General features: G+C 36.2%; 5 protein-coding genes across 5 annotated transcripts; 4 read left to right on the top strand and 1 right to left on the bottom strand.

Annotated features, from left to right (window-relative positions):
* Positions 1-20,772: 20,772 nt before the first annotated feature.
* Positions 20,773-22,194, top strand: LOC110694956. Its single transcript, XM_021872145.1, has 4 exons — positions 20,773-21,438; positions 21,561-21,766; positions 21,893-21,915; positions 22,013-22,194. The coding sequence occupies exons 1-4, from the start codon at positions 20,773-20,775 to the stop codon at positions 22,192-22,194; spliced, it is 1,077 nt and encodes a 358-aa protein (XP_021727837.1).
* A 583-nt stretch (positions 22,195-22,777) lies between these two features.
* LOC110694370 (ABC transporter C family member 10-like) lies at positions 22,778-39,705 on the top strand. Its single transcript, XM_021871544.1, has 15 exons — positions 22,778-25,915; positions 26,065-26,124; positions 26,864-28,344; positions 33,077-33,691; positions 33,925-34,245; positions 34,327-34,413; positions 34,521-35,108; positions 35,205-35,369; positions 35,636-35,930; positions 36,050-36,264; positions 36,344-36,649; positions 36,787-36,850; positions 37,228-37,467; positions 37,641-37,789; positions 37,855-39,705. The coding sequence occupies exons 3-14, from the start codon at positions 26,899-26,901 to the stop codon at positions 37,754-37,756; spliced, it is 4,458 nt and encodes a 1,485-aa protein (XP_021727236.1). The 5' UTR covers positions 22,778-25,915; positions 26,065-26,124; positions 26,864-26,898; the 3' UTR covers positions 37,757-37,789; positions 37,855-39,705.
* A 532-nt stretch (positions 39,706-40,237) lies between these two features.
* Positions 40,238-45,185, bottom strand: LOC110694361. The gene is made up of 4 exons (XM_021871536.1): positions 44,914-45,185; positions 41,166-41,348; positions 40,973-41,032; positions 40,238-40,760 (listed from the first exon to the last, which is right to left on the bottom strand). The coding sequence occupies exons 1-4, from the start codon at positions 45,118-45,120 to the stop codon at positions 40,470-40,472; spliced, it is 741 nt and encodes a 246-aa protein (XP_021727228.1). The 5' UTR covers positions 45,121-45,185; the 3' UTR covers positions 40,238-40,469.
* Positions 45,186-45,984: 799 nt separating this feature from the next.
* Positions 45,985-55,104, top strand: LOC110694347 (protein FAR1-RELATED SEQUENCE 5-like). Its single transcript, XM_021871523.1, has 2 exons — positions 45,985-46,459; positions 50,423-55,104. The coding sequence occupies exons 1-2, from the start codon at positions 46,346-46,348 to the stop codon at positions 51,395-51,397; spliced, it is 1,089 nt and encodes a 362-aa protein (XP_021727215.1). The 5' UTR covers positions 45,985-46,345; the 3' UTR covers positions 51,398-55,104.
* On the top strand, positions 48,274-50,412 carry LOC110694356 (protein FAR1-RELATED SEQUENCE 5-like). The gene is made up of 2 exons (XM_021871530.1): positions 48,274-48,814; positions 49,299-50,412. Exon 2 carries the CDS (start codon positions 49,731-49,733, stop codon positions 50,316-50,318), a length of 588 nt encoding a protein of 195 aa, XP_021727222.1. The 5' UTR covers positions 48,274-48,814; positions 49,299-49,730; the 3' UTR covers positions 50,319-50,412.
* Positions 55,105-72,089: the final 16,985 nt, after the last annotated feature.

Here is a 72,089-nt window from a genome sequence, read left to right as displayed (position 1 = left end):
AAGCAAGACAAAATGAATCGTATGGATTGAATTGCTTTTCTTGAAAGTAATGTATGCATGATGCATGTCCTTAGGCCAGGAGGCTAAGGACAATTACATCATGTGACACGATAGATGAATTAACTTAGGTTTTGGAGCTAAGCATCATATATGGTGTAAAGAAGCGATCTTGAACGTCACTTAGGTCTGGAAGCTAAGCACGTATATAGATGAAGTGATTATTGCATAATGAACGTTGCTTAGGTCCATGAGCTAAGCACGATATGCTTTGTATGATTAAAAATCATTGATATATAAATGTTTCTCAACACATTATGCGATGCATGAAACATTGAATATTGCTCAGGTCAGGAAGCTAAGCAAGTATAAAATGTTTCTTCTAATGAATGTTGTCTTTAAATATGATGAAACATGCACAGTAGGGAAACAAGATTTCATGATAAAGGGTTCCTAAAGAGAAGGATGATATGGATATGGATGTGTGAGTGAAGTGTGCAAATGTGATACTAAGGCTGGCTGCAAGGGTTATGGTGATGGAAAGAGATGTGAGAAGAGTCAAAGATGATGACTCTTTAGGCTAGGTAGGCTAAATGATGTGGGTTCAAGCCCCCAAGTCTAGCTCTAAATGGGTAGGGGTAAGCATTGGATATTCTTTGACTCGATCATGCATGGATATGAATATGAATGTGGCCGCACCTCGATGTGAGGTTGCCTACGTATCCGTTAGGAATCAGGCCGAACGTAGCTCTAACCGAACCTTGCACAAGTGTATGTACACCTCAAAGAGGTCTTTCAAGGGTTGTAATATGGTTAAGTTGATGGTTTAAAGAAGAAAACGGTACAAGGCTCAAGACCCGAGAGAATCCCCAAGATGTGTAATTGTGAATTTGAAAATTTTGAATTTTGCAAGTTTATTTCCAAATTTTTTTTTTGATTTTTTTTTTGAATCAATGTGGGCAATCTCAGATCATGCGGTCCATCACTCACTTAGCATTCATGTTTCTCAGGCACGGTACCAAGCACTCGATGAAAGACGCAATTTGAGACGTGTTCATATCAAAGACATTGGAACACTTGCCCTTAGACATTGTTTTATTGTTGCTTTGCTACTTTTTTTTTACTTTCTTTTTGAATGTTATACAATCACACACCTTCCCATCCTAGGTTTAAGTGAATGTGGGTTGAATAAAAACGGTCAACCGTTAGACGAGGCTCAAAGTGGTTGATGAAGAAATGGATATGTGATTGAACAGTTAACAGGGAATGACAGGGTTACTAGTAGAAAAATTGAAAAAGGCACCGCTCAATGGCCACCGGTTTTTTAAAACCGATGGCTTAATAAATGGGCGGGATGAGGCAAACCCACATTGCCACCGATTCAAACCAAACCCGTGGAAATAATGATAAAGGCCACCGGTTTTGAACCGGTGGCAATAACCAATTATATTAAAAAAAAAAAAAAAAAAAAAGTCGCGTCTTCCTCCCTCTTTTCTTCCTTCTCTTTCCTCTTTCTTTTTCCTGTTTCATTCACAAATGCACTCAGCTCTCTAAGTTCACTCTCCAACGAACCCTACCACAACAAAGCCACAGCCACCGCCACCGCACCACCCTCCACCACCTTTGCGCACCCCCTCCACCACCTGTTCGCACTAATTTCGCGGCCCTCCTCTTATCAGAAGCTAGCAGCAAGAAGCAGCGACCTCAGCTCCATCGAGACAGCAGCCTTGCTCTCCCTCGCCGCCGCGCCAGTGTGCCACGCCGCCGCTCCACACTGCGGTCCCTCCACTACCGACCATCTTTTCTCCCTTTCCACCTCCACCTAGGGTTAGTTTTAATTTATTTTGCATTTTGAACTATGTTTAGGAAAATTAAATTTTAAGTTTTGAATATACTTTACCCTAATGTTTCTGAATTTTAGGTTGTTTTATTAAGAAAATTTAAATAAATTAGAGATTAGCTAATAACCTTGTTACTTATTTGAATTTTCATAAGTTTTAATGGGTAATTTTTATTAAATTAGAGATTATTAGTAACCTTGTTACTTAATTAGGTGAATTTTGGTAGTATGTTTTAATGTGTAATTATTAATTGGTATGTTTTAATGTGTAATTTTAGGTTGTTTTATAGTTCTTGACAAAATTACTAACTTTTATTTTGTTGTTTTATTTTTTATTTTTGTAGATTCATGTATAGTGAAGCACAAGTTTATTAGCTATTCAAGTGGGAAGTTCGAGACATTACATCCATTATACTTGTTATATTGGTATGAACTATAAACTTTATGGAGCTATATATATTTCTTTCTATTTATCTATTTGATAAAAGTTTGTTCATGATATTACAAGTTGTGTCTTGTTTAATAATAAATAATTACAATAATATGTTGAATGTTTGCATCATCATATGCCTAGATACCCATTCAAGGCTTTCTCATTAGGAGAAAGTCTTGAATAGTCCCCGGTTGGGACTGTTCTTGAATGTTTACTCTCACTTAGGTGGTGAATGTATGTCTTTTTTTTCGATTTTAAGGAACATCTTGGCTGTCCATTTCTTCTCCATGTTCTCTGGGTACATATGTGGGTAAGTAATTATCTACATCTTGTACTTGGAGAACTAGGGGGAAGTGCTGCCGGATTTTCCTTAAAATTGGAAAGTTGACATACATTCACTAGTGAGAGTAAACATTCAAGGATGGGTTAGGTTGGAGTGATAAGGACACTTTGGAAACATGCATTTGTTCACTATATGAATGGTATATTCACGATGTGAACTTGAAGTTGATTTACATAAGATATGTAGCAATTGTACATTATTGATAATATGTTGCTATATATGTTTAGAGACACTTTACTAAATGGGAAAGGATCGTGGTTGGATGTATGGTAGACGTGATACAATGGATTTTTGGAATGGGGTTCAAGAGTTTTGCGAGACGGCTTTATCTTATCAGCGCAAAATTGGTGAGGAAGGCATATAATGTCCTTGTGTTAATTGTAATAATGTGAAGTTGGTCAATAGTGTTGAAATCATTAGAGATCATGTACTTTGTCGTGGGTTTAAACTTAAATACCATGTGTGGATTTGGCATGGTGAAAGTGGAGAGTATAGTGAGGATCTTGATGGGAATGATGTGCATGATAAAAGCAATGAGATTCATGTGGACGAGGAATGGGAGAATGATGAATATGTTATTGATAGTGGTGAGGATGGAGCTGAGGATCATCCAGTGGATGAGGTCGAGGATAATGACGTGGATGAGATGTTGCATAATGTCAAAGGTGATGTGTTTGAATTACTATCGGAGGCTTCCAAAAAGCCTTTGTACCCTGGGTGCAAAAAATACTCCAAACTTTCTGCCGTGCTAACACTTTTTAACATTAAGTCGAAGCATGGGTGGACGGACATTAGTTTTACTTCTTTGTTGACCGCATTAAGTGAGATGTTGCCTGATGGGAATGAAATTCCTACGTCTTACTATTATGCAAAGAAGCTTATGTGTCCATTTGGTTTAGAGTATAAGAAGATACATGCCTGTCCTAATGATTGTATTTTGTATCGTAATGAGAATGAACAATTGGAGGAGTGTCCACGATGCAAGCAATCGCGCTACAAGCGCATGAGTTGCAATCCTGGTACGAAGGGACCTCCTGCTAAGGTGTTGTGGTATCTTCCTATTATTCCAAGGTTTAAGCGTCTATTCTCAACACCAAAAGACGCTAAAAACATGAGGTGGCATGCCGAGGGAAGGAAGAAAAACAGAATGCTGAAGCATCCGGCTGACTCCCCGCAATGGAAGAATATTGATTTGAAGTTTATGGAGTTTGGTAATGAAGTCAGAAATTTAAGACTTGGGTTGTGCACAGACGGGATGAATCCATTTGGCACTCTTAGTACCCAACACAGCACTTGGCCGGTTCTTTTAGTGATCTACAATTTGCCTCCTTGGTTATGTATGAAACGGAAGTATATAATGCTTTCATTGCTAATAATGGGGCCTAGGCAACCTGGAAATGACATAGATGTTTACCTTGCGCCACTAATTGACGATTTGAGAAAGATGTGGGACGAAGGGGTTTCTTGTTTTGATGCTCATAAGAACGAGGTGTTCACATTGCGTGCAGCCCTTATGTGGACCATGAATGACTTCCCTGCATATGGCAACCTGTGTGGGTACAAGGTTAAAGGGAAAAAAGCATGCCCCATATGTATTGATGAAACATCAAGCATATACCTTAAGAATTCTCACAAAGATGTGTATATAAGGACTCGAAGGTTCCTTAGGCGTGATCACCCGTACCGTAGGCAAAAAAAGGCTTTCGATGGGACAGTGGAAGAGGAGACTGTGCCTAGGCCATTGACTGGTGTTGAGGTTTATGCTCGAGTTAAGGGTATACGAACAGTGTTTGGAAAATCTGAAAAAGATCCGGTCTCAACAACTCTTTTAAAAAAAGAATCAATTTTGTGGAAGCTTCCGTACTGGAAAGAACATGATGTTAGGCACTGTCTAGATGTGATGCATATAGAGAAGAATGTGTGTGATGCTCTTGTGGGAACACTTTTTAATATTTCAGGCAAAACAAAGGATGGAAAGGGTGTACGGTTAGATTTGGAAGAGATCGGGATTCGTCCGGAATTGTGGCCTCAAGACAAGGTTACAAAGGGGAAGGACAGAAAGGGAAAGGAACCGGAACAAGAAACTGTAAATGTTTCGAAAAAAGGAAAGGGGAAGAGCAAGGGAAAGGGAAAGGTCGTGGATGCTTCAAAGAGTAGAGATGAGGGTAAAGGCAAGGTTGAGAAGAAGTATTTACCACCGGCTTGCTACACATTGTCAAGGGTAGAAAAGCGGATGTTTTGTGCATGTCTTTACGGCATTAAGGTTCCATCTAGGTACGCATCTAACATGAAAAGATTTTTATCCTTAAGTGGAGAACTGAAGCTGAGGTACTATACCATTTAATTTGAAATTGTAAGCAATTAAAAGTATTATTAAATTTAATCAGAAGTTAGGTAATTTTATGAATAGTTGGAGGGAAAATGTATGATATCGTTATCTTAGTTGCTAAATTTTCACAAATTCTTCTTAATGAAGGAAGTATATCTCAAAATTGACATATTATGATAGAATTTAATTTTTTTAGTGTTAACGGTACTAGTGAATGATAGAATTTAATATTTTATATATTAACATGTATTATGACCTATATGTCAACATTTTTATCTCTTATGGACCTAATATCGTGTTATGTTTGTAATGACAGGTGTTTATAACTCATGGAGGACGATTATGACTCACTAGTAGAGGATTTGGAGGATGATGATGATGGCTATGAGGATGAGGATAAGGACAAGGACGAGCCATATGATGTCAACAAGGAGACTGATTTGGGTGAGCCAGAAGATCAGGAACAAGATGCTTTTGAGCACAGGCTTGATGAATTTGAAATTTTAGTTGAACGTGCGCCTGCTATTGATTCTACAATTGTTGAGATTGTTGGTGAGAACATGACAGGGTAAAGTCGTATCCCCTAATCAAAAGTAAATACCTAAATCCTCTAACTAAAGTAGATAGGGAAGTAGGGTCGATCTCCACAGGGAAACAAGTCTTTTTACTCCTAATTAAATATTATAATCTAAATTATTTAAGTAACCAATATTTATGAATAAGTAAGAAACTAAACTACTAAGGTTGAGAATAGGAAGAAAACAATATATAAAAGGGATCTAGGGTATAGGTTCACCAATAAATAATACTCCAGGGTAAAACATAGTAATCAATCACTGACATTGCATAAATAACGTGATTAACAGGCTCTCGCGATTTATTAATCAACATAGATCTAACAGGCTCTCGCAATTTATTATATCTAAGTTTTTATTGAAAATAGCCTTTAATATCAAATTAACATCTGCTCGATTCATCAATTTAAAATTGCTATACTTTTACAAGCCGCAATTGCAAAACATTAAAACAATCCAATAAGAAATTATCATGCAATACCAACAATCAATAATAGTCAATCATCAATGCATCAATTAACCAGATTGTAAAGGGCTCTCGCTACTTATTACAGTCACACAATTAATTTATCGGTATTAAATCTCATCTCTTGAATCTTGGCTTTACCATTTATAAATTAACTTGCCTATTGAAACTAGACCTAAACATTAATTCTCATCTCTCGATTCTTGAATCAATATTGTCAAACTCATGCATAAAACATAGGCCTAATCTAGTCACAGAGCATTAAATCAATCAATAGGAAATTAATCTAGCATTGATAATCAACAACAATAATTTACCCCTTCATATTATTTATTAGATCCCCATAAACCCTAGAAATTGAACTACTCACACATATTAAAAACTAAACTAATCAAAGTAATAAAGTAAATCATGATCAAAGGAATAAAATAAATAACTTAAGATTAAGGGAAGAGAAATCGTTACCGAAATAAAGCTGGAATTAATGAAAGAATTAGGAACAAAGGTTTAGAAAGAGTTTAAGAGAGAGAAAACTAAGTAGAGAGAGAAAGTCTCAGAGAAAGAGATTAAGAGAAGAAGAAGTAGTCCCTATTATTCCGTACAAAAACGTATTTAAAACCAAACTAAAACCACTCCTAATTAGAAACTAATTGCTCGACAAAAGTGCTTCCCCAAAAACACGCGCCCGATCGGGCTAGAGGCCACCCGATCGGGCGCGCCTTTTTCTCACACAGGTCTTCACACAGCACTGCCCGATCGTGCTAAGCCTCGCACGATCGGGCGCGCCTTGGGCCACGCACCAGCACGCTGCGATCTTGCCCGATCGAGCTAAGCTTGCCCGATCGAGCTAAGCTTGCCCGATCGAGCTAAGCTTGCCCGATCGGGTCCTTGTGGCTCCTCAAGGCTTTGGACTTCCGCTTGGGCTCGACTCCTCGGCCCAATCCGGATCTCCTCTTCGGGTCTTGAATACTCGGTCCAAACCTCGGTATTCCAAATACCGAGCCCTTAATCACCGGCTCGATGGCTCTAGCCGGCCTTGGGCTTCAACGACGGTCGTGTTCCTCCAATGCTCGTAGTTGCTTCATAAAAAATCCCGGGAAAATGCTCCAAAGGTGCAATTCCCTGCAAAACTCAACCAAAACTACGAAAACACTAGAAAACACATATTAGTAATAAAAGTGGCCCTAAAGAGCCAAAAACACTACTAATTATGACCAAGGGACGGGGGTAAAACACTATATAAAATAGACACATCAAACTCCCCCAAGCCAAACCTTTGCTTGTCCCTAAGCAAAGAGCTCATCAATGAACATATAAAACATACTTCACCCCAATAAACAAATCAAAAGCCAACGATTCAAGGTAAAATTAAATGAACATGCTTCAACATCAATCAATCTTATTCATCTAATCACCCTTCCTTCCCAACAATTGTCAAGTAGAGCAAACCACAAGAGCATATAGAATTCAAGACTAGTGCTCACACACTCGACTCTCATTTATGTGGCGAGTAAAGAATGTACTCGATCGCTCTCCATCCAACCCCTTTATGTGAACAATGCCCTCCAAACTCACACTCTCGTGTGTATAAAACAATTAACGCTCATCCTACTAGTCGACTCGAAATATGCCAAGTCATAACTTGCATTGAAAAACAACACTTTCATATTTACATAACTTCTATGCACAAGGTCGGAAGGTCTTTTCAGCTTGTAATGTAAGGCTAGGGTAAAGGTAGGATAAATTTGGGAACAAGTGAGAGTAAAGCTATGCTTAAATGAGCCATATCCTAATAAAACCCATGATCGAAATAAATAGTGATCATACATCTCCAACAACATAACCAACTCTAACATAAACCAAATAAACTCCAATCATAATAAACAATCCCAACACTTACAATTTCACTCATAAAATATAATAATGGAGTAATAGAGTGAATAAACAAACTTATTTTCCAAACTTGAATTTTTTTCCACTGAGGCTCAATTTTTTTCTTTTGATCCACCTCCATCTAGAACATTTGAACATTTTTTTCTCTTAAAGTTCACTTATTTTTTCACATTTTTTTTTCTTTGAACTTCTATTTTTCCATAACATCATGCTTTATTTTTTCCAGAAAATATAACTTTCAAACTCATCAAAAATAAATATGATCAAAAACAAAACAACTTCTCAAATCCCACCCAAATTGTGCAAATAATAAGCACACTACAAACTCCCTCACCTCACTCACTAATAGCTCCCCCAAACCAAGCTTGGGACTAGTAACCAATGGGGCAAAATAGATTGTAATGTGGCTAATAAACAACAAAAGGCCAAGGCAACAACATGGGTAGCAAGAAGGGAACAAATGTATCTACAATATCTGGAGGCTACCTAAAAGAACAAATGCCTTCGTCCTCCTCAATGTGCATAATAATGAATCATATAAATATTACTTATAGTTGCAAACCAATACTCAAATTCATTGACATACCAGGAATTATGGAACTATCACACATTCCTTACCAAATCAACTAGTCACGCACTATATTCACAAGTAGTTGGACAAAATTGACGCATGTTTAGGAATCCAAACAATTAGACTACAAATCATGACCAATAAATCCACAAAATTCATCATCAAATACCAAGAATCAAAACAAATTTTCTCAAGTATGGGGCACAGGGAAGTATAATTTACAATTCATTTGAACGTATTTTTGAATTTTTTTATTTTTTCAATTTTTTTTGTATTTTTCATATAAGTAAAACAATGAAACTAAATTAGAAAGCAAATAAAAACTACACTAGAAAGCAAATAAATAGAGAGAAAGGAAAGAGAGTTACCAAGCGAAAGATTAACCCCCCAAGCCAAATCAAGCAATGCCCTCATTGACTTAGGAGTGTAACCTACTCCTCATCCTCATCCATCCTCGAAAAGCCGCCACCACCATGGCTAGAACCGGCCCCTCCATGGCTCGAACCACCACCTCCAAAACCCAAACCACTTGCAAAATAGTTAGGGTCTACATTCCCCCCAAGCCCACCAAAAGGAGCATCGGTCCCATATCCATGGACCGATGAATAGTCCACATAGGTAGTGTAGGCACTTGGGTCCGTGTATCCCCCTTGGGGGTATTGGAACCAATCGGGGACAAGTGATTCGGGGGGAATAGCCCCCCGACGGGCATAATCATCATACATGGGGTATAAACCCCGCCCTAGGTTCCTCTCCACAACCCCAACCCTAGCATCTAGGGCTCCTACCCTAGTGTCTAAATTCCTAACCATACCCTCCATCCTCCCTTGCCCACTCTCTATCCGATCCAATTGGCTTCTAAAAGCCGAAAAGTCATATGGGGCGTTAAAGGGTCGATGTTGTAATTGGTTGAGGAAGTGGGAATGTGATGTGTGTAGTGTTGGGGTGATGGTTGGTGGAAATGTTGTGGTGGTGAGGGAGGTGCTTGTTGGTGTGCTTGGGCCTCCCCTTGGTCTCCTAATTCAAAGGTATAAGAGGGAAGACCCTTCTCAAATTTACTCAAGGCGGGGTTAGGTAAGGTGAAAGCGTTGTCTTTCCTACCCGACTCCCTATGAATCACCCACCAAGTCTCACCCCCTATCACATTTATCCAATTAAGGCCTCCTAAGTAGGGTGCGTCCATTAAGGTTGGTCCGGCTACCATACCATCATCTCTAGGGGTCCAACTAAGGTATTTGACTGCAATGTGGGTTACTAACCCACCAAAGTAAATTGGGACCCTAGACCTACCCGATTCGGCCGCATTGGCCACCCTCTGAAAGTGTTGGGCCATCCTATGAACTATGTTAAGCTTGTCACTCTTAGGAATAATGTATGATCCTAGTATTTCTAGTTCATCTCTCCTCACATTAGTCGGTTCATGCCTCCCAAAGATGGTGAGGCCAACAAACCGTTGCCAAAGTTTTGGCACGGGATGTTGAATCTAAGTGCCCTTGGCATGTTGGAGGTTTAAGTTAGGATTCCCGGTTAGAGCACGGTAGACAAAAGTAATGTTGTCTTGGGGTGGTTCAATTGGTCTATCGGCTTTCAATTCAAACAATTTTCCAAAATCTTTCAAGGACAATCTAATATCATTATTAAACAATCGAAATTGAACATGAGAGATTAGAGAATTTGATTTTATGACATTAAAACTAGAAATGAATTCTAAAGTCAAATAATCATATGTATCATAGTGTAATTGGAACAAACCACTCTTGCCAATTCCTTTGAATAGTTTTTCAACATGTTTATCAATTCCTAGTCTAGAAAGCGTAGGATGATGAATAAAACGGGTAGGAATTACCTGCCGTGTGATGAGGTTGAGCATCCTTTGCTTTTGCTCTTGGGTGGTGATGACCACCCTCTCCCACCCCGGAATTTGCAGCTCCGGGTCAATGCTTGGTGCTTGGTGCTTGTTGCCTCGATCCTTCACCCCTAACAGTCCTAGACCTCTTGAAAGCCATTTTAATGTGAAAATAGTAGGAATTGAAGCTTTCTCTCTCTTAGGGTTTGAGAAGAAATTGAGAGAAAGTGTTGAAAATTTAGTGTAGATTGTAGAGGAAGATGAGAGGAGTTGGAAAATGTAAGAATTTTTAAGTTTGGATGGAAGAATAGGAAGAGATCTTGGATTGAAGTGTGAGTTTAAGGTTTGAAAATTGTGGTTTTAGAGAGAGAAAGTGAGATGAAGAAGATGAAAAAGGATAAAGTGAGGAGAGAAAGAAGAGAAGAGAAAATAAAAGTGGGTAGTCCCGATGGCGCGCCCGATCGGGCTAGCCTCGCCCGATCGGGCGAAAGGGTGAATTCCAGAATATAAGGTGCGCGCCCGATCAGGCGAGCTCCGCCCGATCGGGCACGAACGCGAACAAAATTTTCGCCCTTTACTCGCCCGATCAGGCGAGCTTCGCCCGATATTTCTTTCCTTCTCACTCGATTCCCGCCCGATCGGGCGAAAAGAGAACTTGTTTCCAAGTCCCCTCTCGCGCCCGATCGGGAAAATTTTTGTCCGATTTCTGCCTCACTTGCACGCCCGATCGGGTGAGCCTCGCCTGATCGGGCCCGTACCAAGCCCTGGAGTTTCTCCGATTTCTTTTCTTCTTCAAATTTTTCTAAGTCTTTTTACCTGTCAAGTTCATACCTATATAACAACACTTAAAAATGGTAAAATATCACTCTCCTCGCCTCTCTAAAATAAAAATAAAATAAGAGAAAAGGAAAACTAATCTAGAAAGCATGAAATACGGGTTGCCTCCCGCAAAGCGCTGGTTTATATAGGTCCCGCACGACCTTCTTACCAAGTACAATTCGTAGGACCCTTTACCTAACGCTTGATCAGGTGGTTTCTCACCCGGTCTAGCGATGTTTAGGCTGCAATGCGGCGTCCTGATATAACCTGTGGGGCGCCAAGTCGCCTTATCTGGCAGATCCTCCTTAACTTGGACTGGGGGGTCTTCAATGCTACGCACTAAAAACCCTTCTTCGATCGAATGTTGCTTCAAATTGTTACTGCGTTCAACTCTTGCAACTCGATCTGGCGGAACACTTACCGTAGGCTCGATTCGCCAACTTGCTCGATCGGTTCCACTTGTTCATCCTCAAAACCAAGACCAACATTGTAGAGTGCTCTTTCTATTGCATCGACTTCCTTCTGCCATTTGTCTATCTCATCTGAAAAGGATGCAACACAAGATACGCCTCCAAGGGATCTTTTTCAAGAGCTTGGGGCTTGTTAGAATAATTCACAACCACATTAACACTGAAGCATTTCTCCTCAGTCATGGAGCTTTTGGGGGCATAATGCATTATCAATCAAGAGATTACCAATATGACAAGGGATAGAAAAACTACCCGGATCTTTTAATTTAGGTGGAGACTTATTTTGAAGTACGGCACTACATTCTGCAGTGAAAGCTATTGTCTCTACCTCACTAATAGACCTTTTTCTCGTCAAAATTTCTTTCATAAATTTTGCATATGAGGGGATTTGTGTGATCAATTCAGTAAAGGGAACTGTTACCTTCAAATCTTTAACCACCTCCAAGAACTTACCAAACTGCTTATCCAAGTTTGTCTTCAATTGACGATTGGGGAAAGGAAGTTTGATAATTGGATTTTGAGCATTCTTATTCTTATCTGGAGTGGCCACCTTCTCTGGAGTTTTACCTTGCAATTTAGAATTAGATGTGTTAGTATTTTCCTCTGGCCCTGCAGGGCTATCAACTACATTGTTTGGTTTAATGGAATCAAGATTAACATTATTTAATAAAATAGGTTCATCAACTCCGGGCATAGAGGGCCCTTCATAGTTTGAACCACTCCTTAGAGTAATTTCAAATGCTTGATCCGTAGGCTAGTCGGCTGTGCCGGCAGGGCTCCCTGTTGGCGTGCTTGTAGAGTAGCGGAGAGTTGCTCAATTTGATTATCTACAATTTTATTATGCGCTAGAATTTGATCAATTGTCGCATCTCTGCTCTCCATGTGCTTTTACATATTGACCAACATTGCTCTAATTTCCCCCAAAGAAGGGTCGGAAGACGAGGGGGGTTGTTGTGGTTGATTCTTCTGGCTAGCATTGGGATGATAGTATTTATGATGTTGTTGCTGTGGCACCTGTGGTTCTTGTGGTGGTGGATTTTGAACATTAGTGCTCCGGTAGGAAAGGTATGGATGATTCCGATACCCAGGATTGTAGGTGTTGGAGTATGGGTTATTCTGCCTATAAGCTTGAAAGGCGTTAACTTGCTCCACGGAACTCCTGCAATCCTGCTCCCAATGACCTACAATACCACAATTTTCACAGAAAGCATCATTAGAATTATTATTAATCGCAGAAACATTGGCTACGTTAGCAGTGCTCAGATTATCTAATTTTTGGCAAATAGAGGTCAGTTGAGCTTGCAAAAAGGATACAGAGTCGACACTATGTTTCCCCTTGTTAGAAAATCCTCTTGGGTTCCCATATTGGGAATTGTGTATCGCCATATCTTCAATAACCTGACCTGCATCATCAACATTAAGATTCATAAATCTCCCACTAGCTGCAGAGTCTAAAATTATTCTAGAAGAATTTCCAATGCCGTTATAAAAGGCTTGGATTAACTGCCATTGTGCTAAATTATGGTGAGGGCATTCTCTTTGTAGGTCCTTGAACCTCTCCCAAGCCTCATATAAAGACTCATCGGCTTCTTGGGCAAAGTTCTGAATTGCACTCCGTAGTACTGTTGTTCTCTCTGCAGGATAATACTTGTTATAAAAATTCAAAACAAGAGTTTCCCAGTCAGTTATACCAAGTGTAGTTCTATTTAAGCCATTAAACTACAATTTAGCTTTTCCAGTTAAAGAGAAGGGAAAGAGAATCTCCCTGATTTGGTCTTGAGTGACCCCGGCTTGCCTGATGGTGTTGCAATATTGACAATAGTCAGCAATGTGAAGATTCGGGTCTTCACCCTTTGCTCCACTGAATTGCTTCCTCTCTATCATCGTTATGAATTGGGGCTTGATCTCAAATTGAACCCCATCAAGAGCCGGAGTAGGGGTGAGATATGGAAAATATGTAAGCTTTGGTTGTAAATAATCACTAAGCTTCTTTGGAGCCGCCATCTCTAATTCTGTGTCTGATGATGTCTCTGAATTGCTGGAATCAGTTGGAGGATTGCGGTGATTATTGTTATTATCACCTGAATCCGCCAGGATTTGCTTGTAGAAGTTTTTCGGTCTATGGAAGGAACGTTCGATCTCAGGATCAAAAGGGATGTAACCTGATCTGAAACACCTGGGCATAAACAAAAACTAGAAGCAAATATGAGATTTGTCTCAGAGAACTAACGCTCTCTGAGACAAAAGAGAAATAATCTAGACTACAAAAACAATCAGAAATAAAAATAAAATTGTTTCCCCGGCAACGGCGCCAAATTTTGACAGGGTAAAGTCGTATCCCTTAATCAAAAGTAAATACCTAAATCCTCTAACTAAAGTAGATAGGGAAGTAGGGTTGATCTCCACAGGGAAACAAGTCTTTTTACTCCTAATTAAATATTATAATCTAAATTATTTAAGTAATCAATATTTATGAATAAGTAAGAAACTAAACTAATAAGGTTGAGAATAGGAAGAAAACAATATATAAAAGGGATCTAGGGTATAGGTTCACCAATAAATAATACTCCAGGGTAAAACATAGTAATCAATCACTGACATTGCATAAATAACGTGATTAACAGGCTCTCGCGATTTATTAATCAACATAGATCTAACAGGCTCTCGCAATTTATTATATCTAAGTTTTTATTGAAAATAGCCTTTAATATCAAATTAACATCTGCTCGATTCATCAATTTAAAATTGCTATACTTTTACAAGCCGCAATTGCAAAACATTAAAACAATCCAATAAGAAATTATCATGCAATACCAACAATCAATAATAGTCAATCATCAATGCATCAATTAACCAGATTGTGAAGGGCTCTCGCTACTTATTACAGTCACACAATTAATTTATCGGTATTAAATCTCATCTCTTGAATCTTGGCTTTACCATTTATAAATTAACTTGCCTATTGAAACTAGACCTAAACATTAATTCTCATCTCTCGATTCTTGAATCAATATTGTCAAACTCATGCATAAAACATAGGCCTAATCTAGTCACAGAGCATTAAATCAATCAATAGGAAATTAATCTAGCATTGATGATCAACAACAATAATTTACCCCTTCATATTATTTATTAGATCCCCATAAACCCTATAAATTGAACTACTCACACATATTAAAAACTAAACTGATCAAAGTAATAAAGTAAATCATGATCAAAGGAATAAAATAAATAACTAAGATTAAGGGAAGAGAAATCGTTACCGAAATAAAGCTGGAATTAATGAAAGAATTAGGAACAAAGGTTTAGAAAGAGTTTAAGAGAGAGAAAACTAAGTAGAGAGAGAAAGTCTCAGAGAAAGAGATTAAGAGAAGAAGAAGTAGTCCCTATTATTCCGTACAAAAACGTATTTAAAACCAAACTAAAACCACTCCTAATTAGAAACTAATTTCTCGACAAAAGTGCTTCCCCATAAACACGCGCCCGATCGGGCTAGAGGCCGCCCGATCGGGCGCGCCTTTTTCTCGCACAGGTCTTCACACAGCACTACCCAATCCGGATCTCCTCTTCGGGTCTTGAATACTCGGTCAAAACCTCGGTATTCCAAATACCGAGCCCTTAATCACCGGCTCGATGGCTCTAGCCGGCCTTGGGCTTCAACGACGGTCGTGTTCCTCCAATGCTCCAAAGGTGCAATTCCCTGCAAAACTCAACCAAAACTACGAAAACACTAGAAAACACATATTAGTAATAAAAGTGGCCCTAAAGAGCCAAAAACACTACTAATTATGACCAAGAGACGGGGGTAAAACACTATATAAAATAGACACATCAGAACACTACTCCTCAAACTCAAAGCCAAGGAAAGGAGAAATTGAACATAGGTGGTGGAGTGGGGGTAAAGGCACTAGCTAAGAGAAAGGGTAGGGGTCCGACAACAAGTTTTAAGAAGCCAACCGGTCCCATGGTGTTGGAGTATGACAAAAGAGGACGACCTACTGGCCAATGGATTCGAAAATATGCAAACCAAGTTGGCATATGTTCGTGCAAAATCCCCATTACACTTTCTTGGAAGCAAGTACCTCCAGGCTTGATTCAAACATTTTGGGATGATACCAGGGCAAGTGTTTTGTTCAAATGCACATTTACATGTATTACAAATAATTTCACCTAATGTTTGTTTGTAAATGGAAAATAATAATTGCTTGTATTTGTGATTACAGAAGGGTGTTTGATTCTTTACTAGGGGAGAGATTCAGAAGCTTTAAGACCCACTTGACCAGTGGATGGATCTATAAGAAAAAGAAACACAAGAAGAAAGCTTCCAAGGGAAATGAAGGTGAAGGTGGAAATGAGGAAGATGTTGAGGAACAAGACCCACCGTGGAAAAAATGGCCAAGCGTGATGGAGGACGAGTGGAAAGACTTTGTTATTCAAAAAACTCGACCCAAAGCAATTGTAAGAACTACTAAATCTAATGAGAATTGTATAACATATTGACTCTTTTTGCAGTAATGATGCTAACATTACTATTTATGTAGGTAATTCGAGAGCAAAACAAGGCAAATTCATTGAAGAAGGAGTACTGCCATCGTACGAGGGCCAAGACATTTGGTGAATGGAGGCAAACTTGGAAGAAGGAGGGTATATACCCCACTTTGACTCAAGGGTCATCCACAGAACCCTCCAACTCCACGATCACTACGTTGGTTAGTCGTGCCTTGTGTGTAGTTTGATAATTGATTTTTTTTTGTGATTTCAAGGCTTAGCCACCTATAACTAAGTATAATTGACATGTTATGAGAAAGAAATTGTTCATATGTTTAAAAATGTAGAAAATGGGCAAGTAGAAGTCAAATAGGCCTTATTTTGGCTATTTTGGATGAAAATGCGACCTTAAACTTAGTAAAATGCCCTTTTTCTGTGATTTCAAGGCTTAGCCACCTATAACTAAGTATAATTGACATGTTATGAGAAAGAACTTGGTCATTTGTTTAAATACGTAGAAAATGGGCAAGTAGAAGCCAAATAGGCCTTATTTAGGCTATTTTGGATGAAAATGCGACTGTTTTTAATTTTCCTAAGTATTTAATTTTTTACATATTAATTTAATTTATTCTAACATAATTTATATATATTCCAAGTTTTGCAAGGTGCAAAAGGGAGATCCGTTAACAAGCAAGGAGCTTAATGAAGTTTGAGACATGTTGGCATCTTTCATCACCTTCAATTTGTAAATGTGGCATCATTTTGAATTTATACTTTGTTAATTATTAACTTTTAGACTACAATATTGACTAGTTATTAGTATTATTTGTATTTATTTGTATATCACACTTTATTTAATTTGTTGTATTGCATTTGGTTTTTAATTATAAAAGTCTAAATATATATTTTTAATTCTTGTTATGATTATTAATAATAATTATATTATGGCATAATTTATAGCAATAATATGGCAGAATATTATAGCAGGATCAGTTGCAGGAATAATTGCAGGCAAAAAAAAAAATTAGATCCTATTATTGCCACCGGTTTACCGGTTCAAACAGGTGGCAATAGTCAGCCTTCAGCAGCAAAAAAAAACTGTGCCATTTTTATTGCCACCGGTTAACCGGTGGCCATAATTATTATTACCACCGGTTAACCGGTGGCCATGAAGACTATTGCCACCGGTTTTGAACCGGTGGCCATTTATTGCCACCCCCCAAATGACCACCGGTTCAAAACCGGTGGCAATGGGGGGTTTTCAACCGGTGGCCATTAGCAATTTTCGCCTAGTGTTGCAAAGGTGCCTCAAGTCATTGGTGTACCTTGTGTTTAGTTCGATAATTGATTTTTTTTTTTGGCGAATGACATGATCAAATGCAAAGGAAAAGAAATACTCATTGATGGAACTTGGCATATAGACATAAGGATAAGGAGAACCTATGCTAGACTTATTACGGGAAAAGGGTTGAAACGAAAGAAGAACAAAAAAAGCATGAAATCTTATATGGGAAATTGTCTTGTGCTTCGTCTTCATGGTTTCTTATGAATTACTTCTTGCCGCCTGGTACTCGGATTGGAAAGGAAGAGTGTATGAAACAATTTTGAAATCTGATGGGAAATACTCCACTCATTCCTATTACGACCGAAAACGACGCATGCATGGTCCTAATATACGATCATAAACAATATAGTGCATTACTCGAAGACAAAGTGTGTGCAATGACTCAACATGTGTGATTAGGTGAGTTTATTAAGACTCGTGGTATGATCGCATGGCTAGATATGAGGACGTTGTGAAAACCAAAGGACCCAATGACCAAATAGCACGGAAGACTAAAAGACAAACTAACTTGATTAATTTTGTCCAATTTTAATGTTTATACTATTTACTAGGTGAAAACGGTTCATTGGCAATCATTAGTCATAAATAAGTTCAACCACAATCAAAGACAAAGAACACATGTTAAGGTTAGCACAAAAATCGATCACAAGAAACTAGGAAGAGGACTAGAATTCTAGAAGAGTTAGGACTCATGGGTATAAAAAAAATCTATAATACTATGTTATACGAGTTGACATGAATTAAAGGATTTGGATAATACTAACTTGACACGAAAAGATATAAAAAATAAATAAAATAAAATAAAACAAAAGAAAGTTAACGCTAAAAAGACACCTAAACCGGACAGGCTGTAGTATATCGGTTATAAATTTTTATCTATGACTCTGATTGAGACAAAACCTACGCCAAATGAAAGATAAAACCCGGGGCTACAGATCCATAGGTGGCACAACACGTAACTCTTTCTAGAACTCCGGCTATGACCAAAACAAGTTGACTCTTGTGCAGTATACGGGAATTAAAATCCGGGTGACTCAAAAATTAAAAAAAAAAAAAAAATCTATGGATCGACTCTAATAATAAAAAACAGGGGTTTGATAAGAAAAAAACAATAATTAAAAAAAGCTCAATAAAAAAATGCACACATAAGCATATAGTCACGCATGATGCAATGATGTTCGCAACCTAAAGTCAAGTTCTATGTTCGACTATGGTCAAGCTTTTGGGTGTCAAAGGGTACCATGGTTAAGAGTTTGGACGTGTTAGCAAGGCAGCCTCCCTTGAGGATGTATGCCAACGGGCGGCTCCACGAGTTCGTGATGAAATCGAACTTCGCTCCATGGTTTGGGTGGATTTAAAAAACTCGGATGAACCCTTATTGCCATGAGCGTTTTCGGGTTGATAGAGCATAAATCCCCCGGGCTAGCCACATACGTAGAACACGTACTATTGTGGCAAAATAGGTAAGCTAATATGCATATGCATATGTGACAATGCCAATTAAATCACAAGAATATTTTTCAAGAAACTTTCAAGTCTCATCCACTCATCTTAATTAAATACCGATCACTCAAATCGATAAATAACCAAGAACCGTCCCCAATGGAGTCCCCAAATTGTAGGCGCACTTTGAGCGACGCCTACAGCATGTTAGAGTGTTATTGATGTTGTATGCATAATCTATGTATTCACTATGTGTTCTTGAGTTTGTGATCTACTGTTGTGCTTAAAATTTGGTACTTTAATTTACTTTGCAGAATGGATGAAACAATTACACTGAAATTTAAATATAAGAAGCACATTGTTGATATTGTTGTGGACAGTGATAAGTGCAATTTGATGGACTAGATGATAGAGTTTAAAGATATTTTACAAAAGAAGGGAGTAGTTATTTTGAACCCTATATTGGCTTATGCATATAGGAGAAAACATTGGCCAATAAATGATGATGGTGGTCTAACATTCCCTAATGCTAAGAGGTATGAGATTTTGGTTGGGACAACCTTAAATTCAACATATATGAATGATTTAGTCTCTGAGTTTAGGAAGAAAAAATTAGATGCTGAACTAGCTGCACAAGGTTTACATGAACCACCACCTGTACCTGAAGATTCTGAATCACCACCTCTAAACCAACCAGAAGATCCTTTGGTTGAGACTGAAACTAGCCTTGAGCCTACTGAAAATACCACTCTTTCTGAGTCAGGGAATGAGAAAACCAAACTCAAACCTTGGAGGAGATTGAGGCTTCAATATTTTGAAGATGCTAATGCCCCTACCAGTGTGTCATCTCCTAGTAGCCCTCCATTACATGAGATTTTTGGGAGAGAATTTAATCATGACCCATACACTACATTTGCTGATTTACAAGATGATGTTGATGAGAGTGGTGGTGAGCAATATAGCAAAGAGTACACTAAGGGCAGGAAGGAGTTTGAGAAATACACTAAAAAAGCTCAGGGTAAGGGGAAGGGGAAGGCTTGTTCTAGGAGTGTGAAGAGGAAGGGCAAGGTTAGTTCTGCTGGGGGGAAGGGTAAGGGCAAATCTAGACAGTTGGATTCTGTTTGGTATGGGAGTGAAAAATTACCTCCTTCTCTAATTTCACCACACACTGTCTTCAAAAATCTTGTTGTGAGAAGAAGTCCTAGGTTTTCTCCAGCCCAAGTCACAGCTAAACACAACACTCCCAATGTTAGATCAAGCCCAAACAACCAACTATCAAACATAATCACTGACCCTGACCTATTTTCTAGAAAAATTCCCAAGACTACTCAATTTAGGAAGAGCATATGGACTGGTTAGAAAGGGATAGTGCCTAAACAGGGTACAGAACTTATTAAGTTAGGGGAGAGTGGTGCACCTAATGCTAGAAGGAAGGTGACATATGGTTTGAGTGGTTCTGACCCTGATCCTGATGGTTCTGATGATGGTTCTGATGATGAATCTGGTTCTGATGATTCTACTGATGATGATTTTGATGTTGGTGAGAACAATGATGACCCTAATGACTCAGATGGAGAAATTATTCCTGATGGTGATGTCCTTGAGGATGAGTTGATTGAATTAGGCAATGTTCCCCACATAGAAGACAACTGGGAATATAGCTTTTGGTCTACTTTCATTGATGATTCTGATGATGATAATTACATGGAGAAGCTTTATAAGCATGGTGATATGTATGAAGAAGTCAAATTTGGGAAGATAGTGCTTAGAACTTGGATGATATTCATTAACAAGGCTTATTTGAGAGAGACCTTGAAAGATTATGCAGTTTAAGAGGGATTTGCAATAGCTGTGGTAGCTGCAGACAACAAGAGGTACACAGTCACTTGCTTGGCACAATGTTGTGAGTGGAGGATGCATGCTAGTAGGCTGCCTGATGACAAGACTTGGGCTATTAAAAAGATATGGCCAGATGTCCATAATTGTAGGGGTTTAGAAATGTACAATCCTATTTATACAGTTAGATGGGCTGCACCTAAGGTCATGGAAGACATAAGGGCTAATCCAAATATTCGTGGAAAGGCCCTAAATGAGCTTTTATTTCAAAGGTTTTGCATTTACTTGAAGAAAGCCGCCACCTTGTATAGGTTGAAGAGATTTGTTGTTCATGAGATTTTTGGAAGACATGATGAGTCATATAGTCATCTTCCTAGATATGCTGAAGTAATAATGAACACCAATCTTGGATCTAAGGCTTTTGTTGCATGGCATGAGAGTGAAAGCATTCCAAGAGTTAACTTGTTCAGCATCATATTCATCTCATTTGCTGGACAGTGGAAAGGCTTTCTAGCAGGGTGCAGGCCATTAATTGGAGTTGATGGAACACATTTGAAGGGTAATTATGGAGGAGTTTTATTGTCTGTTGTTGCCTTGGATCCAAACAATAAGATTTACCCACTTGCATATGCAACTGTAAGCAGTGAAGACAAAGACACCTGGAGTTATTTTTTCTGGCACATTCACAACATAGTAAAAGATTTAGGGAGAACAAATTGGACAATCATTTCTGACAGGCAGAAGGTGTGTATATATGTCATGTTTTTCAGTTTTTGATTACTATATTCAATTAGAAAAGAAAGCATGTTTTTGAGTTTTTTATCACTATATTCCATGGCATACATTGACTACTTTCATTGTTATAGGGTGTTGATGTTGCATTGAAAAGTGTATGGCCTGAAGCTAAGAGAAGGTATTGTTGCAGACACTTAAGTAGAAATTACAAGAAAGCTTTCCCAGGTCCACTTATGTACATCCTATTCTGGAGAGCTTGCAATGCTACTAACAAGTTCACATTCAGAAAGGCAATGGAGAGACTTCAGAAAGAAGGTGGTGAGGATTTCATGCTATGGTTTGCAGATTTAGGCCATTAATCTAAGTGGAGTAAGCACCAATTTGATCCAAATGTGTGCAACGACTCCAACACTTCAAACTTTGTTGAGAGTTTTAACTCAACCCTTGGAGCTGATAGATGCAGGCCAGTATTGACTCTACTAGAAGGTAATGATAAAGCTTACTTGCATAAGAATTATCCAAGATAACCTTGCATAAGAATATGATGATAACATTACTAATTTCCTTGTTAATATTATGATAGGTATAAGGAGAGTGTGCATGGTCAGAATAGCTTCAAGACATGAAGCTGCAATGGCAATGAGTGATGATGAAATCTGCCCCAAGATAGCAAAATTGGTTAGAGACAACAACAAAGCAACAACAACCTGTAGAGCTTTCCAGTCAAGTCTCGGTGAATATGAGATTCATGAAGGGAAATCATAGTTCCCTCTAAGCCTAAATAGCAAGATTTGCTCATGTGGAGCATGGAAATTGACTGGCATACCTTGTAGACATGCCATAAGGGCAATGACACATGCAAAAGTTGACCCTCACAAGTATGTTAGCTCCTGGTATTCTGCACAGACCTACAAAAAGGTTTATAGTCATTGCATTTATCCCATACCAGACCTTAGTCAGTGGCCTGAATCTGCTGCTGAGAACCCTCAACATGTCCACCCACCAAAGATGAAAAGGGGGGTGGGCAGACCTAGCAAAAATAGGAAGAGGGAACAAGGAGAGGACCAGCTAAGGAAAAGGTCATGGACTGTGAAATGCTCAAGTTGTGGCTATTTTGGACATAACAAAGCCACTTACAAAGGAGGCCTGACTGGAAAAGAGCTTAGGGCTGGAGAAGCACTTGTGATCCAAAACCCAAGAGTGAGAGATCAGACAAATGCTGTAAAAGCTGCAAGATCAAAATCAAAGGTTCAAGGTTCTGGTGCAACTGATCTCAGTAGTTCACAACTGTCAAGTCAGCCACAAGACCTATCACAATCTCAGAGCTGAGTCAAGGGAGATATGCAAATGTTTTTTTTTATTATTATTATATTGAAGTATAATTTTAAGGCTATTTGAACAGAAATTAGTTAGGTTATTTAACGTTTTAGTTACTGTAGTAAATTAGGAGTAAATTATGAGTGTACCAGTGATAATCATTTTTTAATGAGGTGTATCAAAAATAAAAGCCAAAAGCTAAAGTGTATCAATGATAATATCCCAAAAAAAAAAAATCATATAGAGCTTTTTATATTGCACACGTGTCTCCTAACTTGTACTTCGTATATCATAAGTTTTTAAACCTTTTTAGAAGAACAAGAAAAAAAAAAAAAAAAAAAAAAAAAAAAAAAACATGATCTCAATTCCAGTTTCGGCTCTAAAACGCGCGAAAATGGTGAAATTTTTTTGCCTCCAACACTTTCCTATACTACGAATCAGATACTTTGTGTTGATCTGCTTGCTTTCTACACGGTTACATACTTACTTGAGTTAGTTCCTCTGTGCTCAGGTGATGGGTTAATTAATCTGATATTTGTTTTGTAATTTCTCTGCTAATTTGTTGGTTTTCTCTGCACTCATACTGCTTAAGTCTTCGTTATTGTTCTTCGTACTCCAGTTATAAGTCACCATTGACCCTTTACTTGTTTATAATTGGTTAATTTTGATGTTTGATTGATTTTGATCGACCACCTAACTAAGTTACGGTGTTTTTCTTTTCAATTTAGCTTTTCTTGGCAATTAGCCATTGATGAAGATGATCAATAGCTGATAAATTTATTTTGTTCTAGATTTAATTATGAATTACCATCGTCGTAAATAAATTATATGTGTCGATTTTGATCTATTGATTGTGTTATCGATGGATGGCAGATTTTCATCGGATGGTGTATATTACAGACCAACTTGTTTTGATGTTTGCATGAAAACAAATAATTTTGGTGATTCAAATATAAATTAGAAGCAATGAAATACACTGAAATGAAGGAAATCTCTAGTAAATATTACAGCCATCTGTTTTAGTTGGCTGAGTATATTGTTGTAAGTAGTGATTTGTTTGTAAGGCTTAGTTGTGTGTTGGTTATTAAATCAAGGCAGTAGCTATTCTATGTAATCATCATAAATGCATTACGAAGCAATTATTACTCTATGTAATCTTTTTTACCGTCTTTCAGTCCAGCCAATTTCCTCATGGTAGGAACTTGGGGTCACCCCGCCAGTTATCTAGTATGCTTGGTTCAAGATGGAAAGGAAATGCATTATCATACCCTTTAGGGACTTCGGTTGTGAGATTAAAAGAAACCCCATCCTTTCTCTTTTACTCTCAATGTCTTCTTTACCTATAGGAAACAAGCTTCAAAAACCTATCACCCTACTCATCGATCTATCTATGGATGAAGGTATAAAAGTGTTTAAAATTTGCCCATGAATTTTTACAGTTTAACTAAATTAAGGCCTGTTCTGATTGATTGAACTGAACTGAATATTTTATGAGATGAGAGAAGGAAATTAAGATATGAATTGTACTTATTAGAGCTAAACTAAAATGAACTAAAAATAAGTTAAAGAGAACAGGCCTAAGTTAAACTAAACTTATTGGAGCTAAAGTGAACTGAAAATAAGCTGAAGAGAACAGGCCCTAAGTACATAGTAACTTTTTTTTTTTTTTAAATAGTAAGATGTTACTAATTTAACAAATAAATTTTACTATTTTACAATTGAGCAAATGCAAATGCCAAAAAAAAAAAAAAAAAAAAAAAAGAGAGAGAGATAAGAGTGGGGAATGGGTGTGACATAATGGTCTGGACTAATGTGTGTCTGCCAGGGAACTCTTCTGTCAATGTTCCTTCTCCCGTGCCGCAAAGTGACTTGAACCTTTGGGTTAGTGACTTGATTGATTATGAGACGATGTTGTGGTGTAGGGATGTATCATGTTTTACAGGATAACATCAATGCTGCTGATCAGGCCCAAATTCTATCCTTGCACCTGCCTGTTAGGTGCTCCAGTGACAGAATGTTTTGTTGGCCGGCAAAATCTGGTGAGTATAACGTTAGATCAGCTTACTGGCTTAGCAAACAAGGGTCGAATGGTGTCTGTAACCAGCAGGCTGGTACGATCTAGAATCTCATTTGACGAGCAATTTTATGGACATTGGCTCCTCCACTGACTGCTCGCCTTGGTTGTTCCAATGTTATGCTAGAAAGTGATTTTTTGTTGGTTGTGAATGGGGTCTTTACTCTTTAGGAAGGCACATAGGCATGATAAAGGCTTGCTGATTGAAGATATTTCTTTTTTGTCTCAATATTGTAATGCTTTTCTTATATCTCATGTTAAAAGAGAGGGAAATACTCTAGCTAATTTTGTATCGAGGTGGGATACTAGAGGTTGTACCGAATTCGTTTGCTTAGGTCCTATCCCTCAAGGTGTTTTAGCCTTGGCGGAAATTGACCTCCTGTAATATATCTCCCTGCCAGATTTCTTAAAAAAATTAAATAAAAATAAATAAATTCATATAATGGGAGGTGTGTCCATCTATATCATTGGTTATTATATGATCTCTCTAATAGAAATATCAAGATTCTCAACCTCTCTTACTCTATCAAGTTGCTTAATTTTATTTTTCCAAATAATATTCTACAGACTACAGTATCAAGTTGTTGAATATATACTTCATAATTTCATTGAATATATCCAAAATCTAATTGCCATTTAGTGAGTAGAGAATCTATGCTTTATCTAAATGCCCCAAAAAAGTGGGTGCACCATGATGCATTATTAAATGTTTGTGATATTATTCGTGCTAATTATTCTGAAATTCCTTGCCAAATTACATGGCCACAAATTATATTCTACTAGATCACATTTTTTTCAGCTAAGCATTTTATCAAACAGTTGTATGCAAGAATTATTGGGGTACTATATCAGTAATAATAGCAAATCTTTTGTTGACTCTATACTCCCATGAATTTCTTACTGTTATGGCAGCAAAATCATTTAGCTAAGAGTATTTTGATGCATTAATTTCCATTATGAATGTAATCAAGAACATTTAATTATATTTTTTTTTTATGTAGCATATGGCATCAAAATCTGGGTTTTTTTTACTCTAATGTCATCAAGAATTCAATTTGCCATTTTTCAGATGGGTTCCCTTCATTATGTTTTGGTGTAAGTTTGATTTTAATTCAGCTTTTCTGGGTTAGTTTCTGTATTTTTTTTATCAAAAAAAAAAATTAAAAAAAAATTTTATAATTAGTGGAGTTTCTAAAAATAATGTGTTAGTACTGAGTACTGACAGTGCTGAACTTTTCTTGCAGGAGAAAAGACAACTTTTGGTGCTGGTAAAAATGATGTGATTTGGCCTTCATTGACTTGCTGTTAGTAATGTTACTTTCTTCTCCTTTTTATGTATTTTGACAATTGTTAGATAATGCACCCGGGAACACAATGTTCGTAACGTGCCTAGTTAGTGTTTTTTTCATTATACACGCATATGTCCTTTCATCATAATTTTAGCTATATTTTCTCATTATTATGATATGTTCTTTTATTTTGAACTATATATGACATATTTGTTCATGAATAAAGATCAAACGTGCTCTCATAACTATATTTATATTCTTTTACTTTAAATTGTTCGTGCTTTAGGTTGCATATGTCCTTTCATCATAATTTTAGCTTTATTTTCTCATTATTATGATATGTTCTTTTATTTTGAACTATATATGACATATTTGTTCATGAATAAAGATCAAACATGCTCTCATAACTATATTTATATTCTTTTACTTTAAATTGTTCGTGCTTTAGGTTGCATATATCCTTTCATCATAATTTTAGCTTTATTTTCACATTATTATGATATGTTCTTTTATTTTGAACTATATATGAACATATTTGTTTATGAATAAAGATCAAACATGCTCTCATAACTATATTTATATTCTTTTACTTTAAATTGTTCGTGCTTTAGGCAGCATGATGCACATCTAAATTGCAGTATTTGTTTGCATGTCATACCAGAATATTTTTGCAGATTTTCTGTATACTATTGAATATTTCTTGGTTGATCAGAAATGAGTTTTATCTGATGATTGTGTCTGTATGTTAATGCAGAGATTCTATAGAGAAATAAAAGTTGTATAATACTGATGGAGCGTCTCTGGAATTTATATTGTGGACAGTCTGATTGTTTGATTATCGATACAGAACTTTGCACTCGAGTGCAATTTGAGTTTGTGACCCATCCTTCCTCATGTGTCAATCATGCCTTTATCATTTTCTTTGATATACTGCTTCTTTCAGGGCTCTTAGTTAACATGATTTGTAAAATTAATTCCAAGAGAGTCGGGATATGGACTCGTTATAGAAGCTTTTCAACCTTGCAGATAGCATCAGTTATTCTTAATGGCTGTTTGGGACTACTTTACATAGGCTTAGGAACTTGGATTTTGGTGATGAAGTTGAGAAATGATCATTCTGCTTCACCAATTCATTGGTGGGTCTTATATTTTTTCCAAGGGTTTACTTGGGCATTGGTGGGACTAACAACTAGCCTTAAAGTAGAGTACTTCTCAAGAGCCCCATTGCGAATCTTCTCCATTTTTGCATTTCTCTCTGCTGGGATGTTCTGCTTCTTATCTCTTTTTGCTGCCATAGTTAACAATCAAACAACAGTCAAAGTGACCTTGGATATACTGTCTTTCCTAGGTGCAACTTTACTGTTATTATGTACTTACAAGGGGTTCATAAATGAAGAAGATGGAGAGGACAATGAAAGTACCCTTTACACTTTACTGAATGGTAAGGCTAATGGTAGCTGTAAATTTGATTCAGCAGTCCAAGTCTCTCCATTTGCTGAAGCTGGGTTATTTAGTAGGTTGACATTTTGGTGGTTGAATCCTTTGATGAAATTGGGTAAGTTGAAGACAATTAAGGATGAGGATATCCCCAAACTAAGGGATGTAGATAGAGCTGAGTTTTGTTACTTGCAGTTCGAGAACCAATTAAATAAACAGAAACAAGATGAACCTTTTTTACAATCCTCAATGTTGTGGACTATTGTCGCGTGCCATTGGAATGATATACTGCTTTCTGGGTTCTGTGCTGCTTTGAAGATACTTACCCTGTCAACTGGTCCTCTTTTGCTGAATGCTTTCATTGAGGTTGCAGAGGGCAAAGAGGCTTTCAAATACAAAGGCTATCTTTTGGCGCTTGCACTCTTCTTGTCAAAGACCTTAGAATCTCTGTCACAGAGACAGTGGTACTTCCGATGCAGATTGATTGGCCTGAAAGTGAGGTCTTTGCTTACTGCCACGATTTACAAGAAGCAGCTACGATTATCAAATGCTGTGAGGATGATGCACTCTGCTGGTGAGATAATGAATCATATTACTGTTGATTCCTATAGGATTGGCGAGTTTCCTTTCTGGGCTCACCAGATTTGGACTACAAGCCTTCAGCTTCGCATTGCATTATTTATTCTAGTACATTCGGTGGGACTTGCAACACTTGCAGCACTAGCCATAATAATTTTAACAGTTCTTTGTAATCACCCCCTTGCAAAGTTACAACATAAATTGCAAAGTAATCTCATGGTCGCACTACCTGGGCACCGTGCCGGGCCGGGCCGCCGCGGGCCGGGCCTGGCGGGCCACGGGCTGGTTCGTGCCGTGCCCGTCGTGCCGGCGGGCCCAGGATTTCGTGTCGTGCCGTGCCGGCCATTTTCACAGGCCAGCCCACGGCACGGCACGACCCTCGTGCCTGGCGGGCTCGTGCCGTGCCGGCCACGTGCCGGCCTGCGGGCTGGCAGCGGGCTGGTGCAGTTTTCAAATAATTTTTTTTTTTTTTTTTTTTTATATGACAACATTATAAATTAATAAGTTTATAATGTATATAAGTTATAAAATTATAATTATAAGTTTTATAAGGTTATAACTTATAAGTTTATAACTTATAAGTTATAAGTTATTAAGTTATGAATTTTATAATTATAAGTTGAATATTTATGTTTTATAATTTGTATATTCAATATTTATATTTATATATTTACTTTATACTATTACTTTAAAATTTAATGTTTATGATTTATTAGTAATTGGTATAATTTTATTTTTTTTAATATGAATTTACAAATTGTAACAAAACGGGGAAAAAAGGCAAATTGGACTTTGGATGTGAATAATGCGTACTTTATATTATTATTACTTGAGTTGAGAAAATTGTACAATGATAACAATGATAAAAATCATACAATGATGGTATTAAACAAAAATTGGAAAATGATAAAATTGATATTTTTAAAATCGTACAATATACAATAATTGTCTATTCTTCTTCTCCTTCTTCTTGCTCGTCTTCGTCTTCGTCTTCGTCTTCGCCTTCGCCTTCAAGGTCATCGACTAGTTGCATAGATTGGGAACTAGCCGAACCCGAACCGGAAGCGGAGGTTCCTTCTTCGTTGTCGTTGTGGCTGTAAGAACGGTCTTGTGAGCGATTTTCCGCATCCAACCAATCTTTGAAACACACGCACATTTCTAGTGTTTCGGGTTTTAGACTTGTTCTTCTATCGTCTAAAACCCTTCCGGATGCGCCGAAAGCTCGTTCGGAGGCGACGGAGGAAACTTGGATAGCAAGAATGTCTCGTGCCATTGCCGCCAAAGTTGGATGCTTCGAGCTTTGTTGTTTCCACCATGCAAGGAGGTCGAGGCTGTTTATCTCATCGTCCTCCATGCCTTTGGTGAAGTCGTAACTCAGGTACATCTGCAACTCCGAGACGTCGCTTTGCGTTCTCCTGATTGATGAATCACCTGAAAACCTTGAAATCAAGTTAGTAGCTTGTGAAAATAAATGTTTGGCCTTCTTACTTACGTTTTTGGATGGTTGGGAAGGCCCTGAGCGAGGAACGGTGCCATATTTGGCTTCATAGACTCTATATAAAGCAAAAAACTGATCCTTCACATTAGTCTTATAGTTTTCTACATCATCGTCAAGAAACATGCATTGAAAGTAAATGTCAACTAACATAAATGCGTTTTCATACTTTTGCCTAGGATCTAATATGGAAGCAAAAATATAAATCAAAGGAATCTCACTATAATATTTACGCCACTTTTTTTTCCATTGCTGGAAGATACTGATCATAATCACTTTGATGGCGATGATCAGCGAAAAGTTGGGCGAGTAAGCATGCATTAGAAAGAAAGTTTTGAGCACAAGGATTGTAAACAGTAGAAAAACAATACGTCATGTTATATAATAACTGTAAAAATTGCATATATCTTTCACAATTATTCCAATCATCATCATACAAAGCATTTTGTGGAAATTTTTGGTTGTAAAATAATGTTAACGAGCCCTTGTACTCAATTGCCTTTGTTAACATGTCATAGGTGGAATTCCACCTAGTTGGGCAATCGGTTCTAATTTTTATTACCCTTATCTTTTGTTGTTTTAGAAAACTCTTCCATTCTTGGTATCTCATGTTAGAGCTATTAATAGAAATAATAGCATCTCTGATTTTGCTGTAGTATGGGCCAATTGCCCGAAACTCCATCATGTACACATAAGTTAAGTACATGGCAAACACATCTAGTATGAAGAGCTTCACCGTCTAATAGTACATCGGTTAAGTTTTGTTTGATAAGATTAGCTGTGTATGTCATAGAGGTTGCATTATCAAAAGTCATAGACATCATTTTATCTCGAAGGTTGTATTCGTCTATTGCTTGCATTAAATGGTGAGCAATGTTAATGCCGGTGTGTGGGTATTCCAGCATTTTGAAATGTATTATTCTTTTTTGTAACATCCATTGATCATCTACCCAATGGCAAGTCACACATAAATAGTGATATTTATAACCACTATCCCAAGAATCGGCTGTTAAAGATACTCTACAGTTAAGGTTACTTAATTCGGCTTGTAACCGGACTTTGTACTCTAGGAAATTTTTCATTGCGGCGGAACGAACGGTTTTCCTAGAGATTCTTTTATGTTGGGGTTGTAGTGCTTTGTTAATGTAGGTGTTGAATGCGTCACTTTCCGAGAAAAGAAAAGGTTGTTCGGCGTGTACTATCATTTTTCCTAGTTCATCCATATCCCTCTCATAGTTGTATGTAAAGCCGTATGGATGGAATTGGGAAATTTTGGGCTGGGTTGGATCACTAGCTGGTTTTGCACAAGCTTTCATGTGTCTAGATAAGTGTCCCGTCCCGTTTTTGGTAACTGCCGTGAATACACTATTACATGTTTTACATTTTGCCCATTGTTCACCATCTTTACTTAGCACAAAATAACGCCATACCTCACTCCTTCGGTTTTTCAAAAGTAGCATCTCAGTTTCAGTTAACCATTCATGATGTGTGTGATGGTTAGTAGTGGGACTAGTGGGAGTGGCAGTAGAAGGGGTAGAACCGGAGGGAATTCGGGTACTTTCTTGGCTACCTTGGCTAGAACAATAGTTTTGTTGATCACCGATATAATTAGGTGGAAATTGGTATGGTGGTAGTGGAAATTGGTTTAGTGGTGGTGCTGGAAATCCCGACGTATTATATGGCTCATAGCCCGGGGGGAAGTAAATGGGGTCATTGGTTTGACTCGTAATTTGGGGGCTCGTTGTATTTGGTGGTTCCCTAGAACTACTACTACGGATAAGTCGGCCTTTCCCCCAAGACCTAGATGATGGGTTGTTCGATGCCATAATTAACAATTAATTTTTTAATAAAAAGTGGTTAACTATAATAATAATAATTAATAACAACAATTTTAACAATAAAAATATCAATAATATTAATTAATAACAACAACTATAACAATAACAATAACAACAAAAATAAATAATAACAACAATTGTAACAATAATAATAATTAATAACAACAATTATAACAACAACAATAACAATTAACAACAATAATAATTAAACAAGATTATTCTAATAATAACAATAAAACAATAATAAATTTAAGATTAGTTTAGATCTTACAACCGTGCTTCAACGCTCCACTAATTACGATTACGAACTTTTTAATTTTTTCCGATATTAGGAAAATAATTAGAGAATTTAAGAGAATAATTAGAGAATTTAAGAAAATAAGGATTATTAGAGATTTAAAGAATATAAGAGATAAGAAGAAGAGATTGTGATTTTGTGATTTGGGAATGAAATGGAGGTGAGTATTTATAGAATTTTTGGGGAGAAAATTGGCAAAAAACTAGCCGTTTTTTTGGCTTATTAAGGAGTTAGAATAAACGGTAACATTACCGCTGGCCCGCGGGCCGTGCCTGCGGGCCGGCACGACGGGCCAGCACGGCGGGCCATGCCCGTGCTCGTGCCGGGCCGTGCTTGGGAATTCTCAACCCTGTCCGTGGCACGGGAGTTGAGCTTCGTGCCGTGCCGTGCTTGAATTCGGGCCGTGTCGGACTGCGCCGAACGGCGGGCCGTGCCAGGCGGCACGCGGGCCAACCCGGCCCGTGCCCAGGTTTGACTCGTAATTTGGGGGCTCGTTGTATTTGGTGGTTCCCTAGAACTACTACTACGGATAAGTCGGCCTTTCCCCCTAGACCTAGATGATGGGTTGTTCGATGCCATAATTAACAATTAATTTTTTAATAAAAAGTGGTTAACTATAATAATAATAATTAATAACAACAATTTTAACAATAAAAATATGAATAATATTAATTAATAACAACAACTATAACAATAACAATAACAAAAAAAAAAAATAATAACAACAATTGTAACAATAATAATAATTAATAACAACAATTATAACAACAACAATAACAATTAACAACAATAATAATTAAACAAGATTATTCTAATAATAACAATAAAACAATAATAAATTTAAGATTAGTTTAGATCTTACAACCGTGCTTCAACGCTCCACTAATTACGATTACGAACTTTTTAATTTTTTCCGATATTAGGAAAATAATTAGAGAATTTAAGAGAATAATTAGAGAATTTAAGAAAATAAGGATTATTAGAGATTTAGAGAATATAAGAGATAAGAAGAAGAGATTGTGATTTTGTGATTTGGGAATGAAATGGAGGTGAGTATTTATAGAATTTTTGGGGAGAAAATTGGCAAAAAACTAGCCGTTTTTTTGGCTTATTAAGGAGCTAGAATAAACGGTAACATTACCGTTGGCCCGCGGGCCGTGCCTGCGGGCCAGCACGGCGGGCCATGCCCGTGCTCGTGCCTGGGAATTCTCAACCCTGTTCGTGGCACGGCCCGTGGTACGGGAGTTGAACTTCGTGTCGTGCCGTGCTTGAATTCGGGCCGTGCCGGGCGGCACGCGGGCCAACCCGGCCCGTGCCCAGGTTTACGCACAGGATGCTAGACTGAAGGCTTACTCCGAAGCTCTTGTGAACATGAAGGTGCTTAAACTGTATGCATGGGAGACGCACTTCAAAAATGTAATTGAGGGCTTGAGGAAAGTGGAAGTTAAATGGTTATCAGGTGTACAAATGCGTAGGTCATACAATGGTTTTCTATTTTGGTCATCTCCCATTTTGGTCTCTGCTGTTACATTTGGGGCTTGTTATTTTCTCGAAATTCCTTTGCATGCTAGCAATGTTTTCACTTTTGTAGAAACATTGCGTCTCGTTCAAGAACCTATTAGATCTATCCCTGATGTGATCAGTGCGGTGATTCAAGCAAAGGTTGCATTTACACGTATCGTGGAGTTTCTTCTGGAGCCAGAGCTTCTGACTCAGAATGTCAAAAGGAAGAGCAGAATGGAGAACTTAGATCATGCCATTAAGATGAGGTCCGCAAATCTTTACTGGGAAACAAATTCATCAAAATCAACATTAAGGAATATAAACATAGTTGTTCGACCTGGTGAAAAGGTTGCAATATGTGGAGAAGTTGGCTCAGGCAAATCAACTTTACTAGCAGCAATTCTTGGAGAAGTACCATATATAGAGGGAACTGTAAGCTTCCTCAGGCATTTCTCATACGTCTTACATTATTGTGCATTTAATTGTTTAAGTTGATTATTTAAAAGCCCGTATTTGTAGGCATTTGTGAATTCTTAACTAATCAGTGGTATTTACTTATTTAGAAGACTGCTGTAATATTACATCTAAAAGGTTTGATATTTCTCGTGCAAATAGATTAAGGAATATCTGAATTCAGAGGTTTTTAAAATAGTGTTGTCATACAGGCTGCAGTTTATGGAAAGATTGCTTATGTTTCCCAGAGAGCTTGGATCCAAACAGGGACCATACGTGAAAATATTCTTTTTGGGTCATCCATGAATGAGCTAAGGTACCAAGAAACACTTTGGAGGTGTTCCTTGATTAAGGATCTTGACCTTCTTCCTTTCGGTGATATGACAGAAATAGGAGAAAGAGGAGTTAATCTAAGTGGTGGTCAGAAGCAACGAATACAACTTGCTCGTGCATTATACCAAGATGCTGACATATATCTTTTAGATGATCCATTCAGTGCTGTTGATGCACATACTGCAACTAGCCTCTTTAGTGTAACTCTTTGATCCTTTCTGTGCATTCCTATGTTACTGTATTTATAACTATAGAAACATTGATATTTGAAATTGTCGCAGGAATATATTATGGAATCTCTTTCTGGAAAGACTGTCTTACTTGTGACACATCAAATTGATTTTCTTCCGGCATTTCATTGTTGTTTGGTGAGTTAGCCATCACTCTCCTGACGTTCTTAAATGTTTGTATTTATATGCTCCGTCATTTCATACAAACCTAATTATAACTTGATAAATATTTTCCTTAATTGTAGCTCATGTCAGATGGGGAAATTCTTCAGTCAGGGTCTTACCATGAGTTGTTAGCTTCAAGTCCAGAATTTTTGGACCTTGTAAATGCACACAAAGAGACTGCTGGAACTGAAAAAATACCTGACGGTGGAGCATCTGGAAGACACAATAGTTCTGCAAAGGAGATCAAGAGAACTATTGTAGAGAAGCAATATGAAGTGTCAGAAGATGATCAGTTGATTAAACGAGAAGAAAGAGAAGTGGGTGACACTGGTCTTAAGCCATACTTACTCTACCTAAATCAGAACAAAGGCTACATGTACCTCTCGATAGGTATTATTTGCCACCTTATCTTTGTTACAGGCCAGATACTTCAGAACACTTGGATGGCCTCTAGTGTTGATAATCCTCATGTCAGCACATATAAGTTGATTGTGGTTTACCTTGTCATCGGAGCTTCCTCGACATTATTTTTACTCTTCAGATGTCTTGCTGTTGTTGCAATGGGCTTAAATGCATCTAAATCCTTATTTTCTCGGTTAATGAATTCTCTCTTCTGTGCTCCAATGTCTTTTTATGACTCCACACCTCTTGGAAGGATACTAAGTCGGGTGAGCATAGAGTTGTTATAAGCTTCATAACTGTAGTTTATACTGGTGTGTGTACTAATGTTAAGGGATGTTTTTTCCTTGTTTACACCCCTGCAGGTCTCTTCTGATTTGGGGATTGTTGATCTTGATGTTCCTTTCAGCCTTCTCATTTCGATAGAAACTACAATAATTGCGTATGCTAATCTAGGAGTGCTGGCAGTTATTACTTGGCAAGTTTTGTTCGTCTGCATACCAATGATTTATTTGGCCATACGATTGCAGGTAAACAAATTGGTGAATTAAATTTAATTAGGTTTTGAACGTTTAACAAGCTTATGGTCAACCAACTCCATCCTGCATATGAGTTCATAAATATTTGTCATGTATTTTATATAAAATCTATAGGCTAAATTGCTTAACATGGACTCATATTTTGATAGGACTTCTTCTCCACCTTGGCTAAAACAAGATAATTATTGGCAAATTTACAAGTTATTTTTCCTTAATTTTTCCCTCAAGACCTAATGAGCTATAAGACTTGTCAACAGAGGTACTATTTTGCGACAGCGAAAGAGTTGATGAGAATGAATGGCACAACAAAGTCTTTAATTGCCAACCATTTAGCTGAATCAATAGCTGGAGCCACAACAATAAGAGCTTTTGAGGAGGAAGAACGGTTCTTTGCCAAGAGTCTTGATATAATTGATATGAATGCAAGTCCATTCTTCCACAATTTTACAGCTAGTGAATGGCTGATTCAGAGGCTTGAGACCCTCAGTGCCACTGTTCTTGCAGCTGCAGCTTTGTGCATGGTTTTTCTCCCCACTGGAACTTTTAGCTCTGGTGAGTGGTATTGAGTATATTGTTTTGAACCTCTTATATATTAGGAGATAAGGGGGATCAATATTGATTTCTTGCTGTAAAATATTTTGCGGATCATTCTAAAATTATAAATAATGCAGGTTTTATTGGAATGGCCCTATCATATGGTCTTTCGTTAAATGTGTTTCTGGTTAATTCAATCCAAAATCAATGCACATTAGCCAACAATATCATTTGTGTGGAGAGGCTTGATCAATACATGCATATTCCCAGTGAAGCTCCAAAAGTCATTGAAGACTGCCGCCCTCCAGAAAACTGGCCTTCAGTTGGTAAAGTGGAGATATGCAATCTACAGGTAACTTTTAGCTCATCGGGATTTATTTTATACAAATACTAGATAGAATTTTACACTAAAGGATATTGATTTCCTGTAGATAAGATATAGACCAGATACACCACTGGTTCTTAATGGCATCAGTTGCACATTCAAAGGGGGCAACAAAATCGGTATTGTGGGTAGGACTGGCAGTGGAAAAACTACTCTAGTAGGGGCTTTATTTCGGTTGGTGGAACCAGCGGCAGGGAAGATAATAGTGGATGGTATCAATATATGCTCGATAGGACTTCATGATCTACGGTCACGTTTTGGGATTATTCCACAAGATCCTACTCTCTTTAATGGAACTGTAAGATTCAATTTGGATCCATTGTGTCAGCATAATGATGTAAAGCTCTGGGAGGTATACTTCACCTTTCTTCTGTAATCTAATTTATGTCACTATGTCAGTGCAATATTTTGTGCAATGCTGACAACTTTATATTGTTCTCACCCTCTTTTCTTTTTTTCTTATCTTTTTTTTTTTTCTTGTTTGAAAAGGTTCTAGGGAAATGTCAGCTTAAAGAGGTTGTCCAAGATAAAGAGCAGGGCCTAGATTCCGCGGGTAAAAATTCTCAGCTCATTACTAAAGGCTTGGTTACTTTCCATTTTATTTGTGGAGGAAGTAATGATTCTCTGACATTATATGACCAGCATAATACAAGTGATTCTAAAGAGATGAAATTGGTGATTTTGATTAATAAAGCTGAATGTACAGAAAATAAAAGATAATTGTCAAGTATTGTGAGAGACTTGATCCTCTACCAAAGCTAACAAAATAACAACTTAAATTTTCTGGATTCCTTTTCACTATGCCTACTCTCACTTATTTATACTAACAGAAAAGTATGAGTATCAGACGACTTGTAGTGCCTCTCTTCTAGGTCGGTTTATAACACTATTATACTTATATTTATTTTTTATTATCATTTTTTATGTCAGTTATGGAGGATGGATCAAATTGGAGCATGGGACAGCGACAACTATTTTGTCTAGGACGTGCTTTATTGAGAAGAAGCAGGGTATTGGTGCTTGATGAAGCAACTGCATCAATAGATAATGCAACCGACATGGTTCTGCAAAGAACCATACGATCGGAATTTGCAGATTGTACTGTGATCACAGTAGCCCACAGGATACCAACCGTGATGGATTGCGCAAAAGTCCTTGCCATTAGTGATGGTGATTTTTCTTTCAACTTTTCTAGTTTTTATTTTTTTATTTTTTTATTATTTTTTTTTTTATGTGGCCACTTCTAATGGACTAGAAGCAAGAGCTTCGTCTAGATTAATTAATTATTCAAGTCCTAAGGAACTGAAGGTGTTCTGACAGAACATAATGTTATGTCGTTGCAGGAAAATTGGTTGAATATGACAATCCTATGGAGCTAATGAAGAAGGAAGATTCACTATTTGGCCAACTTGTGAAGGAATATTGGTCTCATTTCCAATCTGCAGAACAAACTCATTGAATTATAGCAGCCACGCCTTACTAAATATACTTCGTAAGTCACAATTATTTTGTCCTTGTTTGTCATTGTTACAGAAATCAAAATTAACAATTTTTTAGACTTGTACATGCTGCAGAAATGCAGCTCGGTAGATTACAAGTGGTACCGATGAAAATAACAAGCTCGGCTGATGAAATTTCGATGCATCGGTATTTTTTTCCCTTTCCCCTGCTTTCTGCGTCAGGTATAGCTTTAAACATTTCAGATATGCTTTTTTGACTATCTGGTCATGCTTATATGAGTTATATCAGCTTAAAGGATTTTCCCTCCTGCATATTTCGTATCTGTTTGTGCTAACTGTTATATATTTAAAGTTTGAGAGACTATTTCTACAATTTGTATTATGTAATTATAATACAAGCAATTAAGAATCACTGTCAACTTGTATAGTTGTATTTGCACGTTACAATTGTATTTGAATTGCATTGAATTTGTAAGAAAAATTGTTAGATAGTATCAGGTTTTTGTGAGATTATACACAAGTGTTTCTCGTACATGTATTGAGACGTGACTATACATGAGTATATGACTAATACTCTAAAAAAAACGATTTTCGGCAGCTCATGTAACTAATTTAACACATGAATCATGCTCCATTATTGTACAATTGTGCTTACTTCTACATTAATAATTCATCTTAGAGGTGTAACTTTTGTTGAAAACTTAAAAAACTATGTCAGCCAATATCTAGACTAGCATATCTAATTTTGTATTATTACTTAATATATAAAATAAATGGCTCTTATTTTCTCAAAAAAAAAAAAAAAAAAAAATAAATGGCTCTTATGACCTCAATGGCACATAATGAATTAAGATAGTAGCGTGCAATGTCATACATTAGGTAATTTATATCTATGGCTTTGGCCTTTGTCTGAAAAAAAAACATCAAAATGTGATGATATTTGATCTATTTTAAAATATATATACGAATATTTGCAAATATTAATATCAAGTGACACCCTTATTGGAAAAATACACTTTAATAATTTCAACTAAGGTTTATTATCTAATAATCCCAACTATGTTAATTTATATCTATGGCTTTGGCCTTTGTCTGAAAAAAAAAATCAAAATGTGATGATATTTGATCTATTTTAAAATATATATACGAATATTTGCAAATATTACTATCAAGTGACACCCTTATTGGAAAAATACACTTTAATAATTCCAACTAAGGTTTATTATCTAATAATCCCAACTATGTTATGTGTTTGCCTAGAGTAGTCCCAACCGGTCAACATCAAGTCAATGACTTGTTGTAGCAGGTAATCAATCCACGTGTCACCACCTGATTAGTCTAAAATTAGAAAAAAAATTAAAAAAAAAAAGGAAATTCTTTTTTTTTTTTTGAGAGAAAGAAAAAATAATGAAAAAAACCAAAAAAAAAACCTGTAGCCACCACCCATTCCTTTTCCGCCACTGTGAAGCCCAGACTCAGTCCTCCGACCGTCTCCCCTTACCCCTGAAACCCCCCATTCCCGACCTTTCAGCATCTCGCTTCCTCCATTGTCTGATGCGCCGGAAAACCCTATAATAACCATCCCGAAATCCCTGCCTCGACCCCGAAAAACCCTTAGCCACGCCGAAAAACTATCTATCTACACCGAAAACCCAACCCCGACCCCAATATAGCCACCTCCTTTCTCGTTGGTTTCACGGGGATAGGGGTGGCTGGGAAATCGTTTTTGTTTTTCTTGCTTTTTTTAAAAAAAAAAAAATATTGCACTAATCAAGTATTGACACGTGGCTTTTAAAAATAAAAATAAAAAATTTACACCTTCAGCAGGTTACAGGTCATTAGGACTACTCCAGGCAAACACATAGCATAGTTGGGGTTATTAAATAATAAACCCTAGTTGAGATTATTAAAAGTAAATTACAGATAGTTGGGATTATTAAAGTGTATTTTTCCCACCCTTATTTTCAAGTTAAATTACGACAAAACATGTCCATAGTCGACACTTGGTAGAGGCTTACAGATAATTAGATCTTTCATAGTCCTATTTCTAGTTGAGAGAAATCATGACAATATTTGGCATTTGGAATTTGGAACAGAAGTTGATGAATGATCATTCAATTTTTCCTATTCATTGGCTTATTATGTTTTTCTTCCATGGAGTGACATGGTTGTTGGTGGGTTTAAAAATTAGCCTTGATAGAGAATCATGAAAGACTGGCAGTCATAGTGGCCTAAGATAGTTTAGCTTTTCTAGGAGCAAGTTTGCTATTGTTATGTGTTTACAAGGGGTACAAAAATAAAGAATGCGGGAGGCTGCATTAGGAGTACCCTTTACACATCTCTAAATGCTGAGGATAATGGCAGCATCGATGATAATGATTCGGCTGCCTAAGTTACCTGATTTGCCAAAGCTGGTTTGAGAAGTCAGATGTCACTCTGGAGGATTAACTCTTTGTAGAATTTCAGAGAACAAATTCACAGAAAGAAAGGAAAGACATTAGACTTATGTATCATGAATGTATACTCAAGAACATACAACATTGTAACAAAAAGCTCTTTGTAAATATATAATCTGCACTATGCAAACATACATACACTAAGTTGCATATTAGCTGTACAATAAGCCTTTATAACTTAAAATAATTTGATTTATAATGTCAACAATATAAATCACCAAATTTCCAAAAGTGTTGGTGCATGCTTCCAGGAGAGTCAAGTACTAGTAACTCGGCGACAACGACACCAAAATGCTGTTCCACCACTTCTGCCACGGGCCACTGCTATCTCCTCATCAACATAAAACCATATGAAGAAGGGATCTTTATTGTTTGGCTCCCTGTTGTCTTGATCTCCTAGGCTTACTTGTAAAGGACTGAGTGGTCCAATTTTTATACGAATGCACTCAAAAATGAAAGCCAGTATTCTATTCTTCCATGAAAATCTTCCTTCAAAGCTCAAACTCCCTAGTGGCCCGAGATACACACCATTTTCAATCCTCTTTGCCTGTTCATATGCAAGCTTAAGTCAGAGTGATAAGTTTGAGGTCCAACAAAGTATAAAATCAGAACGTGCTTTCTTTCCATAATGGAAGCAGAAAAATTATGGATCCAGCAATCCACACATCCAGCTTGTTAAACTAATATATTACTCTCAATCTCATCGTTTTATGGAGGATAACAAGAAAGGAAGATAACAGTCAAACACGCAATGCATACCTCAGCGTCAAATCTCTGGACAGCAGTTAGAGGGAAATATCGCCCACCCTTGAGTTTTTTCTACATAACAATTTTCAAAATTCTGTAACTAGCTCATAGTCAGCACCTAATCATCTGTAATGCAATTACAGAAAAAATGTAGTGTTGAGTAGATTAAACATTAAATTAAAAATAAAATGAGCGTACTGCAAACCTCAGCAGTAAAAATGAGCATCCAGGTCTTCCCGGGTGATTTAGATCCTCCAAGTGTCTCAAGAAATTTCAAAGGGTCGAGTTTTGCCTTCTCAATCGTCGAAAGAGCTGTTAAAACTTTGTTTTTTTCAACCTTTCTTGTTTTTGCAGCATTCTTCAACACTTTAATACTTTCTTCTACTTCCTAAATCGAATTTCAACATTTTATTAAACACCTTAAACGAGTATAATTTATTCGGTGACATTTTCACAAAATTAAACGGACTAAAATTAAAATATTTAGGATTTATATCAATCATGAGTAGGAAGTGACTAACAGCACTCTTTTCCCCCTAATATATCCTATATACCTGTAATTTTGTCCAGAATTATGAATTTGTCATCGTTACATCATGGCATAATGCAGTATTCAACATTTCACCATATTAGTCGTTATTTTTGTACAATCTCTATAATAATTCCTCCTTTAACTTTTACTCGCAACAGTTTCACTAAAACTACTCAAATTGTTGCAGCTAAAAAAGAACGAAGAAAATATGTAGGCAGAAGGAGAGAGGAGGAACTCTTGGGTCTTGACCAATGTCCGTGTTTTAATTCTAAAACTACTCTTAATTACATAGAATAATGGCCATTGAGTATAATTTAGAAATACGAGTAAAAATTTAGAACATGTGACTCAAATTTAAATTTAGAACATGTGACTAATAATTTTGAACATGTGTGTGAGCAATAATTATGAAGATCTTATTTAAGAATTAGAACATGTGAGTAAAAATTTTAAAAAAATTGCTTCATGAAATGTTGAACATATGATTAAAATTTAGAACATCTGATTTAAAATTTAGATCATGTGAATAAAAAATTTAAAACACTTGGTATAAAATGGGAGTAAAAATATTGAACATATAAGTAAAATATAGAACATGTGAGTAAAAATTGGAACATATGCTTTCGAATTTAGAACATACTAAGTTAGATCCCGTGCCATGCACGGTAATTTCAATATTTATTCTTAGTGTAATACAATATATTTTATACTAGGTTAGATCCCGTGTCATGCACGGTAATTTCAATATTTATCATTAGTTTAATACATTAATACAATTATTTTACTATTAAAAAATAATATCAAATTGCAAAATAGGATGAAAGTTCTATAATTACGATTTTTTAAATCATTAAAGAAAACGAAGGAAGAAATGCATGCACGACTAATAAAAATAACTATGGATTACATTACAAAGTTATAGATAAGATTACATTATTGTATATTATGACTTTGTTCCCGTCATAAAATAAATAAATAAATAAATCTTTGTTGAATGCGTAAAATGAATATACTTGCCAGATAGAAAAGAAATATTATTGTAAAGTAAGTATTAAATTAAATACTTCTATTAGAAGCTTTGGAAAAAAAAAACATCTTTTGGGGGGAAAAATTTTAACCAGGTTATGACAAGTGTTATTTCTGGTTTCGCCTTTAGTATAGGTATATATTGATAACTAAAAACCTTGTAACACACGCACATTTTAAAATTTAGAACATATAAGTTAAAATTTCGAAATAAGTCATTCGAAATTTATATCATCTAACTTAAATAATTTATGGTTTTGAACATGTGAGTACTAATTTAGAACATCAAATTCAATTTAAAACACCTGGGAAAAAGTTTAGAACACCGGATTTAAAATTTAGAACATACGAGTAAAAATTAAGAGCATAAAAAGTGTTTTCACATAAGAAAAATCCTCCTTATATATATATATATGTGTGTGTGTGTTATATTTTAAAATAAGTACATGTTATTTAATACTTGCATATTATTTTTTTTTTTATTCAACATCGATTATTTCATTGTAATTCAATTCTATAAAATTGATAGTAAATGATATTTTTGGTGTTCAGCAATTAGTGAAGAAATTAGTAAATAAACTTGAATGTACTAGAGTTATTTGGAGTAGTTGAAATGCCAAAAGTTATCTCTTCATTGCATCACAATAATGTAGAAGGCATCTCTCACCCCTTATAAAGTACTCTTGTACATATTAGAATAGTATAAGAAATCTTCCTACTTCCTTTCTACATACACGTCCAGCTTTGTTCTAACAAAAATTTATGTTATTTTGATATGAATGAAATTCTTATTATTTCACATTATATATATATATATATATATATATATATATATATATATATATATATATATATATATATATATATATGTTTTCCTACCTTCTTTCTACATACACATCCAGCTTTGTTCTAACAAAAATTTATGTTATTTTGATATGAATGAAATTCTTATTATTCTTAACATATGTAATAGTTATTAGAAGAATAAACTTAGCTTTTCAAAATATAATTTTAATTGGAACATTATACTCAAATTTTAAGACCTTGAACTAAAAAACAAATCTAGACATATATGCAATATTTTTAGAACATATGCAACATATTTTAGAACATATGTAACAGTTTTAAGAACATACTTAAATTTTTTAGAACATAGTTCGTTAATATAGAACACGAATTAAAATTCGATTTTTACAACGATTGATTCGAAATCAATTTATTCTTGATTTCCAAGGTAACAAAAACATATGAATTGTTGTTTAGTTTCTTATATTTAATTAAATTCCTTGCAATTTCAAACTCTATAAGTTGCCTAATTTGATTGATTTGGATGAAAAATTTTGATTTCACATATTAAACTGTTAATTAAGTTTGGTTTACCTTTAATAAAGCTTCACAACTTGAATTCTTGACTACAATTGTTCAAAAGTTGATACAAAACACATGAAATTCTTGAGCATGTGGCGATGGTGGTCGTCGTGGAGAGGAAAGAGAGTGTTAGCCATGACGTCGGAGAGAAGAGAAAGAATGATGGTGGTGGAGGTGACGACATAAAGGCTATGGAACATGCGGTGGTGGTGACAGAGGAACTAGAGATTGGATAGTGTTGGTGAGGAGAGATAATGTTAAGGTTGAAAATGATGGGTTTAATTTATTTTTAGAAAATCTACCTTAACATATTATAACATTTAGAACATCTCACACATGAAGTTTTCTCACATAAAAGGTGTTCTCATATGAGTCTCTCCCTATATATATATATATATATATATATATATATATATATATATATATATATATATAATACTAGGTATATATGTTATTTTTAAATCGGTCCATGTTATTTCAATCTTACATACTTTTTTTGATGTGTTGTTGAAGTAAATAGGTAAATAACACACTATTTTAGCAAAATAATACAAGATTTAAACAAAATAACATAAGGTTTAGACAAAATAACTTAAACATAATTGGTATGAAGTACATGATCCAGAAGAATATAATACTAATTGAAATACTAACCAATATGTTATGCAAGACTACAAATATCCAGAGTTCATTACAATTACCATTCTTTCGTACCCAAATTCAACTATTAAGGCATTAATTCTGCGACAACTACAGCTACTACTTGCCCCAACCAAAATAATCAAAGCAAACCCACAAAAAAAAAAAAAAAAAAAAAAAAAAAAAATTAAAAAAAAAAAAATAATAAGGAAATGATGAAAAAAAAAATCCCGAGAAGAAATTGCAGTAGGAAAATAGGAATACAAATTCAGTCACAAAATTAGAATAAAACAACTACGTATTTTTTAAATTACAAAACTCAGCTATTCATCAACAAAATATTACCAAAAAAAAAAGGAAAAAAAAGAGAGATTAGTGAAGGGCTGACTTGGTTGAGGTGATGTAGCTGAAGAAGAGGAGTGGAAGAAGTGTCATTCGTAGTATCTTCAACGGATGCTCTAAGCTTTGTGAAGGTCTTAAGCGACGGAAGGCGACACAAATTCCATTGATTGGGTTTAGAAAGAGTGAGACGAGGAGTAGCCCAAGTCGAGGATGGCGTTGGCTGTAATTGTAACCACATCATTTGTTGTGCCATCTCTACTTTTTGTTGCCTCTTTACCTATCAACCTATGTCAGAATAGTATGCACTATTATAGAATTATGTACTCCATGCGTTTTAAAATACTTACTCCATTTTTCATTTGCGGTCGTTTTTAAATACTTGCTCCATATTTTTTTTAGGAAAGCTTTTACAATATTTAATTAATTTCTCCTACCTAGTGGACCCAACATGTATTCTCTCTTCTTCAATTCTCTCTACTACTTTTGTCTTTTATATTTTTTAATTGTTCTACCAATCCCACTACCTGCATATTTTATTATTTTCTCCAATTTCTCCTAAAATTTCGCGCATGGAAAAATGGAGCAAGTATTTAAAAACAGAGGGAGTAGTAAGGAGTATTTCTTATTTTCGTCCCTTCAATCCTAAATCCAAAAGCTATTTTCCCTCTTTTGTTATTTTACGCTAGGCATTTGTTATACGTAATCAATCAACAAAGTGTTGGTTCACTTGAAAAGATTCTTACTTATAGGTCGAGAGGATCGAATCTTACCAAATGAAGGTGCTTAAGGTAGGAATACATTTACCTCCCCAATAATCCTAAATGTCTGACATGCAAATACTAAAACAAAAAAAAAAATCATGAGAATTAAGGCCTAATTAGTTTTCTTATTATTTTTAGACAAAAATTATAATGTGTCAACAATTCTTAAAAAAAAATGTTTTAGACTTTAGTTAACTTTAAAATTTGCATTATTTAAATTTGTCACTTTGGCCATAATATTTTAATATAAAATCAAACATTAGTACTTCCTCTTTTTCTTTAAAATAAGTGCAACATTTTGACTTTAATAGTGTTAATATAAATTGTTCGACCATCATATCATTTATGACTTTTAAGTTCGGAATAACATAATCATCCATAGTCTTGTCTCAACATATGCTTTCCAAATATCCAAAAATTATAATCTTTAATCCAAGAAGAAAAACAAAAGTAAGGAAAACAAATCCGTGGAGTATAGTTTTCTCTCTCTAGCTTTCTCTTCCATGGCAAGGAAGTAAAAGGGTAAGCAGAATTCGAAGGGGGAGGATATGGCGGCGGAACTCAGTAAGGAAGATGAGGATTTGATTTATTAGTCAATAAGCGGTTGGGCAGAAGACGAAATCGCAAGGAAATGTGGGTCAAATTCCGCCATTGGAGTTTGATGTACAGGATGAATTGGAGCGATGTATCTTGTCTCTTGAGCAATCTTTGGAGGAAATGATAACCAATTCTAGGGAGAAATCAAAGTTATTGGAATGGATGACTGCTTTGAAGGTTATTGAGAATGGGTTTTTGGGTTCGAAAAATAGAGGGTCTGCTCTGAATCCTCAGGTACCTATTTCTTCTCATCTGATTGATTCTGTTGATATTAGAAGGTCTTATTGTATTGAAAAACCTGTTTTGCAATTGACTATGGATGATATTGAGGGTGAATTGGATTATTTTATTTGGGGGTAGTTACTTTTACGTACTGTTGCTGCTAATCCTTATATTAAGACCTTTGAGAAGTTTTGTTGGAGAATTAAGAGAAAATCTAACATTGATAATAAGGTGAATCCATTGAAGAAAGGAGTGTTTCTAATTCGTTTTTTGAATGTTGAATCACGAGATAAATCTTTAATTCAGCTGAATTTGTTAATGGATAAAAAAACATGTATGTTTGAAACAATGGGAGGATGGGATGGAGTTGAATGTGTATGATGTGACTAAAATACCAATCTGGGTTCAACTTCATGATTTGCTGTTGAAGTATTGGGGGAAGGCTTGTTTAGAGAAGATAATAAGATTAATTGGGAAACCGATTAAAACTGATGCAGCAACATTGGCTAGAAATAGGGTGGCTTATGTGAGATATTTTGTAGGAATGGATTTGAAGCAGGATTTCCGTGATAACATTGAATTTCTGGATGAAAAGGGTGTTCTGTTTGTCGAATCGGTTGCTTGGGATTGTAGGCTTAAATGGTGTGTGGCATGTGGAGGTTTGGGGCAATCTGAGGAATATTGTCATACTAAGAAGATAAAGAAGATTTGGAGACCTAAGGTGGTGCAAGTGGGGAGGTTCTAGAGTTGGAGAAGATTTCAAAGAATGTCCTAACAACTTTGGATCCTATGTTTGTCCCTACTGGCAACAAATAGGTGAGTCCTATTGTAGGCGTCGCTCGAAGTGCGCCTACGTTAAAACATGTGGTGAATATGCTTAGCACTCATAGGAAGTGGGAATTGACATACGATTAGGGACAAGGAAAGTAAGGAGCCGCCAACAAGTTTTTAAGGAACTTGTAAACCGTTCACGGATCATAAAAGACAACCACGATAAAGGGACAACGAAGGCAACAACGATTGACCCGTGAAGGTTACACCCCTTCATAATCCATAAGATTACTAACTCCGCATGGTTCGCAACCACGAAAGGAGGATCGGGGATGATGGTACGAAGTGAGTCATGGAGTCACATTCGCCCGTATTGGCCTCTACTCGATTCTTATAGTGAAAAGTGATTTCTGCGAACTCAAAACATGCAAACAAAATATTAAATTTGCTCCAAACTATTATTATGCTAAATTGGTTGAATATTAATGCAACACATAATTCAAAATATTTGTGATCACTTAAATTAACAACAAGATTAAAAAGGAACCTAAGCCGGTTGTCCAAATTATCTTATTAGGCGTGATTTTCAACTACATATTCCCTTTAAACATGCAATATGGTGATCATAATAATAATAGAATAAACATTAATATTGGAAGCAATTTAACAATAATAGCGTTAGTCAAATCAAATATAAAATTAACCTAATCATGATACTAGCAATATTAAAATAAAATAAGAGTAATTAAATTAATTAATTACTCACATTCTGCGCGTTCCTTTAAATTGCTACATCATGAATAAATTGTTAGTAATTTCAATAAAAATATAAAGCAAATGAAAATTAAATTAAATAAATATAGATTTGATTTGGTTCAAACCCTCAGTTATTTATACCTTTCACGCCTTGGTTTAAAACAGAACCTCGGGTTTAGTATAGAATCCTTGGAGTGCTTAAGGGAAGCATGGTGTAATTAGGAATATAGGTTTAAGGCTTAGAATATGGGAGAGAGAGAAGAGAATGATTTTTGGTGTAAAAGAGATAAAGAGAGAAGGATTTGATGATCAAGCTTGTTGATGATTGGAAAAGGGGAGATATGACCTCTATTTATAGAGAAAAAAGACAAAAATTCTTGGGTAGACTTGGTCCACAATAAATTTATTGTGAACCTTAGGGTCTCACGTGCCACATGCCACTGAACAACCCATCCTACTAACTTATTTCAAAACCCAGTCCACTAACTTGTTTCACAAGCATTTCTTCTGCCACAACCTACTAATTTCCTTCCAGTTCGACGCCATTAACAACTAAAATAGAGCTCGAATTTTCATCTCTCTCCTTCTAATTCTACTGAATTCTAGGTTTTATTTTCTACTTAATCAATCAATTTCTTCAAATTTCATGGAGAATTCTTCTATACAATCAATTGAAATGCATCTAAATCGAAGTATACAGGACACTATAGAAAACTTCGATATTATTGTCATCAATTTCGATCTGAATGAAGCTGTTGAAGATGAAGAACAAGCTATTATTGAAGCTAAGGATGATAATGAAGTTCATGACGAAAAATCAATCTCTAATGAAACCTCAAGGTATTATACGATATATTTATATGCAATTCATATTAGAATTTGATAATGTGAATTAAACGATTATGCAATTGTTTGATTTGAAGATTAAATTAGACATTTAGGTTTTAATTTGATAATTTGAATTAGGCGATTATATTATGCAATTGTGAATTAAGCGATTATGCATATTTATGTTGATTGAAAATTAAGTAATTATGCGTAATTTATGTTTATTGAATTATGCGTAATTGTGAATTAATGCGTAATTGTGAAAGTTAAGCGATTAAGTGTAATTGATGTTGATTGAAAATTAAGCGATTATGCATAATGAAGCAACTTTTAAGTAATATAGTTGCCTTTAGTAATAGTATAGTAATCTATTTTTAAAAATAAATACATTGTACTTATATGATGCTTGTTAAAGCTTTTCTGACATGCAAAGCTACTTTTAAGTAACATAGTTGCCTTTAGTGATAGTATAGTGATCTATTTTTTAAAATAACAGGTGCAAGTAATAACGATGAGATTAGTGGTTGGTTAGTAGGAGAAACTCGAGCAACACTTGCGGAAATACATGAATTGTATTGTCAACATGCTGCTGCAGTTGGTTTTAGTGTTAGAAAAGCAAAACAAACAAGCAAAATTGGAACTAAAGATATCATCACCAAAAAGTTCTTTGTATGTTCTGCAGCAGGATTAAGAAATTCTGGTAAAAAGAAGGAAAAAATTGCAGAAGAACTCTTGACAGAGGAAAGTTCTTCAGTTAAAAAAAACAAGACAAAGTAGGAGAGTTCCACTAACAAGGACAAACTGTAATGCTTTGATAATAGCAAAATTGAATGAGGAAGGGCAATTGGAGATAGTTCAGCATGTGTTGGTGCACAATCATCCACTCACTAGACCACAATGGAACCATTTCCACCGTTCAGAGCGTGCAATGACTGGAATTAAAGGGCAAGTAATTGAGGCCATGCAAGAATCTAGACTAAGACCTATGGAATCCTTTAATTACATGTCAAATGAAGCTGGTGGAGAAGATGCTATTGGTCATACAGTGAAAGACCACATGAATTATTGTTATAAACTGAAAATAAAGGCCATTGAAGTAGGAGATTCTCAAGTAGTTTGTGATAAACTACATGAAGCTTATTCTGAGGACCCTAACTTCTTTTTTAGAGTAAGGTTGGATTCAGATGGAAGGGTTTGTAACTTGTTTTGGAGGGATTCCATGATGCTTGAAGATTATAAAATATATGGGGATGTCACTGTATTTGACACCACATATAGGACTAATCGTTACATCCTCATCTGTGCACCCTTTGTAGGAATAAACAACCACTGGAAGAACACTATGTTTGCTTGTTCTTTTATTGGTGATGAGACCACAGATTCATTTGTGTGGTTATTTGAGACCTTCAAAAAGGCAATGGGTGGTAAATGTCCTGTATCACTGTTTACAGACCAAGATGTAGCCATGGCAGCAGCAATACCAAAGGAAATTTCTAATTTTGAAGGAACTTTTTGAATACCACTACATCTAAATATGTTTGTACTAAAATTATATAGTTACCTATATTTTAAATGCAATAACCAATTTTGAAACTATAGTAACTGTATAAAAATGTGCAGGTATTTCCAAATACTAGACATAGATTATGTCTATGGCACTTGATTCAAAATGCTGTAACGAGATTTGGAGTTTTGAAGAGTGATGATACATTCAAAGCTGCTTTCATGAAATGCTTGAGTGGTTGTATTAATGAAGCTCAGTTTGAAGTATGTTGGGATTCAATGATGACAAAGTACAAACTGAAAAACAATAGTTGGTTCAAAAGGTTATACTCACTAAAGCACAAGTGGTCAACAACTCTAAGTAAGGACTTTTTATCCGCGGGAATCTTGTCATCACAGAGAAGTGAGAGCACAAATCATGCAGTGGGATTCAAAGCAAACAAGAAAACAAGTTTGACAGAATTCTACAACATATTTCAGAAGATAGTGAAGACTTGGAGAAGGAATGAGGATTTTTATGAGTTCAATGGCATAAAATCAATTCCTACTTCAAGCTATCCAATGTCTGCCTTACTAAAACATGCTGCTGAGGTTTATACACATACATTATTCAGGGACTTTGAAGAAGAATTCAACCTAGCCATTGGATCTCAAACTAAACTGCTATTCATTAATGGAGACAAAATGGTTTACCAAGTGTACCTTGAAGGCAGAGATGGCACAACTCAAGCAGTAACTTATGATCCTGTTAACCAAACAACTCAATGTCCATGCAAGAATTTTGAAGAGTCAGGTTGGTTATGCTTTCATAGCCTTAGAATCTTACATATGCATTCTGTTGAAAAAATCCCAGAGCAATACATATCTATCAGGTGGACTAAAGTGGCTAAGGATAAAGTTTGGGAGAGTATTGAGGCAGAGCAAAGGAAGAAGGGAACATTAAACAACTTCACACCCTGGCGGCTACACATGGTGAGGAAGTATTATAGTTTAATCCTTAAGAGCCACAAGTTTGAAAAAGCAAGGAAAGTGTTAGAAGAAAGCTATGCAAAAGATTCAAGTGCAAAATTGATGAGATTATTTCTGCTATGAAGTCAACTGACAACCATTCTAAGAACACTACAGGTGTAGAAGAGAATTCAGAAGCAACTTCATCTAATGTGGTTCAAGTACTAGACCCAGCTCTTGCAAAAACTAAAGGAGACCAATCAAATAAAAGGATTCCAGGAAGCTATGACTACATGAAAAAGGGGAAGAGGAGGAAACATAGAGAATTTGGTGCCAAAACACCAAATATTAATAATAAGTATATACTCTGATAGTTTTAAGACATCAAATTTTATCTTAAGAACAATATTTTTTATCATAGTAACCTGAATTGTTACATGGTTACCTTTTATTTGTCATTCTTGGAAACTTTATATCTTTTAAATACTTATATAGTTTCTTTTTTTTAAGATATAGTGTCTTTTTTTATGATATAGTGTCTTGTATGATTGACATAGTGTCCTTTGTTATAGTATTATGTCTTTTGATCTGATCTTAATTGTACTTATTTCTTTTCAAAGAAACAAGGAATAAAGCACATGAGTACTGTAATACCTTATACACAAAGCTTTTTTCTCTAAACTTGTTGTTAATTGGTAATTTGCTGTCCTACACAGAAGGCTCCTTTTAGTTGTTAAAGCTGTTTCAATGTTTCCTGTGATCAACAGATAACAAATCAAGGAATTGAAATGCTCAAATCTTAAATACTGATTATTATAATATAGTATCTTTTATGATTAACATAGTAACCTTTAATTTTGAGATATATACTTCTTGAAATAGTAATCTTTTTTTACAATATAGTGATCTTTATATAATACCCTTATATTGTTAGTTTATTACCATTAGTTAACATAGTCCATAATTTTGACTTAGTTACCTTTATATTTAGAATAGTAACCTTATTAATAAAATAGTGACTTTATTTTAACATATAGTGACCTATGATAATTACCATTAATTTAAAACATAGTCCTTACTTTTGACACTATAAAATATTGAAAAGGAAGTGGCCTTTTTTTACCAAACAAAGACCTTGTAAATAATATAGTGACTTTATTTTAACATATAGTGAACTATGGTAATGAAGTAACCTTTTAAACCAACTAAAGACCTTATAAATAATATAGTGACTTTATTTTAACATATAGTGACCTATGGTAATGAAGTGACCTTTTTGAACCAAACAAAGACCTTATAAATAATATAGTGACTTTATTTTAACATATAGTGACATAAGATAACAGAGATCTTTAATAATTGAATTAAACAAACAATATACCATTTTCATAATATATTGGCAAAAGCTTGTTTACACAAAATGAATATTTTTCCATTCTTCATTCAATAACCTACACAAAAGTTGAATGGATACTAATTAGCTGTACATTCTTCAAAGTACTTTGCTTAGTTTCAGAAAATTATGATAACAACTAAGTTTAAAATCAGTTACACAATGTTAAGCCTTTCCTTTCTTAGTTTCAAGAAAATTATGATATCTTAAGCCTTTCCTTTCTTCTTCTTGTCTACAGTCTGCTTCTTCTTATTCTTCCTCTGCTCAATCTCTTTCTTCCTTCTTTCTTCAACCTCTTTTGAAAGACGCTGCCTATCAGGTTTGAATTCAGCCACCTTACCAATTACATTTGATCTAACTTCATTCATATCAGATAACAATAAAGATGCAGCAATTTGAACCCGGAGAATCTTCCTATTTGAAGCCTAAAAAAGTATATAATCAATATAAGATATTGTGATATTAATTAAAAGAAATAAAAGAAATAAGTTAAAAGGAATAGAACCATAACTGTTTTTAAAATTTCACATTTAAACTCATCAGCTCCATTGAATAAAAGCATACTCATTACAGTATAAACACCAGAATCTGAATTATCTTTGCTAGATCTCCAATTCAAAGTAGGAAACTCCAAAGCATAGTCAACCATAGCTCTAGATTGAGTAAGTCTTTGATCAAAGAAGGTACTGATCATATCACACTACCAAAAAATCATATAATCAGATCACAGTCACATTAAATGATCTATTAAGAGTCATTATAAAATGTAAACTAGTTTAAAATTTGTCCAAATCCTAATTACTAAACTCACTGTAAAAACCTTTAGACAAGAAAATAGTGAAAATATGGAAGAGTGAGAAAGTAATACCAAGAGACTAGATAACTTTTTCAAGAAGTTACGACCATCCTCATCATAATTCAGATTATCAATAAACTGAATTTTTCCTTGAGTCAAATTCACCACAAATAAGTAATAGTGATTGCCACTTAGACAAGGTAAAAATATCTGCAACAAAGATATCATAATTAACAATAAAAAAAACACATATCATTTGTAATTGTGATAAAGGTACCTACAACATAAAAAAAAATACAACTACCAAAACAATTGTATATAAAGTACCAGTAGAAACCAAAACAATTTATAATGTAGACTTTCTAACAGTATTTTACAATATGCACTCTCATTTAAATAAAGGTAACTACAACATAAAAAAAAGGGACTATATTATCATAGCATCAAAAAAAGAAAGTATTACCAGCTCCACTTCTGACAAATTAAAATTATTGCAAGCTATTTTCATCCACTCCTCCAATTCTTGATATACATTGTCCACTAGTTGTGAATTGTCATCACTGCCGGCAACTTCTACTATTGTAACCTTCATAACATTTAAAAAAATAAAAAAAAAAGTGAAAAGTAAAAACATGTATAAACATTGAAATAATCAAACAACTCACACTAATTGAAGAACCAAAGTACAATTTTCGAGATCCATCCTTAAGAAATTTCTGATTTTCATTGAGAAGCAACGCCCATCAATCCAAAATACTACTGCTCATGATTTCAGAAGGCTCTCCTAATGTGTAGAACTCTTGCCTTTGAATCAAATGATTTTCATGAAAGCATACCAATAGTTCATTGTGTCAAAGAATACAAAATAAGAATTAAAAAAGTGCTTCATAAATAAATAAAAAAATAAAAGAAAAACAATGTAATCAAACAAAAGCTTACTTACTTAGGAGGCAAACAAGAATCATTGATAATGCAATAGTCAACAATCTCTAAGACTAATGGATCCAATAGCTTCATTTCCTTGTTATTTGACTTCAAAAAGTGTGAAATAACAATGAGCCTTTCATCAGATTTAAAAAGCAATCGAACACCTGGACCCTCCATTTGTAATAATATTTTCAAAGCCAATCACAGGTACAGTTCCCCTATTTTCCTCCCTAATTTCCTCCCTCCCTTCATTTGTCTTGTTGTGCTCAAATGCATAAACTTGATCCAACACCTCGGGCATTTTTGTCACCCAAATAGCAAGTTCAGAGATCTCATCAATCACAGATTGAACTTGAGGATCCAAAAAAAATGATCATCCTGAGAATCATTAATACCAAGAGCATTGTGGATCTCATTGCGGTGTGAAAGAAGAATCTGTTTTATGTTGTCATTGTAAAAACAAGATATCACATTCATATCTCTTTTCATGAACAAAAATTGTTCATGAACAGGCTGCAAAGAGATTAAAAAAATCATGTATAAATATTGAAATCAAATCCAATAATTAAAAAAAAAAGAAATAAAAGTCAGCTATTCCTTACATCAATAGCAGATGAATGGATCTCCTGATCTGACATCGAACCTGGTGGGAGATTAAACTGTATTGTACCAGGTACATCATTACCCTCCCTAACATTTTCAACATTTCCCACACTTCCCCCTGTAGTACCCACAGGAGCATCCTGAAAATTCAGCTTACGACTAACAGGCTACACATCACAGAGCAAAATCCCTGACCCAAAACTTTTCGACAACTCTTCCTTCTTAATTCTGTCCCTAATCAACTCATCATTCCAATGTTGAATTAAGGGTAAAGAAGTACTTAATTCAACATTCCTAAATTTCAACCTATGAAAGTAAATAATCTCCAACATCAAAATACAACCACAACAATTTTGAATTTCTCCTTTTTGGTAACTTTTAACACCTTCACACAGTTTTTCAAGAACATATTTACACCAATTCAAATTTTTAATTTGTCCAACATCATCAAGTGCCTTAGCAATCCTAAGATCAGCAGTTCGGTTAGAAGTAGGAACCAAAAAAGAGGATATTGCATGCATAACAAAGAGTTGCTTAAACTCATCTCCACCTTGATTTAAAGTAGGTATCCTATCCTCTAACAAATTAACTGGAATTTGGTCATTTTCATCTGCCAACCCAAAATTCAACCTCCAATTATGTTTGAAAACAAAGTCAGGATTACTTTTATTAGTAGATTGAGGTATCTCCTCAACATTATTAGGGTTCAAAGGAAGGCAAAATACGTCATACACATCATATTCAGTGACCACAAACTCCTTACTATTGTCTATTGAAAACATGCAGCTACCACAGTCAAAACAATCAATTATCCACCTATACATACTAGTAGGATTCCTTTTCAACTTCAATGATAACAACCCTCCAAAGCCGATTTCATTCACAGAAAATTTTTGAGCATCAGTAAAGTTAGACATCAAGTCAACCAATTGCAAAGGCCTACATTTAGTTTTAAATGGTCGCAATCTGCAAAATAGAAATAATAATGCAAAGTCACACAAACATGCATGTTGAATCTAATTTTTTGAGAACACTACAAAGTAAACAAAGTTACTTACATAGGTACATCACCACCAGCTTCAACTGTTGCTTTATTTGTTCTTATCCTTTGCCTCTTAACACGAACAAGAGCAGTAGCTTGATCACTAGGTTCAGGTTCATCTTCACGAGTTCTCTTTTGCCGGGACGAAGGTGAACCAGTTGCCTGATGCTCATGAAGCTCTCTGGAAACATCTTGCTCAGGAACATTCTTTTTCTTTTTAGCTCTAGTATTCTTCTTCAAGCCTTTGACAACATTTGTATACAAAAGAAATCAAAATGTATATTATAGTAACCTTTGACAATTTTTATAATTATTATATAAAGCACAATTAACAAATCATACATGAAACATATTGCTATCAAAATTACATTCAAACCTCACAAAACACTAGATCTTCAGTACGAAACAAAATTAATGCAAATAGTTCAATTAAAGAAAAACAACAATTAATCAGCTCAAAATTACACAAATCTTAATCGAGAACAACACATTAACAATAAAATTGAATGAAAAAACAGGAAACAATCAAAATTGAAAGAAAATAAAAATCGAAAATAGCAAAACCCTATATCTTCACCACAAAACAAAATTAAAACAAAAATTCATACAAATAGTTTAAATTAAAGAAAAACAACAAATAATCAGCTCAAATTTACACAAATAATCATCGACAACAACACATTATCAATAAAATTGAATCACAAAACAAAAAACAATCAAAGTTGAACGAAATAACAATCAAGCATCGCAAAACCCTATATCTTCACTACGAAACAAAATTCAAACAAAAATTCATACAAAATTCATCCAAATAATTTCAATTAAAGAAAACAACAATTAATCAACTAAATATTGCAGAAAAAAAGATATAAACGAAGATTACCTGAAGGTTGTGGTTCGTCGACTTTTGTAGCAGAAGAATGGAGGCCGCGTTTTCGTTGAAATGTACCACCTCCTCTGGTTCTCACCATTGAAGAACTCGAGTTGAGGAGAGAGAAAATGGAAGAAGGTAAGAGAGAGAAAGTGTCAGATTAATTGTCAAAATAAAGGAGGAGCAATTAATATGTAAGAAAATAGGAGAGGAGAGGAGAGAAGAGTAAACTAAGCTGAGTAAAGTCACGTGATAAGTTTGGTCCACAATAATGTTATTGTGGACCAGGTTTATTTAAGAAAAATTAGAAAAAAGAAGGCCGAAGAATCAAGAAAAAGATTCGAATTAAATCGGAATAAAACTCGATAGACAGCAGTTTTTGCGATTTTTGTTTTTATCATATGTTTTGATCCAGAAATCGGAATAAGATGAATAAGATATCGTTGGAAAGATCTTGAAGTCTACTTTCTAACCCAATTAAAATCAGATTAAAATATTTTATAGAATAAAAGATATGGCCGAAATAGTGAGACGGTGTCAGTTTTGGATTGAGTTTGACATTTTATTCATATCTTTTCCGTTATAGCTCGGAATTGATATTATAATATATCATTGGAAAGATAATTTCAAGGGCTATCCAACTAGATAAAATTCAGATAAAAAATATTAGGCACGAAATTCATATCTGTCTATCTTTGAGCGACTTTCAATTCGGATAAAATTAGGACTTTCAAAAAAAGGAGTTTTATTCAATTTCAAACTCTTTAATCTTATTTTTTCAAAAAGGATAATTAAGATATTTTAGAAACTTGTAGAAGCTTCCAATTAATCCTAATTGGTTTAGGAATGGGATTAAATAATTTGGACCCTCCACATGATCATTGGGTCGTAGGTAAGGTGGGTTCGGTTTGGGCTCAATTTAATATTTTGGCCATAACTTATTCGTTATAACTCGGATTTGGGCTTATAATATATCGTTGGAAAGATCTTTTAAAGCCCCATCCAACTATTAAATCATTGGACCCATATTCTATACCAAAATAAACTGGATTAAACGTTTTTATAAAAAGGACACGAAATGAATGATTTTAAAGGACACGAAATGAATTATTTTGGGTTTAAAGGCACGAAAAGAGGAAAATAAGTTATTTTTTTGGAAATGGGCTAGGAATTGGGTTGGTTTATGAAATGAAAATATGGATTTAAGCACTCCAAAAATTAAAAACTCAACCCGACCAATAATGGCGGTGAAAGGTTGTTCATCATCGGGTTTGGTTTTGGGGAGACATTTTTAGGTGTCTACACCTATTAGGCAACCTGAACAAAATGGGGGGGGGGGGAGTTAGAAATGCTTTTGAATCCCTTGGTAGTGATGAGGCAATGGTCATGGTTGGAGATGTTCTTGTAGCTAAAGAAACTTTGGGTGGTGATGTTACTCCTGAAAAGGGGTATGGATAAAGCTATTGTGTGGAATATTAGGGGCTTAAATAGCCCAAGAATTATTTGCTTCAGAATAATATCGGCTTATGTTGTCTTTTGGAGACTAAGGTGTCTATTGAAAATTTTCCTGATGTTTATCAGAGAATGTTTTCTAGTTGGTGTGTGACTACAATTTTAGTCAAGATAAGGGTGGTAGAATATTGGTAGCTTGGTTGCAAGACATATTCAATGTAGATATTGTGTTTGCTGGGCCTCAAATCATTCATACAAAGGTTGTTAATAAGACCTTGCAAAAGGGATTTGACTGCTCGTTTGTTTATGGTTTAAATGATATTGATGTTAGGAGTGAGCTTTGGAATCAGTTAGGGTACTTTGCTAGTAGCCGCACTAAGCTAGGCCTTGGATTGTTTTGGAGATTTCAACTGTCCTTTGAATTCTGATAACAGAATAGGGAGACAAATAATGTTTGGGGAGATGAGACCTTTTTGAGATTGTGTGGAATGTTGTGACTTGCAGGATATGGTTCAGCTAGGTGCTAAGTTATCCTGGACAAATAAGCAGCAGAGAGATGCAAGATAGACAAAACCTTGATAAACTCTGAGTGGCTTAGAGATTTCCCTAGGTCTTATGTGCATAATAACCCTGAGCTCTAGTTTAACCATTGCCTAGCTATTACTTTGTTTGAGGAACAAGTGAGGTCTGGGCTTAAACCTTTCAAATTCTTTGATATGTGGGGTAATAATCCAGCATTTGATGAATTGGTTAGAGATGCTGGGAGTTTTACAGTGTATGGGAAGAAAATGTTTCAAGTTGTGAAAAAATTGAAACAAGTGAAAGATGCTCTTAAAGGTTTGAATAAAAGTGAATATTCTGAGGTGGGAACTAGATTTTTATCAGTGAAAGATGAACTGGTTGATATTCAAAAGCAGATTATGATTAACTACAATGATCATAGTTATAGTTTGCAGGAAAAGGAATCTGAGGTGCTTACTAGATTTTATACTCTAAGGAAAAATTATTTTTCTTTCTTACAGCAGAAAAGTAAGATCTCTTGGTTAAAAATGGGTGATGATAATACAAGTTTCTTTCTTAGAAACTTGAAAGTTAGTGCTTTATAGAAAGAGAGTGGTGGCTATTTCTAATATGAATGGGAATCGGTGCTACTCTTAAAATGAGGTTAGTAATGCCTTTGTGGAGTGTTATCAATGGTTATTGGGACCTAAGCATGTTTGTTCTGTTAAAGTGGATCATAGTATTATTTGTCTAAGAAAGACTATGTCCCAGGAGCAAGCTACTGCTTTGAGTGCTCCTTTTACTAAAGAAGAGATAAGGAAGGCCATGTTTGGGATTTTAGGAATCAAGGCCCTAGGCCCCTGATGGGTTTAATAGTTCTTTTTACAAGCTTAGCTGGAGTGTGGTGGGGGAAGATATTTATGAAGCTATTGAGGAAATTTTTTATTCAGGAAAATTACCGAAGGAAATTAACTGTACAAATTTGGTCTTGCTTCCAAAATGTGATCAACCAGTTTCTATTACTAACTTTAGGCCAATAGCCTGTTGTAATGTGATGTACAAGGTCATTACAAAGCTTCTACGTTCCAGGTTGAAGAAGGTGTTGCCTAAAATTATTTCTTTGAGTCAGTTAGGTTTTGTAGCTGGGAGAAGAATCTATCACAACATTTGTATTGTGCAAGATTTGATAGGGTGATATAGACGAAGGAAGAGTTCTCCTCCTGGGTGTATGTTCAAAGTAGATATCAAGAAAACATATGACTATGTGATTTGAGTTTTTCTGGAAGATATTTTTCATGGACTTAATTTTGCTAATCACTTTGTATGTTTAATCATGGAGTGTGTTACTTCTTCTACAATGGTGAAGTTAAATGTTTTTTTCCTCGCAAAAGGGGCCTGAGATAGGTGATCCTTTATCACCTCTTTTGTTTGTGATATGTATGGAGAACTTATCAAGAATTTTTAAAGGAATTGAGAATGTTAAGAATTTCAATTTTCATCCTAGGTGTAGAGGGGTGAAGTTGAATCATGTATTTTTGCAATGTGCAGTAGGATGTGAAGCACGAAATCATTGATACTTCAGGATTTTAGGAAAAATCTTTGCCTTTCAGACATTTGAGGATTAAGATAAATGCAAAAAAGCTTTCTCATGATGACTGTTTAGCTCTTATTAGTAAAATTGTTGCTAAGATAAGAATTAGGGGAGGGAGGACTCTACTGCAAGAGGGGTGTTGATCAACTCTGTTCATTTGTCTATGCATACCTATTGAGCTAATATCTTTCTGGTACCGAAGAAGGTTATTGAAGGGGTCATGGCTGTGTGTAGAAATTTCTTATAGGATGGGAAAGCTGTGTATAGCAAAGCCCCCCCCCCCCCGCCCTTCCTAATTGCTTGGTGTTTAGGGTAAAAATACCCCTTACTCGTGGTCCAATCCCATAGTGACACATGGACTAATCAAAGGGTGACACGTGTCCCAATGGGAAGATGACACATGTAAAAAGCTCACAAAGAGCACCTGAAATGAGAGAAAAATGGCCTTTCTTACATCAGAGCCCAAACTCCGAGATTTCTGTAGAAAGCCGCAAAATGGTGCCCCCCCCCATCTGACACGTGTCAACACATGATTGCGCAGCCAATCAGGACAAATTTAGGGCACAAACCCTAAAGAGGCACAAATTCCCACTCCTATAAATACCCTAATCATTTATGATGGAAGGGGTGGATTGTGACATATTAATTAATACATCACTAAAAGCTCCAGCTTCTCTCTATAGCCTTTCTGTTCTTCGGTTACTAACTTAACCGTCGGAGGCGAATATTCTGGTGACGGAATATTTGTTGTTTTTGTAGGTGTCAAGTCTCGTTGCCGGCAGTGCGTGACCAATGTCCTGAGGGAATCCAAAAAAACCCCAAAATATTTGGCGCCGTCTGTGGGGATACTCGTCCGTAATGGAAATAGAGGATCATACACCTAAAGCCGGTCCCGGCTCTGGTCAGGACGGCCATGTAGAGGACATAGCCACAACAATCAATTCTAATGATCATCTGATCGCCACATACCATGAGGTCAAGGATCTACCAGTTAGTGTTGCCTCCTTAAAGGTCGCTCTGAACAAGCTTCGAAAGGATTTGGAAGAAAAGAGGTCGTCCACCTCCAGGCAGTCGTCCAGAAGGGTGGATAATGGCGCTCAAAGAAGAAATCAGAGCAAGGCAACTAATGCTGAAGATGCTGGGAATACCCCTTTCGCTGGCCGTATGGCAAGTTCCTAGAATGCCACGAACGAATCTGTCAAGGCTCCTTGAGTGAATCCAGTCGGCTAGGGGGAAAACCAGACAGCCTCGAAGGGAGGATCTTGAGTCGTCTTGACATTGGAGGGATGTTAGGGAGTACATTCGGCACAAGCGGCAGGAGCGGGCCGCCTAGTCGGACACGACCACTACTCCCACAATGCCGGAAGAATTCTCTAATCACTCTCTTTCCCAACATACCAGCTCGGTGAGGACCAACAGGAGCCAAACTGCTCGTACTCTAACTCCCATTCCAATTCAACCAATTCAACTAGTCTAATATCAGATTCCTCATAATTTTAATGCTTTTCTGCCGCGCAATCCTAATGTCCTCGGACGGTATGGACGATTCACCTAGCCGTTCGACCAGGTTCCTTACCTGGGCGGACCGACCGAACAGCCTCAGCCCATCGATTGGCAAATGCGTCTGCTTAATCTTAGAGACAAGCCGCCTCCGTTATCTCAAGAGATCCTTAGCTCTCCTTAGCATGCAAAGGTGAAGAGTGTACTCAAGGGTGCCTATGATGGTTCGGGAAAACCCAGAGGAGCACGTCACTTTGTACAGAAACTTGATGTACTTGCAATGTGTTAATGAAGCCACTTGGTGCAGGTGCTTCCCGGCCACCCTCAAGGGCATGTTGTAGGACTGGTTCAACAACCTGTCGGGCGGGTGCATAAATTGCTTCATTACTCTAAGTATGTTGTTTGTTGGAAACTTTTCATACAACATTCCCCCAGGAAAGACCAGTCTTAACTTGGCTACAATTGTCCAAGGAAAGAATGAAGGGTTGCGTTGGTACGTCCAAAGATTTAACCTAGAAAAAGCCCAGGTTTAGAATCGTCCGGATGAAATGGCGTACTTTGAATTTCTCCGGAGATTAAGTCATAATGGTTTTAAGTTCGATTTGGTCAGAAAAAAGGTTCGAACATATGCAAACGTTCTGCGGGAAGCCGAGGCCTATATAAAGTGATATGCCCTTTTTATATAGTATTTTTCCTCTGTCCCTTGGTCATAATTGGTAGTGTTTTTGGCTCTTTAGAGCCACTTTTATTACTAATTGGTGTTTCCTAGTGTTTTCGTAGTTTTGGTTGAGTTTTGTAGGGATTTGCACCTTTGGAGCATTTTCCCGGGATTTTTATGGAGTAACTACGAGCATTGGAGAAGCACGACCAATATTCATAGCCTAGGTTCGGTTAGAGTTGTCAAACCGGTGATTAAGGGCATGGTGCATGTGATACCGAGGCATTTGGACTGAGTATTCAAGACTCGAAATAGGCTCCGCCCGAAGGCGCGCCCGGCCGGGCAGGGAAGAATATCTTTCGCCCTATCTCGCGCCTGGCCGGGAGCGTAAGATGTTCATCATGGATATAAGGCGGGCTCGATCGGGCGGTGTGGCGCCCGACCGGGCGCGTGTTTTTGAGGAGCTGACTTCGGCGATTTAAGTTAGTTTTAATTAGGATTAATTAAGTGTTTAATATAAATACGTTTTAGAGGTTTTTTAGGGATGATCTCTCTTCTTTTACTTCTATTATCTCTTCTCTTAAACTCTCTCTCTACTTAGTTTTAGATTATTTTCTCTCTCTACAACTTTGTTCTTAATTCAACTCCTTAATTCAGATTACTTTGGTAACGATTTCTTCTACTTTAATTTCAGTTATTTATTTTATTTTTTTCATCATGACTTGTGTAGACACCCATTTGTGTCTCCCCAAAACCAAACCCAGTGATGAGTACCTTTCACGTCGAATCATAATCGAATGAAGTGAAAGTGTGGAAAGTCTAGTGTTGCGGTTAGTTTTTATTTCTTTCTTTCTCTTTGTTTTTGACAACCTATTTTAAGAAAACAGCCAATCCAGTTAGGTTTTGTCCATGGCAAGGATCCAATAATGGTGTAGTTGGGTCGGGTTCGAAAAGAGCTTTCTAACGATATATTATAAGCCCAATTCTGATGAATAATGAGGAAGTTATAGCCAAATTACTAAACTGGGCCCGGTTTGATCTTTATATGCGGCCCAATTATCTAGAGGAGGGCCTATTATTGATTTATCATTCCTAATGCGATTAGGATTGATAATAGTCTGCTAGAATCTTCTAGAAGGTTCTTTTGAATCCTAATTTGATTAGCATTGATAAATTGACTTTTAGGAGTTTTAATTAGAGTAAAAGAAGTGTTTTTAAGGAAATTACAGTTTTACCCGCTCGTACGCTTAAATTTTATCAAAATATGAAAACACGTGGAAAGCTGATTGCAGCGCCATACGACACGTCTGTCGCCTGGCGAAAGACCTGGCGTCTGGCGCCTGGCGACAGCTCTGTTGTCTGGCGACAGGCGCGTGTTTGGCGACAACGTCGTGTTTTATTCTTTCAGAAATTCTGATTCGTTTTTTTATCATATCTGGCTGATTTTCTCTATAAATAGCATCCTAAAACCTCCGTTTGCAATTACCAATTATCACCAACTCTCATCAAGAAATTCTTGATTACTCTCTCTCTCTTTTCTAAACTAGCTTTTCTCAAACAAAATTTCGCATTCACAAGATCTAGACTAGGGATGGCAATGAGGCGGGTCTGTTGCGGATGATGGTACCTCCATACCCATACCCATACCCGCCTAAAAATATTATACCCATCCCCTTACAATATCCACATCCATACCCGCCCCACCGGGTATAATATATGATCCATCCCCACCCCATCACCAACTTGGATATTCATACCCACCTCATACCCGCCCATAAATCGTCCCAAACTCTTTTCCATGATGCTCTATTGTATCACATTAATGACGGTTATATCAAACTAGGTTAACAAAATTGAGACTTTCACTATTCAAGCTTATTGGGTCTTAGAGGGTATCAAGTTTCATAAATTCTCAACTCTTCTAAAAGAAATATGGTGCGGGTATAAGGTTGGTACGGGGCGGGGCGGATATGGGGCGAGTCTACTCTAAAATCCATACCCGCCCCATCACCTATGGCGGGTACACATTTTATACCCATCCCAACCCCATCACCCGCTAAACCTCCCTCCATCCCTGCCCTACTTGGGCGGGGATGGGGCGGGTCTCCCATTTAACCCGACCCACTGCCATCCCTAATCTAGACACACCTAGCCAAGTTCAAAGTTGCCTTCGCCCTAGACGTGAAAGGTTTAATTTTTGAGCGTTTGGTCCCAAATCTCTCTTTCAATTATTTAATTTAATTATTTGGTTTTATATTTTCCTTGAAGTTACTAACGTGTGTATTCTGTTATTAGAAAGAGATACGAGGCATCCAAGTAAGTGCTTTAATTGTTTGCATTGTTATTATGATATAGAAATCATGTTTAGGTTCCTTTTTTTCATTCCTAGTATCATGTTAGGATGTTTTCCTTAATTTGATGTTTTGAATGACACCAATGATTCCTAGTATCATGTTTAGGGAAAATGTTATAATATCAAATATGCTTATTATGATTCCTATGATGCTTCCTATTTTCTTTCCTAATATTCATGTTAGTATCATGTTTGGGCTAAAGTTTTGATCTTTATTGCTTAGTGACATGTTAGGATTTGTTTTTAATCTTGTTAGTACAATGCCTAGGATCTTGCTATTATTATGCTTTAACATGATTATAATTATTTGGATTATTCTTATTCTTCTTATTATTATTATTATTATTATTATTATTATTATTATTATTATTATTATTATTATTATTATTATTATTATTATTATTATTATTATTATTATTATTATTATTATTATTATTATCATTATTATTATGTTGCTTGATATATATTATTGTTATTGCTGGATCACACCTTTTATGCATGTTTAAAGGGAATTTGTACTTGTAATTACGCTTAATAAGATAATTAATAATCTTGTTTAGGGTTAATGTGATTATAATTCAAGTGATCGCCAATAATAGTTTTATTTGTTAATTAATATTCAACCAACATAGATAAACAGGTTAAGGGTAACCTATTGATTGCATGTTAGTCAGAAAGCGCACATGAATACGATCAGAATACAGTAGAGGCCTATTATTAGGGCAGGTTCAATCTCTTTTAGGTTGGATTTATACCTTCATCCCCGAACTTCCAGTCATGGTTCCAGACCTATTGGAGTTAACGATCTCCTGGATCGTGAAGGGGTGTAACCTTCACCCTGTGAACGGTTTACAAGTTCCTAAAACTTGTTGGCGACTCTTTTGCTCTAGCTTCCTTCCCTTTGGACGCCACCGTCTTTTAGTGTATGATCACAGTGGGGTTCAAGTTTGGGGTAATGCTTGAAATATTCCCTACAGTTTTTGCGACTCCACTGGGGAGGATTTCTATTTTAAGTCCTAAAATTTATTCCGGCAATGATTTAGAATGAGTGGATGAGACTCGAAAAGTTCTAAGTATTTCATGTGCGTAATTTTGATTAACATTATTGTCATATGCATAAAAAAGATCTCATTGGAAAGACCATCCTTAATGAGATAAAAACATAGGATTTTTACACGTAGGAAATTTGAGGAATATCTTTCACAACTAGGGTCGAAATAATGCTGCGAAAAACTGGAAAATTTTATCAAACACAGAAAGCTGCTGAGGGATGTAGGAACTGGCGTCTAGAAAACAGAGTCTATCGCTGTAGACACCTAAAAATGTCTCACCAAAACCAAACCCGATTATGAACAACCTTTCACCGTCACTATTGGTCGGGTTCGGTATTTAATCCCGAGAGTGCTTAAAAAATCGTATTTAAATCTAATTTTTGAATAGTCCATGGATCAGTCTTGATGTTTGGTCAAAGCATAGTTTTAATTTTAGCCTAAACCCCTTTTTTTATTTTATTGTTTTTTTATTTATTTTGGCCCAAACCTTTTATTTTATTTACTTATTTTTTTTTAGCCCAAATAATAATAAATGAGAAATGGCCCTAAATTATCAATCGACACTTAAAATGCTGAACGAAATTAGGGTTAAAAATGAATTTAGATGGGAAAGCGGACTAAAAACTCCCGCGTCACGGCAATAGTCCACCGTGTCACGGGAAACTATCCCGTCTGACGGTGGGGTTCCCCGTGACACGGGGCACCTGCTGTGACACTGGAGTTTCCGTGTCCTTTCCGCGTAAACCCTTAACGCGTATTCTCCCCCGTTCACTAAATATTTCCCGCGTCACACAACTGTACACCGTGTCACGGGAATATTTCTCGTCTGACGGTGGGAATTCCTGTGTCACGGTACACATTGCCGTGTCGCGGTATACTTTTTTAAGGTTTTTATCTTTTTAGGGTTCCGTGTGTTCCCTCAGCACATTTTTTTAATAAATACCCCTTCATTTATGATGTACGGGGCATCAATTAATTCTCTATTTTTTCTCTCTTCTATGCTCTAGCCTAAACACTAGCCTACCCTTCTTCTTTCAAAATTCCTTCTTCAAGCACTCCAAGGAGTCCATACTTTACTCCTGGGTTCTGTCCTTAAGCCAATGTGTGAAAGGTAGAAGTGTTTGAGGGTTTGACCCCAAATCAATTCTATTTAATTTAATTACTATTTTATTATTATTTCCTTGAAGTTACTAACTCGTTTATTATTTTATAGTTGCAAGCAAAGAGAATCAAAGTAAGAATTATGTTCCTTTTATTTCTATTATTTTTCTAACGATTTTATATTGTTGGAATTATTGCTGAATTGCTTCGAATATTAATGTTGATTCTATTATATTTATTATGATCACCACATTGCATGTTTAAAGGGAATATGTAATTGAAAATCACGCCTAATAAGATAATTTGGACAACCGGCTTAGGTTCCTTTTTAAACTTTATTGTTAAATCAAGTTATCACGATATTTTAGAACTATATGTTGCATTAATATTAAACCCATTTAGCTTAATAATAGTTTGGAGCGAATTGAATATTTTGTTTGCATGCCTTTGAGATCGCAGGAATCACTTTTCACTATAACAATCGAGTAGAAGCCAATACGGGCGAATGTAACTCCATGACTCACTTCGTACCATCATCCTCGATCCTCCTTTCATGGTTCCGAACCATATGGAGTTAGTAATCTCATGGATTATGAATGGAATGTAACCTTCATGGGTCAATCATTGTTGCCTATCGTTGTCCCTTTATCGTGGTTGCCTTTTATGATCCGTGAAAGGTTAACAAGTTCCTTAAAAAATTTTTGACGACTCCCTACTTTCCTTGTCCCTAATCGTATATGTAAATTCCCACTTCCTATGAGTGCCAAGCATATTCACAACATGCTTTAACGTAGGCGCACTTCGAGCGACGCCTAAAATTTGGCGACTCCACTGGGGAGGATTCTTGGTTATTTATCGATTTGAGTGATCGGTATTTAATTTAGATGAGTGGATGAGACTTGAAAGATTCTTGAAAATATTCCTGTGATTAATTTGGCATTTTTGCATAAGCATTGACATTTTAATGTCGCATTTAGGTCTGTCCCGTAGGAAAAATTAAATAACTTGATTGTGTATGAAGGAAAACAGGGCACTAGTCAGATTTTTTGACTGTCGTGCCACGACAGAATCTGTCGTGTCACGGTGCAGTACATCGTCTGACGGTGTGCGGTACCGTGGCACAGGAATCTCTGTCGTGTCACGGCAGTCCTAAAATCAGTCTGGTGGCTTGTTTTCCCTTCTCACAATCAACTTCCTTCGATTTTTCTGTAAAACGTGTGTGTTCTAAGCTCTATCAACCCAAAAACGCTCATGGCAATAAGGGTTCATCCGATTTATTAAATCTACCCAAACCATGGAGTCGAGTTCGATTTCATCACGAACTCGCGGAGCCGCCCGTTGGAATACACCTTCAAGGTAGGCTGCCTTGCTAACGCGTCCAAACTCTTAACCATGGTACCCTTTTGACACCTACAACTTGACTAATAGTTGAACATAGATCTTGACCTTAGGTTGCGAACTTTTTATTTACATCATCGTGACTAAATGCTACATGGTTTGTTTGGTGCTAACCCTCATTTGTTTTCTCTTTTTGTTTAACCCATGACTGAGGGTTTTTATTTCCATATAGTAATTAGTAAAGACCTAAAATTGATTAAAATCTGGAAAAACCCACAAATAAGTCATGGAACTGAGCACCGTGTCATGACAAGTCCTGCCGCGCCACGGTGAACAATGCCGTGAAACGGTGCTTTCTACCGGTCGACGGTAGACTGCACCGTGTCACGACAGTCAGCACCGTGACACGGTGCCTAGGAGAAGTGTCCCGTCAATCTATTTTTGGTTTTTGTGCATACGTATGTGGTTTATGTGTTCAGTTTGGTGTCATGTCTAGCTGTACGGTCATTACACGCGTCCATAACCTCACTTAATCACTCACATATCGTGTTCACACACTTTTTTCGTTAGTCATGCACCATTTCATGACTGTATTTTAGGGTAGTCTTTTGTCGTTTTTTTTGTGTCGTTTTTTTCGGAGTAAGTCGGATGGTATCCTCCCATATATTTTATTTTTAATAAATAAAATAAATAAATAAATAGAATTTCAAAATTTAAAATTTTTCTTTAATTTTTCCGGATGGGTTAAGGCTAAGTTTGGTCATTAAAGGTGTGTTTGTTTCGGTGTCACAACACTTGGTCAAGAAGAAGGGGTAGATTGCTACGGTTCGAATCAATACCTCAACAACCTCTTATACCAAAGAGGCGTACAAGGAAACCACCACAATCATCTCCACAAGATCCAGCTCCAGTCTACTTTCAACCAATGGCTACTAAGGAAGATATCGAGAACATGAACAAGACAATTGAAATGTTGTCTAACATGATGCAAACCCTCACCACTAGATTTAACACGGTGGAGCAAGACAATCAGAACAATGTCACTGCCGCTGCAATGGACAAGATTAAGGAACAGATGAGTAAGATTTCTACAGAATTCACTTATGTGGAGCAACCTGCCACCTCTTCGTCCATAAGGGATAAGCTTCCTGAGAAGTTTTTCACTGCTGACATTCCCAGGTTCAAGCCTACTAATAATCCACTTTTCCATTTGAAGGCCTTTTCTGCGACCATGGATCTTAAGGGAGTAGATGTGACACTCTTTCCTACTGTGTTCCCTCTTTCCTTAGAGCATGCCTGTCAACAGTGGTTCTACTCTCTAGAATCCAAACATGTTGCGAGCGAGGAGGATGTTGTCGAAAGCTTCATGAATCGTTACAAATGTAACATTCAGGCCAAGACTTCAGAACGTGAATTCTCCATTCTCAAACAGAGAATGAAGGCTTCACCACTTACTTAAGCAGGTGGAGGGAAACATCTGCGCTCTTGGTGGATCCCCCCAAGAAAAAAGAGATGGTTCGCTTGTTTATTGCCAATTTGACTCATAAGTACAAGAAACACTTAAAGTTTCTGCCTTTGAGTACCTTTGAAGCTGTATACGATATTGGAGTCAATATCAAAGATGAACTGATGAAGACTGCTGGTAGCAACAATAATAACAACAACACTTGGAAAAACAAGAAGAACGACACTCCTTCTTCTTCGTCTTCCAAGTCCAATAATGCTACCAAGAATATCAATATCAATGATGTGCTAGCTCTTAATGCTCCTCCTCAAAGATTCCAAAGGCAAAGGAGGGTTTACACGCCTTTGGGAATGACTTATGATGCTGCCATTAACCGTTTTCATGGTCAAGGACTGATTATGCCAATTGGACCGTTTCCAGAACCTCGACCAGAGAATAGAACCGCTAGCTATGACCCCAATGCTTATTGCAAGTTTCATCAAGGCAAGGGTCATAATACTGAGAAGTGTTAGAGGTTGAATGATGCAATCCAAGACCTGATTGATGCTAATCAACTTCCTGTCCCTCCAGGGGGCAAGAAGCCTAACATTCAAACATGTCCTCTTTCTAATGCTTTGGCTATCATGGGAGTTGAAGTCTCCTTTGATCCGTCAATACTCATTCAACCTGTGAATGAACCTTTGACGGAAGTTGTATTTGTCTCGAGCTATGAAGAAGTGAATGGAATTTGGGATAGTGACGATGAAGACGTCTATCTCAAGTATATAGCCTGTTCGTTTCTTGGCACAAGTGAAGATGTTTGGGGAGATATTGAGGTCAAGGTTCTCACCAGAAGTGGACGGTTGCAACAGCCTAGTCCACCTCCACCTCCACCGCAATCACAACTAATTGTTGATCCCATCGACCTTGTGAACAACGATGTGGTCAAACAATTACAAAAGACTAGGGTGGACATGAATATGTGGAAGCTTTTGGCCACCTCTCACGAGCATCGGAAGGATGTGATGAATGTTCTGGTGAAAATAGGAGTTGATGATGATATGACTCCTCAAGGACTGGCCAACTTTCTCACTGCTGAAATGCCAAGTACTAGAAATTTGATTTCCTTTTCTGACAAGGATCTGCCCTCGGAAGGGGACCAACATAACAAGGCCTTACTGACAGGGTAAAGTCGTATTCCCTAATCAAAAGTAAATACCTAAGTCCTCTAACTATAGTAGATAGGGAAGTAGGGTCGAACTCCACAGGGAAACAAGTCTTTTTACTCCTAATTAATTATTATAATCTAAATTATCTAAGTAACCAATATTTTTGGGAATAAAATCTATACTACAAAGAATAAGTTTAGGGAAAAAAAAAACAATAATAAGGAAGCCTAGGGTCACAGGTTCACCAATAATTAATATTCCGGGATAAAACATAATAATTAATAACATGATTAACAGGCTCTCACAATTTATTAATCAAGATAGATCTAACAGGCTCTCGCAATTTACTAGATCTAAGTTCCTATAGAAAATAGCCTTTAATATTAAATTAACATCTGCTCGATTCATCAATTCAATATTGCTAAACATTCACAACCAAATTACATCTGCTCGATTCATAATCTAATTGCAGAATTAAAACAATTCAATAAGAAATTATCATGCAATACCAATAATCAATAATAACAAATTATCCCTTCATATTAATTATGGATCCCCATAAACCCTAGAATGAAACTACTCACACATAATCATAACTAAACTAATCAAATAAATAAAACAAAACATAATCAAAGAAGTAAATGAAATAGCTGAAATTAAAGGAGAAGAAATTGTTACCAAAGGAAATCTGAATTAATGGAAGTAATTAAGAACAAGATTGAGAGAGAAATTAAGAGAGAGAAAAATCCTAAGTAGAGAGAGAAAATCTAAAACAAATGGTGATCCCAAAATTACGTACATAAATCGTATTTAAACCATAACTAAACAACTCCTAATTAGAATCTAAGTGCTCGTCTAACAAAGCCTTCCAGAAACACGCGCCCGATCGGGCTAGAGGCCGCCCGATCGCGCGCGCCTTTATGCCTTGCCCGCTGCTGGTGTGCCGCGCCCGATCGAGCTTATTCTCACCCGATCGGGCGCGCCTTTACCTTAAGGGTCTTTATGCGCGCAGCCGCCCGATCGGGCTTGGTCTTCTTCTTCGAGG

The sequence above is a fragment of the Chenopodium quinoa genome, unplaced genomic scaffold (assembly GCF_001683475.1).
Source record: "Chenopodium quinoa cultivar QQ74 unplaced genomic scaffold, ASM168347v1, whole genome shotgun sequence".
In the NCBI taxonomy this organism is placed as follows: Eukaryota; Viridiplantae; Streptophyta; class Magnoliopsida; order Caryophyllales; family Amaranthaceae; genus Chenopodium; species Chenopodium quinoa.
Note: the sequence above shows the minus strand (reverse complement) of the source record. Positions and strands in the feature narration are given on the sequence as shown.

Coding starts and splice junctions, on each gene's coding strand:
- LOC110694956 (XM_021872145.1), top strand. CDS start 20,773: ATGCATGCTAGTAGGCTGCCTGATGACAAGACTTGGGCTATTAAAAAG. Junction 21,439..21,560: donor TCATTTCTGACAGGCAGAAG/GTGTGTATATAT, acceptor TCATTGTTATAG/GGTGTTGATGTTGCATTGAA. Junction 21,767..21,892: donor GGTGAGGATTTCATGCTATG/GTTTGCAGATTT, acceptor TGATAGATGCAG/GCCAGTATTGACTCTACTAG.
- LOC110694370 (XM_021871544.1), top strand. CDS start 26,899: ATGGAGCGTCTCTGGAATTTATATTGTGGACAGTCTGATTGTTTGATT. Junction 35,109..35,204: donor TTGGAAGGATACTAAGTCGG/GTGAGCATAGAG, acceptor ACACCCCTGCAG/GTCTCTTCTGATTTGGGGAT. Junction 36,650..36,786: donor ATGATGTAAAGCTCTGGGAG/GTATACTTCACC, acceptor TTGTTTGAAAAG/GTTCTAGGGAAATGTCAGCT.
- LOC110694361 (XM_021871536.1), bottom strand. CDS start 45,120: ATGGCACAACAAATGATGTGGTTACAATTACAGCCAACGCCATCCTCG. Junction 41,033..41,165: donor TGCTCATTTTTACTGCTGAG/GTTTGCAGTACG, acceptor ATTGTTATGTAG/AAAAAACTCAAGGGTGGGCG. Junction 40,761..40,972: donor TCCAGAGATTTGACGCTGAG/GTATGCATTGCG, acceptor GCATATGAACAG/GCAAAGAGGATTGAAAATGG.
- LOC110694347 (XM_021871523.1), top strand. CDS start 46,346: ATGATAACCAATTCTAGGGAGAAATCAAAGTTATTGGAATGGATGACT. Junction 46,460..50,422: donor GGTCTGCTCTGAATCCTCAG/GTACCTATTTCT, acceptor AAAAATGTGCAG/GTATTTCCAAATACTAGACA.
- LOC110694356 (XM_021871530.1), top strand. CDS start 49,731: ATGACTGGAATTAAAGGGCAAGTAATTGAGGCCATGCAAGAATCTAGA.